This window comes from Durio zibethinus, chromosome 28 (assembly GCF_047325235.1).
Source record: "Durio zibethinus cultivar Kanyao isolate XHJ-2024 chromosome 28, ASM4732523v1, whole genome shotgun sequence".
Lineage (NCBI taxonomy): Eukaryota > Viridiplantae > Streptophyta > Magnoliopsida > Malvales > Malvaceae > Durio > Durio zibethinus.
Genome location: NC_143189.1, coordinates 10800295 through 10872383, shown reverse-complemented (window position 1 = coordinate 10872383; position 72089 = coordinate 10800295). Strand labels below are relative to the sequence as shown.

Here is a 72089-nt window from a genome sequence, read left to right as displayed (position 1 = left end):
TGTAGTCAGGAGAAAGTGTAATTACATTGATATAGTGCGATTTTATAAGTTGAAGAGATTTTTTATATGACTTATTATGAGACATATCCTATGAGCTAATCGATTATTTAAGAGAATGATTTGATCATTGGAGATCCTATGGGTTAGAGAAAAAGATCTTCGACTTAATGAGGTTTTGAAATTATTTGATAAGTGTTAAGTGAATCATTAGTCATGGATTAAGATTGGAATAATAGTGTACATTGTTAGAATTAAAAGTATAGAATATTGGAGTTGGAATGAAATGATATGTCAAAATTTTGAAATAATTATTTATGCGTTATAATGTTTGAGAATTTGTCTTGATGGATTTAGTCTAAAATGTGATAATTGTGGTAAATAGTTTAATATACGTGAAGAAGGATATTCATTTGATTTGATTATACATTCTTATTGAGAAAGTATTTAAGGTTTGATTATGCAAGTTGGACATTTGTATAGTTAATTTGAAGTTTGATCATTAAATTCTTATTTGGGGTGTACTGATTTTTTTTAATGACTAAAGTGATTAATTTGTGGTTATAGTTTCTAATTGAAGTATACTATAGGATTCCTTCAAATTTTATATTTATGGAGAACATTGCCTATTGGGTACAAGGCTGTGTACCTAGCAAGAAATTAAATTTGTGAATAAAAATTGAAATTGTGGTTATTAAGATGATTTAGTGAGGAAGTTGGTTTTGAAGGAGTAATCGATTTACTAAATATATATATATATATATATATGTTTTGGCTAAGCATGATTGTTTGAAATCTTAAAGGGCAAAAGATTTGTTGAAATCTTACAAGTGATGATTTTATGTAGTTGGTGATACTGAACATGTATTCAATTTTAGAGAAGTTTAAAATTAAAAAAAAAAGGAACTTCTGAAATAATGTGATGCATTTGGTTATTTTTCATAACTATACTTTCAGCATGAATTCAAGTATTTGGAGTTTTTATTGTTTAAATTTTATACGAGAATTTTACTTATGGATTATGATGCGTAGGTTTTGATTTTGACTTGGAGATGATGTAATATATTTGGTAAAAAGAAAATTTGAGACATTATGATGTTTGTGAGAATTATGAAAAATCAATTGTTATATGATAATTAGTCTATTAAATTGAACGAACAATATTCAAAATTGGAGACAACTTGGGTAACCAAAGATTTATGTTTAAATTTACATAATGTAAATTTATGGATATGATTTATTGCATCAATTTCATATGCTTTATAACAGTTAATTGATAGAAAATTTTATATTGTCGGTGGAGAAAAAAAAAAAAATTATAAGTACTATATGATATCTTTTTGGTGACTAAAGGATTTGTTGATATTGTTATTCAAGGTTGTTATGGATTGAATACCTGGCATAAAGCGAATTACATGAAAATTTGTGGACATATTTTTTTTCTTGTTATGAAACAATGTTCTAAAATTTATTTTGTCTGAATTTTATTGGAACAAAATATCATAGTGCACAGTGGAATCTTGATTTTTTTTAAGTTCTAAGTTTTTTATGCTATTGTTAGTGAGGAAAGTGATGAATCTTTAATAAATAAGGACTAACGGATTTTGGATAAGAATATTTTGTGTTCTTTCTAGTTTTGGAGCTTTATCATTGATAGACATTCATTTAAATAGTGCTTATCTTGTGACTTCAAGAGAAAAAAAAATTTTTTTTAATGTAGCAATAGTTATAAGACAAATATCCAATGATTCATTTTGAGGTTTTGTATGAAAGTAGATCTAAGTCTTAAACTTAATGGGATAAGGACAAAGAAGAAAAACTTTTACTTTTTTTTGAATTTATGGAACAAACGGTTGATAAATTTTGGTTGATTAAAGAATGATTTAAAGTAAGCAAAAGGATTATACTAGAATTTGGAGATATGATTTATAGCTTCGAGTGGTTAATCATTTTACTCATAATTAGGATTATAAAGTAAGGAAGGTTAAGTTTGCATTGTAAGGTCATTTGAAGTTCTTGGTAAAGTGAAAGAAATTCAAAATAAAGAATATAGTCACCTCGATGTCTAGTGTGCATAATGAATCTATGTTAAGAGACTATCTTGGTAGAAGTTATATGGTTGGATATGAGTATTTGGAAATTCAAGATGATATGGGTTTTAACATATTGAAAATATCTTTTTTGAATGGTTAAATGGCAAGAATAAGTTTTGAGGCAAAATGATTACTTTTGTCAAAGTTTAATGAAACAATCATACAGCAAGAAATGTGATTATAGAAATGGAGGAATAAGATGTAAATATAAATCAAGTTTTGATGACAAAACTTTTCATAAGGAGGGGAGAATGTGATACCCCAGCCCAAATAATAATTGTGCTAGAGTAATACCAAAACCCATCAATTCATTAAGAGATTAATTAGTAAAAGAAAAAAGGGCTGAGTTATTAAATGAAAGAAAACCTAGTTATCGAGAAACAAAAAAGAAATAAGAGTTCTTCTTTCTCATCTTCCTAGGGTTAGAAATATGAAAAATCAAGTTGTTGATTCAAAATTAGAGGCTACAATCAAGTTAATCTCCTAAAGGTGAGTATATGCCTTCTTTTTATTTAAGAAGAAATGTCAAGTTGATTGCTATTATTTGGAGTTGAAGTTTTGAGAGCAAAACCAAGAAAAATTATGAAATCTTTCATTAATCTTCATGATCTATTTGGGTAAATTATTGGGCTTTGTTTATTTTATGTTCTTAAGATTTATTGATGATTATTGAATGGAGTTTAAAGGTTAAAAGTATGGATTTGAGCTTTTAAAGATTGAAGGAGAAATTATGTTTTTAGATGAGATGCCATAATCTGCAATAGTGAATTAAAATAGGATTCTGTATTAATGGATAAATTATTGCTATGATTATTATATATCGTTGGAAAGCATGTTGAATCTATTTTCTAATGAAAAAATGGAAGTCAAATATGAGTTTTCTATGAAGAGTTACCTAATTTTAGCTTAAGGATATGAAGGCAGTAAGGTAGTAGCATCAGGGTTTAATTGCAAAAGTTGTCTTAATTTTTATTCAAGGATTTACAGATTAAGCCAAATATATTTGGAAATACTATTGAGTCTACTTTCCAATGAAACAAACGGAATTGAATTTGGAGTTTCTTACGAATAAATATGTAATTTTTATGAGAAGGAATGCAGGTTATCTAGCAGCAGCATATGATGTGGATAGAAAAAATTGTTAGATTTAATCCACAAGGAATCACGAGATGGACCATATATGGTTAGAAAGCTTATTGAGTCTAGTTTCTAACGCATTAAAAAGATTTTAATTCTAAGTTGCATATCTTAAGATATGGTCATTTTAGTGAAAGTAGTGTAGGCTGCTAGAATTAGTTTCTTGAGTTAATTCTTATTTAACTTAATTGTTTCGGTATAAGTGGTCTCAAATAGGTTGATTAATTATTGTTATATTGAAACTATCTTAAATAGGCCATTAATTATTTGGGGAGAAAAACTAAGTGTTGAAATCGAAATGAGGTAAGTAAAATCTCACACACTTTGCTTGTTTTCGAACCTATGTATATATATATGTTTCTAAATGAGTAAATGTTTTATTTTATTATTTTTGATATATGAAAATAGGATCAAGCATATGATTATTTTATGTTTTTACTATATAAATGTTGGATCATGCTTATGAATGAACTAAGAAAATTATTTATGTTTAAAGAACGATTTTATGATAGCGACGTTTTTACATCCATAGAAAGTGGGATCATTGACACAGAACTAGTTCTACGACCTTAACTAACGGGTTATAGTAGTTAGCATAGACATGATCATACGGCCCTGCTAATGGGTTATAGTAGTTAGCATAAAGCTCTAGCTAGTGGGTTATAATAGTTAGCAATGATCATGAGGATGAAATTGTCAATACGACCAATGTCACAGGTTATAACAATGACTGTAGCTAACGTTAAATGAATGTTAATGATATTTATGATGATGATGATTTACAATGATTTTTAATAATTGATCCATGATTTGGTTTGATTACGATATTTGAATGATAGCATATTTTGCAATGATTTATGAAGTGACATATTTTGACATTGATTTATGAATTTATGAAATATTTGACAAAGTAATGATCTTTGAAATGTTTCGACATTATGATTTGATGATTATTTTGAATACTCTATATGATATGTATGGAAACGATGCTTGATCCAGTAAGGTGTATCAGTCGATACTTGCTGAGCTATAGTTTGCTCATTCCCTTTTTACTTTTTATTTACAAATGACTAAGTGATAAGTTTTCTTAGTCTTGTGAAAGCTAGAAGATCAAATGGGAAAGATTGCTTAGTCGTCAGAGACAATGTTGGCCAATGAGATCTTGTGAAATAGTTTTGTATTTGTACATGATTTGTATTTGGATATATAAAGATGCATCATTAGTTAGATTAAATATATGAATTTTACTTGACAGACTATATTAGTTTATTGAAGAATTTTATAATGATTAAGAAATAAAACTTCGTATTACTTTGGGGTTTACTTTAAGGTAACATGGCAGTGTTACGTCTTGGTTTCAGGATGTAACATGGAGTCCATGTTTACTACTATTTGGAATTGCCTCAATGAACATCAAACAAGAATCATTAGTTTATATGGAATGGGAGGCATTAGCAAAACTACTCTCATGACTCAAATTTGTTAAGAATATGTAGGGTCCAGCCCCATGTAATTGTTTTAGCCAATTGAAGGCCATGGGCTTTTGAATTTTAACCCAAAATAAAACATTAGATAGTAAAATAAGGGGGGTTGTGTTTTTGGCATGGAATGACATAATGTGGCACCGAATAGAAAGAAAAGAAACAAGAAAAATAGAGAGGAAATGGATAGGGGAGAGTTGGTTAAGCAGAAGTCAATTCGTGATCCAATTAAGCTGAAATTTTATCAACAGGTTTATGATTCAAAGTTTTATATTCTGAATGGTGAAGATCAGATTTAAAACTCTTTAGGAACAAGTCTATAGTGTATTTGTTAAGTCACCTATTTGGTGAGATTTTTTTTAATTATCTCTCTAGTTATTGATTAGCATTAGTTTTAGCAAGAAGAAAACTTTCTATATTCATTATTTGATAATAGAGATTTTTTTGTGGTTCATAATTTTTTTCTCTACATTGGAGAGCTTTTCATGTAAATCTTCGTGTGCTTTACTTTTCTTACATTGTTGGATTATTGATTGTTGTCTATTGCTATGAGTTTATTGCGATATATTGCTTCTGTGTTGTTGTATTTGTTAGGCCTAACAAGTGGTATCTAAGTGAAAGTTATTTTGAGACATTGACACAAAAGTAACCCAAGACTAAAGTAAATTCTGTTTGAGATCATAGAGGGTGATGTATGTTTCATGATAAAATTGATAGCATCAAATTATTCAATTTGAAAGCCAATGATAGAGGATCAGTTATACTACAAAGATTTGTATGAGCCGATATTGGATGATTCGATTAAACCAGCAGATACGAAACATGAAAGTTGAAAAAAGTTAGGTAGAAAGATGTTGGCTACAATAAAAAAATGGGTTGATATTAGCATGTTCCATCATTTAGCGCAGGAGATAGATGCCTACACTATTTGAAAAAAATTAGCAGTATTGTATGAACGGAAAATAGGCATGAATAAAGTTATGTTTATTAAAAAGCTTACAACTTTATAGTATAGGGATTGATGATTGATTACAAAGCACTTGAGTGATTTTCAAGATATATTTAATTAAATGACAATTATAAAGCTTACGATGAATGATGAAATGAAGGCATTCTTTCTTTTGGGTTTATTGCCACAATTAAAATACTCTAGTTATGATTATTCTTAATTCAGCTCTTGATTATAAGGTGATATTAAAGATGATAAATGACAGTATGCTTAATGAAAAAGTAAGGTGAAAAGATTTAGATCTTGAGAATCAAGCTCTTGTCATAGAGAATAGGGGTAGAAAAATCAATAGAGGTCAAAACTTAAAAGCCCATAGTAAGTCTAAATATAGATCCAAGTCCAGAGATAAAATGAAGTGCTTCCATTATAGTAAACCATGCCATATAAAGTGATACTGCAAAATTTTAAAGCAAGAGTGGAAAGATGAAAAAGGCAAGAGTTTAGATAATGGCAATGTTGTAGCAGTGAATTCAAATAGTGATTTAGTTACTTTGATTTATACACATGGTAATTCTAATCATGTTGTTGATCCTAACATTAAGTGGATAGTTGGTACAGAAGCGGCATATCATTGTGTTCCTAAAGGAAGTTGTTTATAACTTACAAAGCAGAAGCCTTTGGTGATAGATTATGAGAGTGTGTCATACATTATTAGAATTGATGATATTTTTGTACAAATCAACAAGGTTGCATGTTGACTTTGAGGGATACTAGACACATTCTTGATATAAGAATGAACTTACTTGTGATTAATATCCTTTATAAAGAAATATATGAGAGTTGATAAAAGAATGGGCAGTGAAAGCTTCTCAAAAGATCTATGGTAATTGTAAAAGAAAAACCATGTTGCACAATGTACAAGATATGGATGCAATTGAACGGTAATCAAATAAATGCCATTGAGGATGATGTTTCAGCAAACTTATGGCACAAGAGGCTAGCATGTATAAGTGAGAAGGGATTATAGGTTTTAACAAGGTATGTCTCTCAATTTATGTGATCATTGTCTGTTTGGCAAGTAACATAGAATTTCTTTTTGTAAAAGTTCTCAAAGAAAAGAAAATAGATTGGAATTGATTCATTCCTTAATATGTGGTCCAATTGAAGTTAAGTGATTGGGTGATAACAGGTATTTTATTAATTTTATTGATGATGCTTCACCTTAAACTTGGGTGTATATATTGAAAAACGAAAGCTAGGTATTGCAATATTTTCATAAATTTCATGCCATGATAGAAAGAATGATAGGGTTACCCTTAAAGTGTATTCGGACTAATAATGGTATAAAATACACATCTAAAGACTTTGAAAAATACTATTCAAAGTATGAGATCAGACATAAGATGATAGAACCTAGAACACAGTAGCATAATGGTGTAACTGAAAGGATAAATTGCATCATTATGAAAAAAGTCAAATTTATGTTGAAGATGGCAAAATTACCAAAGCCATTATGGGATGAAGTAGTCAACACAGCATGCTATTTGTTTAATAGATCACCATCAATTCCTTTTAGCTTTCATATTCTAGAAGAGTGTGGACAAGGAAAGATTCTTCATACTCTCACTTAAAAGTTTTTTGGAGTCAAGTATTCATGTATATACCGAAAAGAGTGAGGTTAAAGCTTAATTGTAAAGCCACATAGTATGTGTTTGTAGGATATGGTGATAAAGAATTTAGCTACAAGATATGGGATCTAGTGAAAAAAAGTCAATTAAAAGCAAAGATGTGGTCTTCCATGAAAAAAAAACCATAATAGACCTTGAGAAAAATGAAAAAATTACATGGTTACTGTTAAGTGTGATATTTCAACATTGATAGAGATTTAACCGAAAAGAGTCACAAATGATAAAAATGAGCAAAAGATAGAACTTGAAGATATGAATGAGCTAACCATAGTCAGTGATAAGCCAGATACAATTAGTTTTGAGTAGGGAAAATAATGCTATCTACCTAAAAATGTTAAATAGGGTGAGCAGTCCTTTCCACTAAAGAGTGTTGAGCAAGGGGTACTACCTTCAAAATCATGTAGTATAGAATCTTAGCCTAGGAGATCTATTAGAAAGCATAGGCCATCCACCAAGTATCTAAGTTCAAATTTTATTTTAGTTATTAGTGAAAAAGGCACCAAATAGCTTTCAAGATATACAAACTCTTTCGGATAGAGAGCACTAGTTAAAAATAAATGAAAGAAGAGATGAAGTCATTGTGAAAAAATAATACACATTATCTTGTTAAACTTTAAAAAAAGAGGAAGCCATTGAAGAAAAAATGTGTGTTCAAGTTGAAAAAAGATGGTGAAAAACTAGTGAGGTAGAAAGCTCGATTGTTGGTGAAAGGTTTTTATAAAAAATTTAGCATCAATTTTGATGAGATATTCTCTCTAGTTGTGAAGATGAGTTCCATTCAAGTGGTACTAAGATTAACAATTAGTTTGAATCTTGAGCTTAAACAACTTGAAGTTAAGATTACATTCTTGCATGGTAACTTACAAGAGGACATTTATATGGATCAGCCTAAGGGCTTTGAAGTAAAAGGGAAATAGCACTTAGTTTGCAAACTAAAGAAAAGTTTGTATGGCTTGAAACAAGCTCCACGACAGTGGCATAAAAAGTTTGATTCTTTTATAATGAGCCATAGCTATAAAAGAAAGGTAGCAAATCCTTGTGCGTATATTAAAAAAAAAATTTTATGGTAACTTCATTATTCTCTTATTATATATTGATGATATATTGATTGTGAGACAAGATACTAGTATGGTTTGCATATTGAAAGAATAATTATCTAAGTCTTTTGATATAAAGGATTTAGGTCTAGCAAAATAGATTCTCGATATGGATATTATCCAGATAAAAGAGCTAAAAAGCTATGGTTATCACAGGAAAAGTCTGTTGAATAGGTGTTTAGTAGATTGAACATGCAATACGCTAAATCATTTAGCAGTCCACTTGCCAACAATTTTTATTTGAGTAAGAAATCTTTTTCAGTGACTAAGAAAGAGCAACTATATCTAGTATTTCTTATTCTTCTGTAGTTGGTTCTTTGATGTATCTTATGGTTTGCACATGGCTTGACATTACTTATGCAGTTGGTGTGATAAGCAAACTTTTTTCTAATCAAGGAAAGGTGTATTGGGAAGTAGTGAAATGGATTTTTAAATATTTGAAGAACATTTCAAAAATGTGCTTGAGTTATGGAGTTTCACAACTAGTTTGAGAAGGGTTTATTGATACTGACATAACAAGTGATTTTAATGGTAAGAAATCTACTTTAGGGTATTTGTTCACTTTTGCAAGAGGCTATGTCTTGGCAATTTAAGTTGTAAAAGTTTGTTGTCTTGTCAACTATAGAGGCTGAGTATATTGCAATAAAAAAAGCATGTAAAGAAATGCTTTGGATGAAACATTTTCTTCTTGAATTGGGGTTAAATCAGAAAGAGTATATGATATTTTGTGATAGCCAAAGTGCTTTAAATTTGAGTAAGAATGCTATGTACTATGCTAAAATGAAGCACATTGATGTTAGATATTATTGGTTACATTTAGTGATTAGGGAATAACAAATGCTACTGAAAAAAGTCCATACTAATAAGAATGTAGTAGATATATTGACTAAGATACTTCTTAAGGAAAAGCTTTAACTTTGTAGTAACTTGGTCAAAATGAGTTTTTTGGCAAAGGTAAATTCCAAATGAAAATTACTATGGTGTTGAATCTCCTCTTAATGGGGCTAGAAGGGGAGATTGTTAAGAATATATGGGGTCCAACCCCATGTAATTGTTTTAGCCAATTAAAGGCCATGGGCTTTTGACTTTTAACCTAAAATAAAGCCTTTAACAATAAAAAAAAAGGGGCTATGTTTTTGGAGTAGAATGATAGAGTGTGGTGCCAAATAAAAAGAAAAGAATCTAGGAAAATAGAAAGAAAAGGGAGAAGGGAGACTTAGTTAAATTAAAATCGATTCGTAATCTGATTGAGCTAAAATTTTGTTAGCAAGTTTATGATTTAGAGTCCTATATTCTAAACAGTAGAGATCAGGTTTAAAACTTTTTAGGAACAAAATCAGGGTATATTTGTTGAGTCACCTGTTTGGTAAGATTTCTCAAATTGTCTCTTTAGTTATTGATTAGCTTTAGTTTTAGTTAGAGGAGAACTTTATATATATATATATATTATTTGATAGTGGAGATTTTTTTAATAATATGAAGTTTTTTCCCTTTACACTAGAGAGCTTTTCATGTAAATCTTGGTGTGCTTTATTATTATTATTTTTTTTGCATTGTTAGATTAGTGATTGTTGTCTATTGCTATTGGTTTATTGTGATATATTACTTTTGCGTTGTTGTGTTTGTTACTTTAGGCCCAACAAAATCAACAACATGCTCCTCAGCCATCCTAGCAATGTTGATTTTGTGATTTGGGCAATGGCTTCTAAAGACCTAGAACCTGAAAAGATTCAAGAAGAGATTGGGGAAAGATAGGATATTCTGAAGATAGGAGAAGAAATAAAAGTTTTGAGCAAAATGCTATAGACATGTACAAAGTCTTAAGTACTAGGAAATTTGTTTTGTTGTTGGATGATTTATGGGACCGAATTGATCTAACAAAAATTGGAGTTCTTATCCTACACCAACAAAATAACTCCAAGGTAATCTTCACTACATGTTTCGAAAAGGTATGTGGTCTGATGGAAGCCCACAAAATTTTCAAAGTTGAGTGTTTGCCACCATCTTTTGATTGCTATTTGTTTCATAAGAATATTGGAAATGATACTTTCAACCTGTATCCAGATATTCCTATGCTAGTGAAAATTATGGCCAAAAAGTATGTTGGTTTGCCACTAACACTTATCACCATTGGTCGAGCCGTAACCTATAAGAAGACACCACAAGAATGGATTTAGGTAATTGAGATTTTAAGAAAATGTGCCTTAAAATTTTCCAGTATGGGGGATAAGGTTTTTCCTCTTTTAAAGTTCAATTTTGATCATTTACCTAATGAGAAAGTGAGATCTTGCTTCTTATAGTGTACTTTATTTCCAAAAAAATTTGTTATTCACAAAATTGACTTAATAGATTATTGGATTTGTGAGGGTCTTTTAGATGAATGTAATGACAGAAATGGAGCTCAAAACCAAAGGTATGACATAATTGGGACACTTGTGTATGCATGTTTATTGCAAAAAGAAGGTCATTATGTGAAAATGCATGATGTGATTCGTGAAATGGCTCTGTGGATAGCCAATGAGTGCAATAATTTTGAGGAAGGTGTTTGATTCATTGAAGCACCAAAGATTAGAAAATAAGAAGCAGTAAGAAAGATATCACTGATGGCAAATTGTTTTGGGAGTTTAATCGAAACAACTTCATGTCCCAACCTGCTAACCTTGTTTCTTAATGAAAACACATTAAAGACAATCACAAATGACTTCTTCCAATCTATGCCTAATCTAAGAGTGCTAAACCTATCATGTAATAGTGGCATAACTGAACTGGCCCAGGGAATTTCAAAACTTGTTTCCTTACAATATCTCAATCTATCCAAGAAAAGTATAAGCCAGTTGCCAAATGAGCTCAAGTCCTTCCAAAAGCTAAAATATTTGAACTTGGATTATACATTTGTATTAAATACAATTCCATACCAACTAATATCCATCTTTCCATTCTTAAAAGTGTTGAGAATGCTTAATTGTGGTTCATCTGATATGATTATGCAAAGTAATATTTTATTAAGGGGAAATAAATGAGTGCTTTGTCAAGGAATTGCAGTGTTTGAAACAATTGAGTATGTTGAGTCTCACAATAAGGAGTGCCTTTGCACTTGAAGGATTTTTAAGCTCCCACACAAAAGTTGCACTCAAAACCTATGCTTCTAGTTTTTAAGTGCTTCAAAGATTCTAAATATTTCATGTTTAGTAGATATGAAGCATCTCAATATGCTAGATATCTTAGACTGTAAGAGTTTAGAAAAGCTGAAACATAGTTGCAGGAACAAAGAAAAAAACTAACATCTGTTGATTTCCACAGCTCTATGATCTTAAAGGACAGATGGTTTAATGGCCTTTAAAGAGTAAGTGTAGACAACTGTATGCAATTGGGGGATTTGACATGGCTCATGCTTGCCCCAAACCTTGCTAGTCTTTTCATATCAATATGCTCCCAAATTAAAGAAATAATCAGCACAGCCAAATGTGCAGGACTTCTAAATAAAGTAGGAAAGTATTAAGCCATTTGAAAAGCTTGAAGTTTTTCATTTGTCTTACCTACCAGAACTAAAATGCATCTATTAGGAACCCTTTCAATTTTTAAGTTTCAAGAAAATCTCCATATTTTGGTGGCCAAAATTGAAAAAGCTTTCGGTCAATGTAAAGAATGCTGAAGGACATGGCATTACCATTCATGGATGGGAATTCTGGTGGAAAGAATTAGAATGAAAGGATAAGACAACTAGGAATGCTTTTGCTCCTTGTTTCAAATCTAAGCCCCTGAACATCTCCCCATAGTGACTTACAAGTGTAAAGAACTACAATATCAAGACTAGCTTCGAATTGCAAATGATTGCTTCTCTTCATCATGGATTATTTTTCCTTGATAATGAAAAATCTGCATGTTTGTTGCAAGCTTATCTTTTTTCTTCTTTTGGTAAGAGAATCATACCTTTAATGAACTCACAGAGCTTGAATTTGTGCTGTAATAAACCACATGATTGGAAATTTTCTATGCTCATGCAACTTTATTCATCATCAGGTTATGTAGGGCTTGAAATTTAATCTTTAAGACAGTTTAGAAAGTAGTAAAAAAAATACTTATAGTCAAGGTCTAATCTTTAACTTTCATGGACTGATATCTATCTTTTTTGTGTAAGGCATACACACACAAATATTAAAGTGAAAAAAATATACATGTGCTGTGTTATGATTGTCCACACCATAAAACTAAAGTGTGACTTGTTAAAACATACTTAAAGTCTTGAACACATCATAAATTTTACATTCGATGTTAGGAGAAACAATACAAATTATTATCTGCATGCTTGTTTCAAAAATGCAACAGGTACTCTTACTTGGAAGCTTTTATAATGCGATACCCAAAAAAATAAAGAAAACAACCTTAATCAATGTGTTATAAACCAACAACATTGTCATCTCTGATGCTGCACAATCTTTTTTTTTTTTGTTCAAACCACAATCTTCTTTTCATTTAACAAATTGTGAACCTAATACCATCTCAAGCTCAATTCATTTATCGACTAAAGGGCAATCACCAATAAATTAATGCATAAACTCTATCTACCATAGTTAACTGACCAGGCTCAGATACTTAAATTCTGATATATCAATTCGTTTACTTACTTTTCAAGCTAATTAGAAATCTATTATCATGTTTCAAAACCTAGTTGCCAATTCTTTAGCTAATTTTCAAGTCTGGGTTTGATAGAGCAAGCTGTTAGGAAAATGGGGTCCAGCCCCATGTAAGTGGTTTTGGACCAAGTAAAGGCCATGGGACTTGATCTTTCATTTTACACAAAGCCCTAGCTACTTAATAAAAAAGAGGTGGGGTTATTTTAAGTGTGTGTCGAAAACCAAGTAGAGAAAGAAGAAAAGCCAAAAAAAGTATAAAAAAAAAGAGAAGGGAGAGTTGATTGAACGAAAGTCGATCCGTGGTCCGATTGAGTTGAAACCTTGTCAAAAGATTTATGATTCAAAGTTCTACATTCTGAACGGTGAAGATCGGGTTTGAAGCTCTCTAGGCACAAATCCAAGGTGTATTTGTTGAGTCATTTATTTGGTGAGATTTCTCCAATTGTTTCTCTAGTTGTTGTTTAGCTCTAGTTTTACCTAGAAAAGAACTTTTTACACCTATTATTTGATAGTGAAGATTTTTCTAGTGGTCCGTGATTTTTTCCCTCTACACTGGAGGGTTTTTTACGTAAATCTTGGTATGCTTTATTTTTCTTGCGTTTTTTATTATTCATTGTTGTCTATTGCTTCTGTATTATTATGATTATTGCTTCAGGCGTAACAAGTGGTATCAGAGCCAGTCCTAAACCGTTCGATCCATGCCAAGCACCTCGAGGGAGGTAGGCAGGGTGGCCAGCCTCTGTGACAAGGGCGTCACGAGGTTAGGTGCGAGAGAATGTCACGAACCTAAGAAGGAGTCCTGAATCCCACATCGAACATAATAGGAGGGTCACTAGGGTATATAAGGGTTCACATCACCTCCGCCTTGTGAGGTACCTTTTGTAGGACAAAATCGTGAGGCCAGAGGGGCCAAAGTGGACAAAACCTCACGAAGGTGTGAACCGTGGCGGTTAGGCTGATCTGGGATGTCGGATGAGTGGATGCCCAGGTCTTGAAATCGTACGGGTTCGAAGTTTAAGTCTCAACCAGGGACAAGTGGTATCAGAACGAGGGTTATTTTGAGACATCGATACAGAAGCAACTCAAGATAGAAGTAAATTATGTTTGAGATCATGGAAGGTGATACAGGTTCCATGATAAAATTGACAATATCGAAATTATTCAATTTGGAAGCCTATGATGAAGGATCATCTATACTGCGAAGATTTATATGAGCCAGTATTAGGTAATTAAGCTAAACCAGTAGATATAAAAGATGAAAGCTGGAAGAAGCTAGGTAGAAAGACGCTGGTTATAATCAGAAAATAGGTTGATATCAGCGTGTTTCATCATGTAGCACATGAGTCAAATGCTCACATTGTTTGAGAAAAATTGGCAGCATTGTATGAGAGAAAAACATGTATAAATAAAGTTATGCTTGTTAAAAAGCTTACAACTTTACAGTATAGGGATGGACGATCTGTTACAGAGCACTTGAGTGATTTTTAAGATATATTTAATCGGATGACTACTATAGAGCTTAAGATGGATGATGAAATGAAGGCATTGTTTCTTTTGGGTTCATTGCCAAATATCTGGAATACTCTAGTTATGACTATTCTTAATTCAGCTCCTGATTATAAGGTGACATTGGAGATGATAAAGGATAATATGCTTAATGAAGAAGCAAGACGAAAAGATGTAGACCCTGAGAATCAAGCTCTGGTCACAGAGAACAGGGGTAAAAACATCAACAGTGGTCAAGACTCAAAAGGCCGTGGTAAGTCTAAACATAAATCCAAGTCTAGAGGTAAAGTGAAGTGTTTTTATTGTGGTAAGGCATGTCATGTAAAACAAAACTGTAAAATCTTGAAGCAAGAGCGAAAAGATGAGAAAGGCAAGAGTTCAGATGATGGCAATATTGCAGCAGTAAATTCAGATAGTGATTCAGTTACTTTGATTTGTACACATGGTTTTTGTCTTCATGTTAGTGATCCCGGCATTGAGTCGATAGTTGACATAGGAGCGACATATCATTGTGTTCCTAAGAGAGAGTTGTTTACAACTTACAAAGTATGAGACTTTGGTTGTACCAAGATGGGAAACAAAAGTGTGTCACAGATTGTTGGGATTGGTAATATTGTTGTACAAACTAGTACAGGTTGCATGTTGACTTTGAGGGATGTCAGACACATTCCAAATATGAGAATGAACTTGCTTGCTATTAATGTCCTTGATAATGAGGGATATGAAAACCGATAAAAGAATGGACAGTGGAAGCTTCTCAAAAGATCTATGGTAGTTGCAAGGGAAAAACTATGCTACACAATGTATAAGACATGGATGCAATTGAACGATAACCAGGTAAATATCGTTGAAAATGATGTTTCAGCAAACTTATGGCATAGGAGGCTGGCACACATGAGTGAAAAAGGGTTACAGGTTTTGGCAAGGCAGTCTTTCATTCCTTTGACCAAAGGTATGTCTCTCGATTCATGTGATTATTGTTTATTTGGTAAGCATCATAGAGTTTCTTTTCATAAAAGTTCTCAGAGAAAGGAAAATAGATTGGAATTAATTTATTCTGACGTATGTGGTCCCACTGAGGTTAAGACATTAGGTGGTAGCAGATATTTTGTTACTTTTATTGATGATGCTTCATGTAAGACTTGAGTGTATATGTTGAAATACAAAAGTCAGGTACTGTAATATTTTCAAAAATTTCATGCCATGATTGAAAGGATGACAGGGTTACCCTTAAAGTGTATTCGAACTGATAATGGTGGGGAATACACATCTAAAAGCTTTGAAGAGTATTGTTCAAAGCATGAGATCAGGCATGAGATGGCAGAACTTGGAACACCGCAGCATAATGGTATAGCTGAAAGAATGAATTGTACCATTGTGGGAAAAGTCAAATGTATGTTGAGGATGGCAAAATTACCAAAGCCATTCTGGAGTGAAGCAGTCAACACAGCTTGTTATTTACTTAACAGGTCACCATCAGTTCTTTTGGGCTTTGACATTCCAGAAAGAGTGTGGACAGGGAAAGATACTTCATACTCTCACTTAAAAGTTTTTGGTTGTAAAGCATTCATGCATATGCTGAAAGAGCAGAGATCAAAGCTTGACAGTAAAGCCACACAGTGTGTGTTTGTAGGATATGGTGATGAGGAATTTGGCTACAGGGTATGGGATCTAGTAAAGAGAAAAACAATCAGAAGCAGAGATGTAATCTTTCATGAAAAAGAAACCATAGTAGACCTTGAGAAAAATGAGAAGACTACACGGGTTACTGTTGAGTATGATGTTTCAACACCGACAGGGATTCCACAGGAAAGAGCCACAGATGGTGGAAATGAGCAAGAAACAGAACTTGAGGATATGAATGAGCCTACCACAGTAGGTGATGAGCCAGATGTAATTAGTTTTGAACAGGGAGAGCAATCTTCTCTACCTGAGAGTATTGAGCAGGGGGAGCTACCTTCAGCATCAAGTGATGTAGAGTCTCAGCCTAAGAGATCTACTAGAGAGTGCAGGCCATCTACCATGTATCCAAGTTCATATTTTATTTTAGTTACCAGTGAAGGGGAGCCAGAAAGCTTCCAAGATGTGCAAACTATTTCGGATAGAGAGCACTGGTTAAAAGTAATAAAAGAAGAGATGGAGTCATTATGAAAGAATGGTACTTATGATCTTGTTAAACTTCCAACAGGGAAGAGGCCATTAAAGAATAAATGAGTGTTCAAGTTGAAAAAAGATGGTGACAAACTAGTGAGGTACAAAGCTCAATTGGTAGTAAAAAGTTTTTCTCAGAAACCAGGCATCGATTTTGATGAGATCTTTGCTCCAGTTGTAAAGATGAGTTCTATTCGAGTGGTACTGGGATTAGCAGTTAGTTTGAATCTTTAGCTTGAGCAACTTGATGTTAAAACTGCATTTTTGCATGGTGATTTGTAGGAAGACATTTATATGAATCAGCCTGAGGGTTTTGAAGTGAAAGGGAAAGAGCACTTAGTTTGTAAATTGAAGAAAAGCTTGTATGGCTTGAAACAAGCTCCGCGACAATGGTACAAGAAGTTTGATTTTTTTATGGTGAGTCATAGCTATAAAAGAATAGTAGCAAATTCTTGTGTGTATGTTAAACAATTCTCTAATGGTAACTTCATTATCCTATTATTATACGTTGATGATATGTTGATTGTAAGACAAGATGCTAGTACGGTTTGTAGGTTGAAAGAACAATTGTCCAAGTCCTTTGATATGAAGGATTTAGGTCCAGCAAAGTAGATTCTTGGTATGGACATTATCCGGGATAGGAGAGCTAGAAAGCTGTGGTTGTCACAGGAAAAGTATGTTGAACAAGTGCTTGGTAGATTCAACATGCAACATGCTAAATCAGTTAGCAGTTCACTTGCCAACCATTTTCATCTAAGTAAGAAATCTTGTCCAGTGTTTAAGGAAAAGCAACTAGCTATGTCTAGTATTTTTTATTCTTCTGCAGTCGGTTCTTTAATGTATCTTATGGTTTGTACAAGGCCTGACATTGCTCATGCAGTTGGTGTAGTAAGCAGATTTCTTTCTAATCCAGGGAAGGTTCACTGGGAAGTAGTGAAATAGATTTTTAGATATTTGAGGGGTACCTCAAAAATGTGCTTGACTTATGGAGTTTCACAACTAGTTCTAGAAGGATTTACTGATGCTGACATGGTAGGTGATCTTGATGGTAGGAAATCTACTTCAGGGTATTTGTTCACTTTTGCAAGAGGAGCTGTATCTTGGCAATCTAAGTTGCAGAAGTGTGTTGCTTTGTCAACTACAGAGGCTGAGTATATTGCAGCAACTGAAGCATGTAAAGAAATGCTTTGGATGAAATGTTTTCTTCTTGAATTGGGGTTGAATCAAAAAGAGTATACGATATTTTGTGATAGCTAGAGTGCGTTAGATTTGAGTAAGAATACCATGTACTATACTAGAACAAAGCACATTGATGTTAGATATCATTGGTTACGTTCAGTGATTGAAGAACAACAGATGTTATTAAAGAAAGTCCATACTGATAAGAATATAACAGATATGTTAACAAGATACTTCCAAGGGAAAAGCTTGAGCTTTGCAGTAACTTGGCTGGAGTGAGTTCCCTGGCCAAGGTAAGTTCCAAATGAAATTGCTATGGTGATGAATCTCCTCCTAATGGGGCTGGAGGGGGAGATTGTTAGAAAAATGGGGTCCAGCCCCATGTAAGTGGTTTTGGACCAAGTAAAGGCCATGGGCCTTGATCTTTCATTTTACTCAGAGTCCTAGCTACTTAATTAAAAAGGAGGTAGGGTTGTTTTAAGTGTGTGTCGAAAACCAAGTAGAGAAAGAAGAAAAGTAAAAAAAAGCAAAGAGAAAAAAGAAAAGGGAAAGTTGATCAAACGGAAGTCGATCCGTGGTCCGATTGAGTTGAAACCTTGTCAAGAGGTTTATGATTCAGAGTTCTACATTCTGAACGGTGAAGATCGGGTTTGAAGCTCCCTAAGAACAAATGCAGGGTGTATTTGTTGAGTCACTTATTTGATGAGATTTCTCCAATTGTTTCTCTAGTTGTTGTTTAGCTCTAGTTTTAGCTAGAGAAGAACTTTGTATACCTATTATTTGATAGTGAAGATTTTTCTGGTGGTCTGTGGTTTTTTCCCTCTACACTGGAGGGTTTTCCATGTAAATCTTGGTGTACTTTATTTTTTTTTGCGTCTTTGATTATTGATTGTTGTCTATTGCTTCTGTATTGTTGTGATTATTGCTTCAGGGACAACACATGCTGATTTGCTTGTTGTCCTCAAACAAAACATGTATATAAATGAAAGTTGAACTCATAACGTGTTTCACAGACAAATTTTGAGTGGCATTTTGTACAATGAATTGATCATATCCAACCAATATACCACATAAAAATTTTAGAACAATTAAATAAGAAGTCTGGCTTATTCGACGAATTAAATAATCCAAGTTTTTCCTTTCTTGATATTTTACTAGAGCTATAAGCAATTACATTAAGCATTAACAATGTGCCAAAACTTATTAATGTAGGAAGTAAGCTATGTCAAGTTGGTATTATAGTAATCTCATGTTGATGGACTACCAAAATTATTTAGATCCGGATTAAATTTGGTTAATATCAAATCAATTACTAATTATAGTGATACTATATTATGACATATCCAATCATGTAGTATGATTTTAATTAAAGTATGACCTAAGTTATTTTTGTATATACTCATAATCGGATAGTGTAAGATTTGCTAACAATGGACTCCCACTTTCCTTCTTATAAAGTAGTTCTCTGACCCATCAAGAAAAAAACTAATTTCAATTCAAAAAAGGAAATAGAGAGGAAGTGTCTCTCTAACGACCAAAAAATCCCTTTCAATGCATCACCGACCACCATGAAGCCAACAACTACCAGTGAGTTAGGCGGCATCGACAAAGTCACCTCCTTCCAGCAGTGGCTCGGACACCTTCAGTTCAGTAGGTTTCAACTGAACCCACTTAGAAGTTAGTGTTTAAATTTCTGTTTTAGCTTAAATTAGTTGACTTGTTGAGTATAGATTAGTTCGACAGTTAGTGCCCATTAGCAAACGACTTTTGACTATATCTCTTTCAAGATAATTTTCCCCTAATGAGATGGTCTGTAAACAAGATCTCTTGTATATAACTACTAAAAAATAAAAGATCTCTTGTATATATATGTGTCATGATCAATTAAGCACGCTTGAGGACCATGATGGCATGGTCTCAATAAAAATATTACCCTTTGATCATGCATTTTTTTTAGATTGTTACAAAATATTACATTCATATAATGGATTAAATAATCAACTACTATATTATAATTAAATTATAATCACAAAATAATTAACTAACAAATTAAAATATAATTAAATAATCAAATTCACACACAATAAAACTTAAATTTAAGCTTTCAATCATAAAACTAAAAAGAAGTGAAGGGTAGAATATGTTAGGTTTCATTTAGGTTGAGATTTTTCCAAATTCTTCTATATGATCCAGAATTTCATATTCTCTCCCAACAATAAAATAAACATATCTTGTATCTTCTTCAATCCTTTACTATAGTCAATTAAGGTAACGTTTAGTATATAGGATGATGATAGGATATAATGATAATTATATTATGTTATATTTAGTTTGTATTTAAAAAAAAGGATAAAATTGTAAGGAGGTTTAATAATCCAATTATATCTTTGAAAATTACATCAATAATTTAAATTGTATAAATTTTAAAAAATAATTTTGATCAATAAATAAAATTATTATATTTTAATCCTTATACATAATAAATATGAAATAAGATAATATTATTTAATATAATCTTATCATATATAATTTTATTCTATTCAATTTATAATCTCGTAAACCGAACATTAACTTAAAATTAAAATAGTATCCTTTTTAGAGTTAACTACCCTTATAAATATATTCCCCATAATTATTTATATTTATATTTTTTGCTGCATTTTATGGATGGATGTCCAGTTGCAAAGTGAACTTTTTAATATGATGATAGCCTTTTAATCGAGCACTCAAATGAATTTTTGTGAATTAAGGTCAGACCATCAATGTTACAAAAATTAATTACTATCTTAATCACAATTTAGATCCACCTATTAATATGAATTATACTAGATACTAAAAAAGTCAACAAAATATAAATAATTATATTATAATTTTGCATGATTAACTTTTGTCGTAATGGTTTTGTGTCCGTCCGATGAATTTGAAAGCGAAATAAAAATAATGGAGTCGCGCACCAATCTTTTTTAGCTAGGTGCGATTGGCCACCTATTAAAACATATCCTTTTAATAAAATCTTAAAATTAATTAAAAATTATTAAAAAGATAATTTTAGGGTCTACGCAACAGTCTGAGTTTGGGAGTCGATTACGTATGGGGAAGGATTAGAACCCCCATAGCGCCCGTTTAAAACGGTATCAATTAACTACGTGTTATCCTTTGATTTTGATAAAAACCAGTCCTATTTTCGATGTTTGAAAAATAATTTTCTTTGATTTTTTTTGTTTATTGTTTTTATATTCAAATATTAATTGAGAAAAATAAATTAGAACCTTTTTATTGAAATAATTCATAAAATGTTCCAGTTCGTTGGTAACATTAGAAGAACTCTTTCTCACCTAGAGATTTCTTAGGCATTACTTCTCGGAATACCTTAGAATCTTATCTTTGGAGGTCCAAATTTACTTTTCGTAAAAAATTATGTCATGTATGCAATGCAAATAATAACATATTGATGCACACATTTTATTCTTTTTCAAAAATTTTATTAATTGTTTTATTAATTTTTTTATTTTTAATTTTGAAGAAAAAAATTCATTGTATTGAAGTTTTTCTATAAATATTCCAATACATTGGTAATATTTTAAAAAAACTTTTCACCTAGGGATTTCTTAAAGCATCTCTACTCGGAATATTTTTAGAATCCCATCATTAGATAAAATTTCTTTTCTACTTATTATTATTATTTATATTTTTATTATATTAATCAATTTTTATTTATTACTAACAAAAAGAAAATTTTTATTATATTGAAAAATTTTTATAAATACTTCAATACACTGGTAGTATTTAAAAAAATTCTTCTCACCTAGAGATTTCGTAGGCATCAATATTCGGAATACCTTTAAATCTCATCATTGGATAAATTTTTTTTTTCTTATTATTGTTTTTTTTATCAATTTTGTATTAATAAAAATTTATTTTTAATAAATTTAAACATTTCTACATACATAAATATTAATAATAATTTAAAAAATCTTTAAAAAATTAAAAAAAAAATTTTTTTACTTGAATCGGACTGGTCAACAGTCCGATCAACGCGGGTCCGATTGACAAGGTTCGGTTTGGCGGTTCAGCGGTTCAAGCACGGTCCGGTTCAGTCTGGTCCAATTTAGATGGATCGATTAGAGCTTGAAGGAGAAACAGGTCGTCAGGTCGGGTGCACGGATCCCGGGTTGAGTCACGGGTCGACGCGCAAATCCTCAGAGGTTAAAACGACGTCGTTTTAGGCATTAGTGAAATGACATCGTTTTGGGCATTAGTCAAACGACGTCGTTTTGGGTTTTGACTGTATATATAAAACCAAAATTTTTTCGGTCATTTTTCTTCTTCTTTCCTAAAAAAATCTCTGCTTTTCCTCTCAAGCAAAAATAAATCAAGGGACCGACCGACCGTCATCCCCGCCACGTCGCTGCCATTCGTCGATCACAGGTCGCCGTCACCGATGGTTGAAAAAACCCAAAAAATCCTCCTCATCCCTCTAAACACAGATCTGGGCTTGGTTTCTCCTGAAAGTATCACAAACGACCCAGATCGACCTTCAAAGTTTCATAAAAAAATTTTTTTTGTTTTATGTGTTTTTCTGGTTTGTTTTTTTTGTATGTTTTTGTAGGTATATTTTGGCATTGGGTTCCCTTTTTTAGGGGACTATTTTTACTTTTTTTGGTGTTTCTGCAAAAAAAAAATTTCAACAGAAGCTCTCTTTTTTTTGTAAAATATTTTTGCTCTTTTTTTTTTCAGTTCTTCTTTTTTGTTTTTTATTTCGTTTGCAGATAACAAGCTCTATTTATAGAGCTTTTTGGGATTCAAATCCCAAGTCTTCTGGGATTTGAATCCCATTTTTTCAACTGAAAATTCAGGTTTGCCATTCGTGATTGGCGGCTTGTCGGTTGGCTGCTGGCAGCTAGCGACGATGATTTTGGACTTTAGGGATTGTGCATTTAATGCACTAGATTTGAACCGGATAAAGATGAAGAAGAAGGGAAAAAGAAAGGAGGAAAGAAAGAAGAAAGAAAAAAAATAGAAAACGGCAAAAAAATTAAATAATAATAAAAATAAAAAATGGTGTTTACAACTTTATATTATGAACTTTTGCAATTAGTTAAATATTTTAATTCATAATTTAACCAAATCCCATTTACTGATCAATGGTAACACTTGACAGAAAGTTATTTTTATGAAAAAACTTGGAAATATTGACTGAGTTGCCTTAGTATGACTTTTTCTTAACTAAATCTTCAAGATTTCTTTATCCTGCTCTCCCTCTTTATATATAAAGGTTTATTTAAATTTTACAGCGAATTGGAATTTATAGAAGGAAAGCTTCTAATTTCATTAGCGAGAGAAAAGAGAAAAAAAATCCAGCTGGTTTGCAAAGATCTGCAGTGTCTTTTAGAAGGCAAGGATCTTCAGGGCATGTTTGGGACGACAGGTTTTTGTCAAAGGAGATAAACCAAGTAGAACAAGAACAACAAGAAGAAGAAACCAAGCAACTACAGCAAGAAGAACAAGGATAGCTGCAAGACAATAACCCATAAAAGATTGATGTTATTGTTGCGCTTGAAGCAATAATCACAATAATATAGAAGCAATAAACAACAATCAATAATAAAAAACGCAAGAAAAACAAAGCATACCAAGATTTACGTGGAAAACCCTCCAGTGTAGAGGGAAAAAACTACGGACCACCAGAAAAATCTTCACTATCAAATAATAGGTATACAATGTTCTTCTCTAGCTAAAACTAGAGCTAAACAACTAGAGAAACAATTGGAGAAATCTCGCCAAATAAGTGACTCAACAAATACACCCTGGATTTGTTCCTAGAGAGCTTCAAACCCGATCTTCACCGTTCAGAATGTAGAACTCTGAATCATAAACCTTCTGACAAGGTTCCAATTCAATCGGACTACGGATCGACTTCCGTTCAACCAACTCTCCCTTCTCCTTTTTCTCTCTACTTTTTCGGGCTTTTCTTCTTTCTCTACTTGGTTTTCAACATACACTTAAAATAACCCCACCTCTTTTTTATTAAGTAGCTAGGGCTCTGTGTAAAATGAAAGATCAAGACCCATGGCCTTTACTTGGTCCAAAACCACTTACATGAAACTGGACCTATTTTCCTAACAGTTATTAAGGATGTTAAGCCGATAAGAAACATTGAACCGATCAATACCATTGAAAGAAACCAATCTAATGGTGAAAGACGAGGTTACCGTACTAGTAAGGTATCCGTTGCTATTGAGCCACCTTTTCCAAAGGTTTCAGCTTGTGGTTTTTGCAGTGCTTTCGGGAAACAAACCAAGAATCATATTCATAGGAAAAAAGCCTGGTAAGCGTAGATCAAGATAGGTTTTTGTCTGTTCTTTTCCTCGTATTTTCCTGTGACCGGAGGTAGGAATTCCGGTGAACATAGGGGGTTTAAGTTTAAGTTTAAATCCAACTCAATAAATTGAGATGTGGGACTTAAGGAAAAAAAAGATTATTCTTTTAAAGCTTAAAGTTTCTTTTTTAAAAAAAAAAAAACAGATGGATGCCTTTGGATGCCTTTTTTTTAAGGGGATGTTTAAAGTTTTGATTTTTTTTTTATTCTGATAATGTTTCTTGTTTCTGTTTCATTCAGAATTTTGTGGTTTGGGTGGATGTAATTAAATTAATCTGTAAATGTTTTATTTGGTTTTTCTTGAGATAATTTTCACATGTACGAAAGGCAAAATCTTGATTTCACTCTCCTTTCTCTTTCTTTCTCATTGTAAGGCACCTTTGGCATCTTGGGTTTGATTTGATTTACTTCTATTTTTGTGTTTTCCCGAATAAGAACAAAAGTTAATTTTTTTTGGGTTATTCTTTTTCCTTTGGATTCCTTAAGATTCTTTTCTAGTAGGTTTCAAAATTCCTGGGGTGTTGGGGAGCTCTAGTCTCATTTTGTGGGAAAAGGGTAAGTTTACAAGAGAATCTCTCCCCTGTTCTGTTCTGTTATTCTTTGGCAGAAAATTTGAGGAATTCAGGGGATCTTCAAATAGGAGAGAGTGGACCCTTGCCCCCAATTTGCTCTTAATTCTTTTACACGCATTAAATTAGTTTTTTCAAAACATTTTTATTACAACCTTAATGCCGTAACATATTTATTTGTAACTTACTTTACACCTGCTTTTCTTTCAATCAAATTCATCTAATCATAACAACACCAAAAAAAAAAGAGTATAATTTTAAATGCATCATGTCCATGAAGATGAGTGTACCTTCAAAATCGTAGGGAAAAAAAAAATAAGCAGAAACAATGACTAGGGATAATGTTGTAAGTGATGGTTTGCTACTAATGCAACCCATAGGAACAAGAAAGGAAGAGATTTAGGAAAGACACTTCTCAGAAATTTTATCAAGGATAATAGTTTTCTCACTATAATACAAATTGACTATTAAAATCGTTATTCCAATGACATAGTGCTTAGTTAAAGAAATTTGGCATTACATTTCAATAATTTTTTAAACATGAATCACATAAACACATATGAATATATACGAGAGATAATGATTTAAATTTTAAGAGATAAGATGTAAAATTATGTTAAATGAATGTTAATAAAAATATTTATAAACTGCAAATAATATTTAAAATATCTCTTCATGAATCAACATATTTTAGGTGAAAAATCATCATTTTTGGAATGAGTCAATTAAATAAAAATAATATGAAGATAAATTAAATTATAAAAAAATTAAAATTAACACATTAAATAAACAAAAAATTATAGAGTACAAAATTCTATTCAAAATAAGAAGAAAAATAATAACGAAAACCCAAACACAAAGTTCAAAAAGAAATCATTAAACATCCAAAAATGGTCCCAAAATTTAATTCTCAATTTTTCTCGCAATACTACTCTTAAATATTGATAAATTCTGTGTCTTTGTCAACATATGTCACCACTACACCACTTAAGTTGCTAACTTTCATTCTATGATAATGATAGATGATTGCAATAGTGGCCATGCACTTGTGCGAAATCAAGTGGTAAAAGAAATGAAATGGGATTTTAATAAAGATCTCAAGTTGTTTGAAATGAAATAATCATAATTAACCCATCAATTTAATTGATATATATAATCACTTTTAAAAAATAATATATAACAAATGCAAAACTCAAATTTCAACTACTGTAATTTTATCAATCTTAATTAAAAGATATTGTCCTTGTACCGAAGAAGATAATGGCAACGATAAATGTCTTTGCAGCCATGTATATTTAGCCCATCACGCCGGCAATGAACAAAAGTCAATGGCTCTAGTACTTTTAATTAAGAATATAATTAGTTCCGCATAATGTGAAAATATGATCAAGTTACATTATGGAAAGTGTATTTTCAATAAACTTTACATACAAAAGTACAAACCATGAATTTAGGGGTAAGAGCATTCAACCGCTAGCCGCAGTGAATGAACAACTCAAACCGAACTGTTTAGCATGCCGTGAAATGAATGGACTTTGCATTCCATTCAAAGAACTCCAATGCTTTAAACGCGAACCAGAGATCTTCCCAAATAACAAATCTATTACTTTGAAGCTGCATAGACTAGCTTTTATATATGCCTCATTTGTTTTGCATCATCCTCCGACTGGATTTGTCTGTAAAAATATGAGATAGCGGGCACCAAGCTTCAGCAAGAGGCATCTCCAAGTTTTGAACAGTTTTGAAAGTTATAGGAACCATCTTAGCGCGTTCCACCCAAATGATCACACTGATCATGCTGCAAAATGCGTGCCTGCCACCCTGAAGCATCTACTTTGATAGGCTGGCCATCACGATCCAAACCAGATGTCTTTCCACAACTGCTCTGAATCCATCGATACTGCAAGATGACAGTAACGATAAGAGATTACAACCACAGATAATTTAAATCTGTGTAACCACAGATAATTTAAAACAAAATTCTGAATTGAAGATGAATATGACTATGAAAGTGTATCCACCATTGATGTAAGCCCAAGGAGGGAACATGGTGGTGCCATTTCACAAACAAAAGTATGACAGCTGGGACTCGGTCGAGTATCATGGCTAGGAAGAGTTAGGATGGAAAGTTAAGGCAAATTAATTAGGATGATTAGAATATTATAATATTTTAACTACGCATCTACCTTTCAATTTTATACTATTTCTTTTGCTAAAACAGGTATGATATCTAACGATTATTATATGTAAATCTATAGAAACGCAAGTTCATATTTTGTCCTTAGATCCCCAACAATGGTGCCTCGAAAGGCCACCTTGGGGCCTCAACCCGCTGGGTCATTGCTTAAGCCGTAATTTTCATTTGAATTTGACTACCTGAATACGTGTGGGAAAATTACAACTTAGGTCTTTCTTCATAGTAAAAAGATGGTCAGAGTAGGCAGGAATACTCCCCAGTCTGTTATCCCAACCCTTAATTGCTAGAATTAGTCACTTGTAGTTTTCTCTTTAGAATAAGATATATTATTATTATTATTATTATTATTATTATTATTATTATTATTATTATTATTATTATATATGATTCTCGATAATTTTACTAAAAATTTTGAGCAATTTAAAATTTTATTAACGTTTTATGGTATTAATTTATATAATATCATGTGAATAAAACATAATGTCCATACTATATCTTGAGACATAATAATATCTCTAATTCTATATATGGGTAGTGAGTGTGAATAAGGGACCTTGTTTGCCCTAACATGGGAAATGTTAAGCTAAACCGACCCATTATCAATTATATGTAAGTGCTCTAACATTTTAACATTATCAAAAGTTTTTAATCAAATTAATCGAAATGTGCATATAACTCTTTTTAGTATATATCAAGATTCAAATTGCGGAACTCAATCTTTTTAAGAATCATTAGATTAAGTCTGAATTGTTGAAAATACATCATTTTACTAAGCATGACTATTAGGATTTAGGAAGATCTTTGTACAAGTTATTAAATTTACAAAAAAAAAAAAAAGAAGCACCATTGCATGTCCTCCCACGATGTTTTCCATCTATAACTTGAACTTGTTGGTATCTTTTACTTGAAAATTCTAGCAAGGCGTGCTCCTACATAAAAAATGTGAAATGGAATCACAGCCTATTAAAATAACCCATTTTTTATTTGACTTCTTAGCTATAAATATGGGAAACCAAACCATCATCTTATCAACAAAGAGAGTTGTGCAAGGAAGAAAGAATTAGACAAAGCTATCTTGCAATTAAAATGAAGAACAGCTCCATGCCTCATTCATGCCACAACTCCAAAATTCCAGAACCAAATGTCCATAACTTCAAAGATCCTAGAGCCATGAGGTCCAATGTCAGAGGGAAAAAGCCATTGTCGACATAAACGAAAGTGCTGAGGCATTCATCCAGAAATTCAGGCACCAACTTTTGCTCCAGAGGCTGGAATCCATTGAGAATTACGAGAAAATTTTGGCTAGAGGACTCCGATCGATTGCCCTTTCTTTTATCTTTAAGAGTTTGCACTGGTATTCTGTGCTAGCTTCTTCCAATTGCCTCATTAATCTGTTTTTTTAGCTTGTATTTTATCAATTATGGATGAATGTATACAGATGATATGGAAGGTTGAAAATATGTAAAAGAACAATCCTTCATATATTATATAATTAAATTAATAAAGCTTTTTTTTTTGTATAATTTGTACTATATTTTCATGGTGAATGCTCGTCTGTTTTTCCCCTGTAATCTCCATCTCTGTTTTCCACATCTGAGAATCTTGCAATAAGAAGAATATCCCTACTTTAAAAGCAGTTATTTTATAATTGAAAATCCTTTTCTTTTTTAATTTTACATTAAACCGAATACATTAAAGCATTTGACTGCCGTAGAGATTAGTAAATTACCGGATCCTTTCCTTTAAATAAAAATCTAAAAAGCAGTGCAGAAGCTCCCAACTGCATCATCGCTATCTAAATGCATCTCACGAACCACGGTGCATTGGAGGTCAAAATCCCATTGCATTCCATTGCTTCGATGTGATGGAATCAAACGGGTCCTTAATTTCAGTTACTAGTATTAACCCCTGCATTTTCTAGAAGGATAAGAATTTTTTTTTTTATTAAATGCATCGTTTGGTGCTCTTTTAAATTGTTGAATTCATATATAAATTTTTAATATACAAAAAATTTATAGATCTATTTTTTTTCTAATTTTATAATTTTTATTTTTTAAATTATTTATATTTTAAGTTATTTTATTTTCATTAAAAAATAAAATAGTTATTCTAGAATGTTAAATAAGGTAAATTAATCATTTTATAATTTTGAGAAAGGTAAATAGTCATTTTATAATGTTGGAAAGATGTCTAAATATAACTTTTTGGGAATCTTTTAATATATTTTTAATTTCTTTGTTAATTATATTTTAAATTATTTTATTTTGATTAATGTGTCAAAATATATCTTCTTTGAAAATTCTTTTAATATATTTTTAAACTTTTATTATTAACATTTTAAGTTATTTTATTTTCATTAAAGGGTAAAATGATCATTCTATAATATTAAAAATGATAAAATGATCATTTTATAATATTAGACAGATGATAAATTATAATCTATTTAAAAATTCTTTTAATATATTTTTAACTTTTATTGTTAACATTTTAATTGTATTTTTAGCAATTATCTGCTTCCTGCATATAGAAAACACACGGGACCCATTTTCCATCTATTTTCCATACATCACCAAGAGAGAAATTTCATTTTCAAATTCATAAATGATGAAACACAGTGTTGCAAGAAGACAAGAAAATTCCAATAAAAAGCATAGAAATCAGCAGCCAATCGAAAAAAGTAAAATACAAGATCGCATTTCGGAAAGGGGGAGACAAGTCCTAGCATCCAAACAAGACGAATGAATATGGCCTTGTGTAGGTTGAGAATTTTGGGTTGAGACAAGCAGTTTCTCTCATTTTAATTTCAAATTTTCTTTGGATCGCTTATTCATGAACAAAAAATCGAAGAATCAACTCAACCAAGAACTCTCTTTCGTTCATCTGGTTGCCTCCAAATAGCCACAAACAGGCAGAGGCAAGACAAGAAACCTTTACCAATTCTAAGACCTATGAAGGAATGGCTAATTTATTTAAAGGTAAAATAATTATTTTATAATATTAAAAAAGATGAAATTATGATCACCAATAGAGATTATGTTTAACTAAAGCATCTTTGTTGTTAAGAAATAGTAATAGTATGAAATGAGAGATACAGAAGGGATGAAACGTAAATCCAAAGCCAAAATGAATGCCAAATCAATGATCAATTTTAAGAGCATGGCAATGTCTTAAAAGAGGAAGAAATTGCAGGTTTCAGCTTTGGAGGGAACCTTTTTGCCAACTTCCGTCCCAATCCAGGACTCAAGATTGGTTGGGATTTAGATTTTGTGGGCTTCAGAATCCTATCAACTACGCTTAAATATCTCTAAGATACATAAACATATATAAAACTACTCAACTCTCTGCAATCTTTTATTTTTTTATTTTTTGTTTTCTTAACTCTCCTCTGCCTCCAAAATGAACTTCCATTGGACAGGTGCAATCATAATTTTCGATTCTTTATCGGTTATTCATTTGATTTTTCAGCATTACATTTGTATGATAGATTGTAGATGAAATTGTAATTCCGGATAGAAACTTGAATCTAATTAATACGAGATGAATTTGTCCAATTTGGAAATTAGATTGACATTATAACATGACCTGTTGTAAAGGTAACCTAGTGATAGACCATAACCCTAAAATTGAAACAAATCTAACTACGTAAATGAGGTGTGAATGATAGCTATATATCCTAATATTTTTTGAAATTTATGAAAGGATAGATAGAAAAATCCTATTCAAATTCTGATTTTTTATGAAATTTTTATTTTTCGTTCTATGATAAATAAATTAGGATAAGACTATGTGCTCATAACATGATTTCCAACAAACTCTTTCATGTGAATGGCATTTCAGACTGTATATCAATCAAAACTAGTTCCAACTTGTGCATTAAATTAGTAGATTTTGAAACCCCAAATCATTCACAACAAGAGAAGGGGGCCTTATATAATTTTAAGTACTAGAAAAACTTTAGAGAATAGTCCATTTTTAATTAATTAAAATAAGCTCATAAAATGATCAATTCCCTTGGGATCACATCTAGGCCTTGTCTTTATTAATTACAAAATAAATAATATTGAACAAACTACTAAACCAAGTGAAGAAAAATAAGGACTTGTCCATACAATAGTTAGACAAGAACATGAAAAAAACAAAGCAGATAGGGTGCCTTTTTTTTCATGATTTTTATTAACATGCACCTAAATCAAATGACTCAGCTCTGCTCCTGGAGCTGCTCTTACTGCTGAACCACTTGCTGTATCTACTGACACTGCAGCAGTTGCGCATTCACTCTGGAGCATGATCGAGCCATCTCACCTGCCAGTGGGATCACTGGTAGGTAGGTTATCACAGTTGCATATCTCAATCATGAACCCATTTGGGTCATGGAAGAACAGTTGTTGAACATAGATCCCGCCTTCTTCCACAATTGCCCGCACGTATTCCAAATCCATTTCCTTTCAGCTTCTTCTCCACTGTCCCCATGTTCTCACACTAAACATGGGAATACAATTAGTAAATTAATTACCTAAGCCGCAAATCTATAGTTACCAGGGTTCCTCATCAATTTATAATTGATCCATCTTCTTGTCAATTGCATCATCATAAACAAATTAATAAACGAGAGGGCCATGCATACACTGAGCTATTTTAGTGTTTCTAATTAGGTTTTTCCTCCCCACCAACTAATATTCGAACATGATTACTCTGAAAAAAAAGGATAAAAAAAGAATATTTTATATAATTATTTAATAAAAAAATCATAATCTAAAAAAAATTACAAATGTTATGAGTTAAATTCAAATCTATTAATTATCATAGTTAAAAATAATTATATAATTTGATATGTAAAACTATATATAATTCTTTTATGTGAAAGAACCTGATCTATTGATGTGAAATTTATTTTTGGTGAACTTTTTTATTTAAAAAAGAATTTAAATCCTTTTTAATAATAGATAGATATCTTGCTCTTTCTAGATAAAATGTGAGGACACATTTTAAAAAAATTGTTATTAAGTGAAAATGAAAAAGTTAAAATTTTTTAAAAGGAAATGCAATAGGAGGATTTTTAGAGTTGTCATTGAATTTGGATATATCTAGTTAATAATAATTAACTATTATAATTACTAGTAATTGACTATATTTTTTATAAAATTACAATTATAAAAAAAATCACAATCATAATAAATATTATATTCATATATATATAAATTATAGACCAAATTAAAATATAATTAAATAAATTTAATATGAAACTAAAACAAATTCATATAATAAAATTCAATTTAAAATCTCAAAATTTAAAATATTCGTGCCATTGAATCAAAGTTTAATTGGCAAGTTTTTTTTTTGCTTTATTACTTTTAAGATCCATTATTGCTATTCACAAGAATTGTTACCATGATAGATGGACAAGCCGAAGGACCCAAAAGTCAAATATGAAAATTGTGTACGCATCAAATTTAAGTGGAGAGCTAGTATTCAGCCTTTCAATCAAATTGAAGAACAAATTGTGATAAATATTTTATATAATTGGACATTCAAATTAGGGTGATGGGAATTGAATTACTCATAGTTTATAAAAATAACATTTATGTGTACTCTCAATTTGTCATGACTCTACGTTGTGTTTGGTGGGATGAAAAAAAGAAAGGAAAAAAAATTTTTAATTTTTTTCTTAGATTAAAGGAAAAAAATGATTGGATTCATTTATAGATTTTGTCTTTCTAAATTCAATCTTTCAAAAAGTAAGTGAAAAAAAAACATAATAATCATTTTATTTACTATTTTATTTTTATTTTTTGTTTATTTTTCCTTCCTCATGTCAAATATAAAAAAGAAAACCCAACATTTTTTTTTGTTGTCTTCTCACTTTTTTTTGTTCATTTTCGTAACGGTTTTAAGGTCGTTTGACGAATTTGGAGACGAAAATAAAAAATAGAAAATAGAGTTGCCATCAATTTTTTTTAGTTAGATGTAATTGGTCACCTATTAAAACATATCTATTTAATGAAATTTTAAATTTAATTAAAATTTATTAAAAATATAAATTTTAGGGTCTACGAAATAGTTTAGGTCCGGGAGTCAGCAACGTGTGGGGAAGGATTAGCAACCCCCAGCACTGTTTAAAAATGGTACCAATTAACTACGCGTTATCCATTAATTTTGATAAAAATAGTCTTATTTTCAGGGTTTAAAAAAATAATTTCACCTAAAAAGCTAACACCTTGAATTTTCATTTATTGGAATTTGAGTTTTCTCTTTTTTTTATTAAAAATTTATTATTCAAATTTTATTTGGGAAAAATAAGTTATAACTTTTTTATTGAAATAATTCTTAAAATATTTCAGTATGTTGGTAACATTGAAAGAACTCTTTCTTATTTAAAGATTTCTTAAGCATCGTTTCTTGGAATACTTTAGAATCTCATCCTCAAAGGCTTAGATTTACTTTTCGTAAAAAAATTATGTCATGCATGTAATGTAAATGCTAACATGTTAATGCATACATTTTATTTTACTTTTTGGAAATTTTATTGATTATTATTATTTTTTTAATTATCATTTAAGTTTTTGAAGAAAAGAGGAATTTTTATTATATTGAAGATTGTTTATAAATATTTCAATACATTGGTAATATTTAAAAAAAATCTTCTCACCTAGGGATTTCTTAAAGCATATTTACTCGGAATACATTTAGAATCCTATCATCAATAAAATTTTGTTTTTTCTCATTTTTTAACACTTTATTCTTAATTTATTAGTTAATTTTTATTTACTATTTTATAACAAAAAAAGAAAATTTTTATTGTATTGAAAAATTTTTATAAATATTTCAATATATTGGTAGTATTTAAAAAAAATCTTCTCACTTAGAGATTTCGTAGGTATCACTACTTGGAATACCTTTGAATCTCATTATCATATAAAAATTTCCTTTTCTTACATTTTTTATTACTTTATATTATTATTATTATTATAAAGTTTATTTTTATTTTTTAAAGTTTATTTTAAAATTAACAAAATTATAAAAATTTTAACTAAATATTTCATCATTTATTTTTTTTTACTAATGAATTATTTATCACAACAAAAAATTATTCTAACAAATATAAATATTTTAATATGCATAAATGCTATTAGAATAATATATAAAAAAATTCAAAAAGAATTCAAAAAATTTTTTTTTACTTGAATCAGAATGGTCAACTGTTGGGTCAATACGGGTCTGATCGATTCGACTGCTCGATCTGGTTGGTTCGATGATTCAATGCCGGTCTGCTTCATTCTAAGTTAGTTCAGCTAGACCAAAAAAAGTCAATTCGAAGATGAGTTGTTGAGTCGGGTGCATAGACCTTGGGTCGGGTCAATGGGTTGACGTGTGGATCCTAGGCTTAAAATGATATCATTTTGGTCTTTTAATTGAAACGACGTCATTTTGGCTTTCAACTTTAAATGAAAACCTCAAATATTTTTAGCTCAATTTTCTCTTTTCTTTCTCTCTCTACCTCTTTCTCTCTCAGATCCCCTCTCTCTATCCAAATTTGTCATTCATCGTTTGTCATGTCAACTGTCATAGATGGTCGTTGACCAGTTGTTGAAAAATCCAAAAAGCTTTCAAAAAATTTCCCTTGCCTTCCTAAGCATAGATCCAACCTCCTTTTCACCAAAAAAGGTCCCAAACAACCTGAATCGACCTTCAAAGTTTCGGCCAAACTCTTTTTTACGGTATTCTGACTTGTTTGTTTTTTGTTTTTTGAGACTGATTTTGTTTTCTCTTTTTGTAGGGACTCTTGACATTGGGTTCCCTATTCCTAAGGGACTAAGTTTTTGTTTGACTTTTTTTTGTTTTTTTTGCAAAATGCTTTTTTTTTGGTAAGATCTTCTCTTCTTTTTTTCAGAGGTCAACCACAGAGCTCTATTTATGGAGCTCCAGCTATACCCTATGCCTAGTAAGTGGCACAGGGCTTCGCAAATAGGTGTGTAGTATATGGCACTCCAAGCACCAGCCTCTTCTTTACTCTTTTTTTTTTTATTTTGTCCAGTCTTGGCCCTATACTTAAACGGGTGGCACAAGGCCTAGCAAGGTTTGATGGTGCTAGTGGTGCTATGCATGGCACCAAGCACCCTTTGCCTCCTTTGTTTTTTCCTTTTCTTGTATTCTTCTAGTTGTTTCTTTTTTTTTGGTATTTTGTTTAATTTAACAAAAAAATAAAATAAACTAAAAATAAAATAAAATAAAAAATAGGTTGGGCCTAAAGAATGAAATAGGCTTAAGACCCAATTAAAATCAAACTTTAGGCCTAATTGAATTGAATTCAGGCCTCGCCCTGAGAACCTAATATACCCGACAAATTTTAAACCAAGACTCAATTAAAATCTAGATAAATTTGATGTCTACATTCATTTTCCTTCATTTTTGCTGGAAAATTATTTATTAAATTCAATTTAGATATAAAAATTATACATATATCAAATAAGTGCCAAAAATTAGTATACTAAAGGCATTGTAATTTATATGAGCATAAGATACTAGAAATTCCAATTTATATAATTTACCTAGAAATTTTTTATCTATAAAAAAAAATTGTCCCCACTATTCTAATTTAGAGCCAAATTATATGTGACATTTAAAATGACTTTAATGTTAAAAGTGTCTTTATAATATTTATAAAGAAGTAAAAGAAAGAGAGAAGCTTGAAAAGCTTCTGGATGAGATGAGAAACAACAATAAATAAAAATTGTCCCTTAAAGCCAACTCAAATTTGACATTTAAAATAATTGTAGGGTTAAAAAAGACTTTATAATATTTATAATAAGGTAAAAGGAAGAGGGGAATTCTATTTACAGCCTATTTATTACTCTATACACCCCACTTCTAAATATACCCAAATTCAAAACTCAATTTTCTATTTAACTAAATACACCCCACCTCTCACTTTCTATTTTCCATTACTACCTTTTCTTTTTTTCTTCTCTTTTTATTTTTTGAAATCGAGTTTCTCGAAAATAAATGTTCGAGAAACTTTGAAGCTTTTCAAAAATGGACATCTGAGAAGCTTTAAGGATTCTCGGATATCTATTTTTGAGAAGCCTCAAAGGTTTTCAGGTATTCATTTATAAAAAGCATTGAAAGCTTGTTAGATATCCATTTTCGAGAAGTTTTGAGTATTCTCAAAAATGAATATTCAAGAATCTTTAGGTATTCTTGGATATCTATTTCTTAGAAGCTTGAATTCACTTTAATCACTGAAAACCTTAAATCATTATCTTATAAACCCATTTACTTGTGTATGATTGAAACTAAAATCGATATTCTCAACATACATGGCATAAACTTGTTATTTCTCTTAATACTCTAGAACAACAAGAAAACCATTTTTTGGTTTTCTGGTTTTGCATGGGCCAAAGGGTGTTCTTGGTTTTCTGGTCTCTAGACAACAACACTTTTATGCCTATGCATGCTTAAGAACTAACATGTCTCTTCTATTCATACATATGATCACATAAGAATGGGCACATCAATGACTCATGTGTGTGCATGCATGCTAGTTCGAGATTGAAGACCCTATAGAACATTGACCATGTCATCAGCAGACCGATAAATATGGTAGTAAAGAACTCTACTCTTCCAACCACTAGTTTTTATTGTTGGATTTGTCAATGTGCTGATGACATTGTCAGTGGCCTAAAGATTAGAGGTCTTTATTGCTAGAGTTGAGTCATGCCTCAGAGAAATCATTAGAGACGTTTAGAGATTCCAGCACATCTGATTTTTCATGTCAGACATTGATAAAGAGATTGATTTATTTTAGTATTATTTATTTTAAGATTAAATGTATTTATTTTATTTAAATTAAAATTAAATGTTTTCAAGAGTTTATAATTAAATATATATTTAAACAAAAAATTATGTATTTTTGGAAACGGATTTATAAGAATACAAGATTCTCAAAAATCCATTTTTGAGAAAGTAATATAATTCTCGGAATTTCCAAGATGTACAAAGTTGATTTTGGGATGTATAAGTTATTGAGGTTATTTTTATTATTTATTAAAGTTTAAAATTTGTATTTGTTATATGGGTATTTTTGAAAGAAAATTTTGAGGGTGTATAAAAAAAATTTTGTGGTGTATTAGAAAGCCCCAAAGGAAGAGAGAAGCTTGAAAAGCTCTTGGATGAGACGAGAAACAATGAAGATAAAGCTAGAAGAGATTCTCTGGAGGGAGCTGAAGGGGGAAAACAAAGGAAAAAAAAAAAGAGAAAGTTGGAAGGGAGGTCAAGCCATGGCCTTTCCTTTAGAGAAAGAATTGGAAAATGAAAGAGGAAGAAGAGACGAGAAAGGGAAAGGTCATTTGACTGTCACCAAATTGAACTCCACTCACCCAAGCTGGATGATGGAGGTAAGCTATCTCACCGATCGATGTTGAAGGGAATTAAAACAAAAGAACAAAGAAGAAGAAAAGGTAAGGGAAATAATTTTTTTCTATGATTTTTTAATAGTTAGATTCTGAAATTGTTGAAATTTAATGGCTTCCTTCATATATTTCAGAAGTCAATAGTTTATATTAAGTTAATATATATTGATACAATCTGTTAATTTTTGTGGCAAACACACTTTGGCAGCTGTTATGAGGAAATATAGCTTTCTCAACTTCTCTTATTTTTGTTAGGCTAATTTAATTTTATTTTCACTATGGTAAAACTTCCACTTAAATAGTTAAAAGGAACCAAAAATTATGATAAGGGAGTGAAAAACTACAAAAAGATTTATAATGAGGGATCAGGCAAACCAAACTTCAGGGCGACAATATATAACTAAGTGTATGAAATTTTTATTCTGTTTGAATCTTTCTCACTAATTTTCTTTTTTAATGCTTGCAATGATGGTCCATAGCAATAGGGAATGATATCAGGGTAAATAAATGAACTTTTGTTTCTTTAACATGAACTAGAAATAGTCTTGCACTTTATCGTTGGTTCAATTTTTTTTTATTTGTAATAAACAATGTTCAAGATAAATTTAATAAATGAATGAGTATAGTTTCATTTATAATATTTTTAATAAATGTAATGATTAGCAAAAATTTATCAATTAATTTATGCATAATATGTGCTTTTTATTTTGACATCTTATGTAACAAATAAAATCAAAATTCATTTTTTTAAATTTATCTTTTCAAACATAATTAAGAAAAAATAAAATAGACAATTTAAAAAACAAAATAAAAGAAAATGGCCTAAGAAAAAAAAAAGGAAAAGAGAGCTAAATTGAGATGTAACGTGGATACATTCACTTAGGATGACAAGAAGTCGGGTAAAGGCAGATTTTCTAGCATTGGCTCTGACCCAACTTTTTAATTATTCAATCTGAATCCAATTTAGACCCAACATCGGGTTACTATTTTTATATCAAATCTCAACTAAGCACATATATGTATAATCACATCTGATTTAATTTAATCGGAGATAAATTCAATAAATTTAATTTAGTACAATCTTTATTAAAATATTATTTTTAATATAAATTGTATTTAAATTATATACAAATATAGTGTTTTTATTTAATTAAGTTATTAAATAATAATTATATTAATATAATACATATACAAATATAAAATTAAATAAATAATAGAATATGTACTTTTTATATATCTTGAAGAGATCGTCATGAAGCACCTTGAACTTGCCTCTGATTTGATCCTAATTTAAAAAATAGAAAACCATCCTAGCCCAACTTGATCCCAATTTTGAAAAGAAAAAATCTCCCCCATTGGATGAAGTCAAGTTAGAATTTGTTAGATACTGATTATTTTGTCATTCATATAACTAGTGACCCTTTTTTGATAAAATTTATCTAGAAATAAATAAAATCTAAAAAAAAGTGAAAGGGCAAAAATGAAAAATAAAAGAAAGCCAAATTGAGGTGTCACATAAACACCTCCATTTAAATATGATAACGGATATAGTTGGGATGAGTTAAAATTCATCCTTTGATCAACTTGACTCTTTAATAATTCTATCCAATTTTTCTCTGACCTGACATCAGATTTTTTTTTTATATTTGACTTCGATCCTAACTATATGCATTCAGTATGCATTTGACTTGACTTGACCGAAATTAATTTAATAATTTTAATTTAGTATAATTTTTATAAAAATATCATTTTTAAATATAAATAACATTTTAATTATATATAAATGAAGTATTTTTATTAAATTAGTGTATTAAAAAATAAAATTGTGCTGTAAGGTGTGTCGATATAAAGAGTTGACACAATGAACTTTTGTGCTCTCAATAATAGTTCTGATTCTTGAAGAAATACATTTCACATTGTAGCAGTCTCATGAAGACATATATTCTATGTTCTTCTGCTTGTTTCAGATTTAGTAAAATTTTAGCCTTGAATTGCTTTACAGACTAATCTTTCCTTAAAGTCTTTGGTAAGTTTTTGGCACATAACTCCTGTATACGTCTATTTATGCACAGTAGTTGTGCACGTGTATAACAAATGAATAGAGAAGTAGTTTTTAGTTTATTTATTTTGGAGGTGAGTAATGTGATTCAATGACAGTGCCTACGGTGCAAGTTGATAATATTCAATTCATCTCTCTTTCTGGTTCTACTGTCCACTCAAATTTGTCGAAATAGGGATAGTCTATAATGTTTCTGCAATTTAAAGTCATTCTCACTTCATTATACAGGTTACAAAAGTCTCTAATCTGTCAGTATGCTGTAAGGCTTTCAGAGAAAAAAGAACGAAAAAAAAAAATACAGGGTGAGGTAAGGAGGAAAAGAAAAGAACTGCTGTAACTATTGAAGCTTGTTTGGATCTGTAATAATTTCATGAAATATCTTGTTCGTGAAATATCCAGATATTTGTGTCTCAACTGCTCAATCCTATTGCATTTAAGGTTGATGTACATGCTACTCATTGGGAAAAAAAATCTTGTACCCGATTGTTTCTGGTCATTTGTCACTTTTTTTACCGTCTTATCTCAGATTAACCACTGTCAAAATAGAAATGAAGTACCTCACTGATTAAAGTGTGTAAATTTGAATATTTTGAAGTTTTGCCATCATCTCTGTTTTTTGCTTTTTAAGTTTTCTAAACTACATGATTTGTTGTAATGTCTGCATCATTTTGGTTACTGACTTGCAGCTACTACAAATTTAGCAGATGATTCTGAAGAGACTAAAATGTCTGGTTTGACCAGCCAGCTTATTCCAAATTCATCTGGGGTGAGTTCATAATTGTTTTTTTGTAAATCATTAATGCAAGCATGTATGTTATGCCACATCATTATTGCCATTCTTTTTTTCACCTTTAAATTAAAAATATTTTATCTAGTAGACCGTTTAAGTTTACTGGGTAATTAGTGAACTATGCTTAGCTGTTTCAAGTTTCAACTCTGTTTTAAGCCGCTGTGAAGAAACAATATGTGGGATTTGGAGAAAATGAAGTAATTGATTTCTTCTTTTTTTTTTTTTTAATGTACTCAAACGTTAGAAATTGGGAATAAATATGTGAATATTGCCTGCTTAGGGACTTCTTTCAAAAATGAATGAAAAATCTTACCTTGCTTATATTTTAGAAGTTTGCAGTTTACAATTTCTAACTGCAGGTGGAATCTCTGGTCAGAGATATATGAAATACAACTTCAATTGCAGAGTTTGAACTAAAAGTAAGCAGGTTTTAATTTCTTGTTTCGCAAATAGCTTGATAATGTTAATGGCTTTTCTACTTGAATTGTTTCTGTTTCGTATCCAAAACAATTACAGATATTGTGGTTTTGAGTGGCTTTCTGTTCTGTCTCCATTTGTTAGCTTGGTGGATTCGGATATACATAGTGAGGGACTTGGCGGGAAAAAGTGAACATCCACCTGCGATCCCAAATCCTCCTCCTGTCAGCGTCAGCACCAATAGAACTGTTGAACCACCTGACTCAAACGGGGCTTTTCTTGACCTTCTTTAGCTGTCACCAAACCCCTATCTTCTTCAGGGACAATCCAATCCTTACTTGATAAAGCTGCAGATGAAGCCTTGGTGATACTTCAGTCTCCGAAGGTGAGAATATGAAATTTAAATTCTTCACTTGCTTTGAACTCATAGAAGTAAGATGATAAATTGTGAAGGTAGGTTTCTTCAGGAGATCACGAACCATAAAGGGGAAGCGTGCTCCACCATCGTGTAAAGAGGTAATACTTCAATGGATTTTGGTAAGAGTATTTGTTTATTTTAGGGGCCCAAACAATAGATTGCTTTGATCACATTAGCAGAAAGAGATAATGTTTTTTCTCATTTGGCCATAGCATTCAAAATGGTTTTACTGTTTTTCATCCTTTTATTTTCCAACGTGTTGTCTTTAAGAGACAAAACATAAATGAAACCATTGATTTGGAAGCCATCATTGGTTCACTTGTACTCTCAAGTGTTGCTTTCGTTTCCATATGTTAGAGGTTCTATTGAGAAATTCTGAGTTTGTTTCTGCAACAGGGGCAAATAGTGAAGAAGGGCCAGGTGCTTTGCTACATTGAACAACTAGGTGGTGAAATTCCAACCGAGGTTTAAATCTTGACTTGATGGGAATTACCATGTGTTTACTTTTGTATGTTGACTGATGGAAATGAGGGGTTGATTTCACCCTACGTGTCTTGCTACTTACTTTTCATGCATGCTTATGTTTATATGATCAATGAATCTGGGTTTTGTTTCTAATTCTGATCATTCTTTAACCAGTCGAACGTGTTGTCACTTTTCAGTGCATTTTAGTCTCACCTCGTCATCTATTCTTACATGTTATGCTTACATGACAGATCCCGTTGGACATGGTGATGCTCTTTTCGCACTTCTCCCTTCTTCTCCGGGATAAAGAAGCTCCAGTAGATGATTTAGTTAATTTGATTGCTATCCCATCATGGTGCTTAATAGTTTGTCACAGATGTAAGCTTTTAATAGAATCAATACCACAAGCCTCTAGCTAGCTCTAGCATTCCTCCAGTGGTACAGGAGGACTTATTTAAAAAAAAAAAAAAAATAGCTCAATCAAAATAAAATTTTTATGTGATTGATGAATTTAATAGTTATAAAAATTTTTTTTATTGGTTATAATTATAATTAAAAATTATTATTATAATCGAATAATTTTATGCATCACATATTACATACAATCATTTATGAAAAACATTAATAAATATTAATTAAATAAATAATTCACATTCAACAAGCCTAAAATTTGTAACTTGAAGATTTTAAAAGCTCATTCTTTAGTACTAAGATAAGATTTGATCGGCTAGAAAATGAACATTTTTTTACATAAAATATTGCGATTGACGTTTAATTATGTTCTTAAAAAATAAGATTTAAACAATGTTGTTGTAAGAAACTAGAAGTGACTTGGTTTAACAAGCTTAGAAGTGCACGCCAAATTGGATCAAGTTTGTGCTTCTTCCACACAACAGAAAAGCCGACCCCACAAAATTAAATATTGACCAATTGATGCCCAAAATGTGTCAGTGAAAGGTAATGCATTGCTTTATTGAGCACCTTCCTCTTTACTGCCTAGGGCCAACATAAAGTGCCGAAAGGTCCCCAGCCCCGAAGGAATCTTTTGCCCACAAAATTTCGTGTATGATTGTGACAAAAAACCAACTTTGGCTTGATTATTATTTGATCCTATAAATTTTTTTTTAAAAGAAAACATAATGTTGTGATTACATGTAATTGTTTAATGTATTTTTTTACGAGTACAATTACTAGATGTGTATAATATATCTGAACACAATTTATTTCGTTTCGTATATCTACTAACTTTTATTTATCACAAAAGTAATGTTTCATTTTATGTATGTCTTAATATACATCACACATTCATTTGCTGTTGCATATTTGATTGTGCAATCAATATTTTTTTATCAGATAATGTTGTATCATTGTATAATTATAATTTCTTTTAGAATTTTTCTAATAAAGTAAAATTGGAAATTTTCACTTGTCATTTTTATATAAACTTTTATTTTTAGAATTACTTTTACAGTACTTTATTTTTCATAGTAAAAAATTATTAAACAAGAATTTTATATTTTTAACTTATTCTTGATCCGTACTAAATATATCATCTTTATATAGTCAAATGATGATGATTTTTTTAACTTATTATAAATACATTTAATTGTATAATTTATTATATGATATTATAAGTCAAAATTAACTCATCAAATTTTAATTTTTTTAGGAGTTTAATAAGTTTAATTAAGAACTTAACTAATTTACATGCTTTTATAATTTTATCTTGAAAAAAGTTATTCCATACACATCCTTTTATCTAATTCATCATTTTATAAACATGTGAATTTCATTTCCTTTGCTGAATTAACATCAATGCAATAAGTTTTTTTTTTTGTAGTAATTAATTCTTTTTGCTATGTAAATATATAAAGATAATCATTTTATATATGTGTAAATTCTCTAAACAATACTCGGCTTCAGTGTTTGTCTAGAATTATATCAACTTTTTTTTTCTATTAAGTTTCTTTTATAATTTATTAGTTTGCAACAAAAAAATTAAACCATTAACACACACACACACACACATATATTACTATTATTATTATTAACCATAATTGTAAAACAATTAATCATTTATAATTTCTTTCGAGAATGCTATTCCTTGAATTTCATTTGTTTCCACAAAGCATTAAAATTGGATTTCATAACAAACCTTATTATATAGGTTTATATGCAACTTGTTCTTTAAAAAAGTATCATTAAAAAATACAAGTCATATAATTCTAATTATTTTAATAAAAAACTCAAATCATAACTTTACTATTTTAACTATTTATTTTAAAATGTACAAGGTCTTTATATTCTTCAATTTAGAAGAATTCTGTTTCAAGTTCATATGAATTTTTTTTAGTAACTTGATGAATTACCTTGAATATATATTCTTTCGATATGATATTAATCTACTTACTTTATTGTACGTAATTATGCATAGCCAATGCACTTAATTCAGCTTTAATTTCTTGGTTTTGCAAACTTTTACTATTGCTTCATGTTCCCAAACCTTTAGATAATTTAGATTTGGTTTTATTTCTTTCATAATTCATGAGAATAACTTCTTTTTGTCTGAAATTTTATTTTAATCATGATATAATATCATTAATATTTTTACCTTATGATCTTATCTTATTTAAGGAGAGTGAATCATTTGGGTTAATTCTCATATTTAGAAAATAGAAATGTTTATATGCTTGACTGCTATGTTTTTCGATGGTATCTCTTTGCAAGAGCTTAATCATATTCAAACCAATCAAAACATTGTTGCTAAGCTTAAATGTAGATTTGATAATTTTAAACACGAAATAAAAATGTTATGAAAAAAATATAAAGGCGATACAATTTAAAATTTTGGTAAAAATTATATATAGACTTTATAAAAAAATGTTTTATGTTGTGTGCTAATACGAATTTGATACTACAATTATTTATTTTATACATATATTTGACATGATAACAATACAATATAGATATACTCTATGTAAATTCATTGGTTTTGTTCTCATTATCTTTTATATTTTAAAAACATAAATAACCTGATCAAAACAAAATTTTCATGTAGTTGATGAATTTATTAGAATCATCTTTATTATTGATTGTACTTAAATTAAAAATTTGTCGTAATGAAATAATTTCATATATCATATATTACACATACATTTATAAAAACAACAAGTTAATTAAATAAATCAATACAAAATTAAATTAAATTCACTTGCAATAAGACTTTAATTTGAAACTTAAAGATTTTAAAAGCTCATTCTTAAGGTTCATTTAGATGAATGATGAGATTGATTCTGGTAAGATTAAAAATAATAGTAAAGATGAGATTTGTTACTCTAACAGTAAGTTTGATTACTATAACGGTAAGATTAAAATCAGTGATAAAATATATGTTTGATGAAAATGCAGCAGTAGTAGTGAGGTAGATTATAATGAAAAGATAAAATAATTATTAAAGATATTAAATTAAAATTACATATAATAAAATTTATAAAATATATTTGATATTTGTGATATTAATAAATAATTAAAAATTATTAAAATTATTTTATATCAAATAATACTTTTATTAATAAACTGAAAAATGCAAAAAAAAAAAAAAGTTAAATTTAAAAGTTAAAATTTATAAAGCTTATTCTTACTATTTATCTTCTTAAAAATGACTGACTATTTTTCCGTATAAGATATTGTAATTTACGTCTAATTAGTTTTCCTTAGGTTCATTCAGAAAAGAAAAAGTTTTAACCAATGTCCTTAGAGGAAAGTGATTTAGTTTAATTAGTCGTGGATGTGCACCTCAAATTGGACCACAACAGAAAAGCCGACCCCACGTTATTAATTTTTTAAGCTAATTATTTATTAGTTGATGTCAAACACTGGTTAATGAAAGTATAAGGCTTCTTCCACGCAACAGAAAACCTATCCCACAAAATTAAGTTTTTTTAGTCATTATTGGCCAATTTGTCGGTGAAAGTATAATGCATGATGTGCAACTTCCTCTCGACTGCCTCTGCAAAAAGGTAGATGCCAAAAGCCACCCCGGCCCCAAAGGCATCTTTTGCTCAGAAAATACATGCATGATTGTTACAAGAAACTAATTTAATATAGTTATTATTTGATCCTAAAAAAAATAAATATCATAATCTTATCATTACGTGTAAATTGTCTAATGTGTTTCTCTCTGTAGGTTGTGGTCTAATTACCAGTTAAATTGGTCGGCCAAAGGAATATTTTTAATGGAGTAAACAACCTTTTGTTTAAGAATCTTTTACAAGTAAGAGGGCAATTGTAAAGTTAAAGCTCGACGTTGACAAATTTTCCAAAATTAAGGTTTTCTTTATCCTCTGCTTTACGACTATATTGATAATTAATTAATTATAATTTTAAATTATATAGAGTTAATCAAAATATAGAGAACATTTTATCTATAATATTTTTATTTATATAATTTTATAATTATTCTAATCTTAATAAAAAATTACATAACATTTATCACTTATAAATATGAAATTTATTATTATTATAATGGATTGTACACCGCTTTAATATATGTAAAATCCACATTTAGATAAAAAAAAATAAAAATTACACATAGAATACACCCCAGCCGCCTAATAGAACACACTATTGCTATCTAAAAGGGTGAATATGTCAATGAAGCTTTAGGAATTAATTATCAAGAAAAATGTAGGAAAAAAAGAAAGAACATGTCAAAAATGTTTTTTTTTTTAAGTTGAATATATTGAATTTATTCACAATTTAAACTTATAAGCAACAATTCCGCATATGCGATGTAAAATATTGGTAACTCCAAAAATATACAAACAATTTTATTGATATTATAAAAAAATTTTACGAAATTCCTTTTCCTTTTTTCTTTTTTCTTGTTGAATATTTTTGGCTTTATAGTAAACAGCAAAGAAAATTTCCAGAGTCTTATATATCTCGTAGCTACATGGCCTTTTCTCAGAAGTTGCTTTTTCCCCTTTAAAAGCCCTTTGCCTAACGAGCATATGGTATGGGTCCGATTTTTGTTTTTCCCCTTTAAAAGCCATTTGCCTAACGAGCATATGGTATCTTTTGCTCGGAAAAAATACATGCATGATTGTTACAAGAACCAATTTAACATAATTATTATTTGATCCTACCAAAAATTTTTTTAAAAAAAAATCATATCATTACATGTAAATTGTCTGATGTGTTTTTCTCTGTAGGTTGTGGTATAATTACCAGTTAAATCGGTTAGCAAACAGAATATTTTTAATGGAGTAAACAAGTAGAAAGTGGCAAATAGTAATAATCCCACAGCAACTACTCCCAACACCCTTGGTTAAGTTAGAATTAGCAAACAAAAAAAAACTTCCAGGAGATATTCTCTGCCTTCTGTGCACTTCTGCATATCTTTCTTTCATTTTTTCACCCTTTGGCTTGATATTCCAAAAAGCATCTTTGATTTCGTTCATTTTTCTCCTTTCCAGAAATTGTTCAACTCCCCCTTTAAAACCAAAGCCTAACTATGGGTAACATCTGCTCGTTGTCAGCTTCATGCGACACTGTCATTACCCGCTGCTGTGATTGTGTTGCCGGACAAGCACAGTTTGTATGCAAGCTTGAAGAAAACGTAGAAGATTTAAAAATTGCACTAGCAGAATTGACGGATCTAAGGAATGATGTGATCAGAAGAGTGAAAATAGCTGAAGATCAACAACAGCTGAAGGGGCTAGACCAAGTTCAAGGCTGGCTTTCGAGGGCAGAAACTTTGATTAATGGAGCTAATTTGTTGATTGAGCAAAGTCCTCAGGAAATTAAGAAATTATGTGTAGGAGGTTGTTTTTCTATGAGTCCCAAGTCCGACCTGAAGTTTGGGAAGCAAATTACCAAAATGCTCCGAGATGTTGAAGATCATGAGAGCAAGGGAGTTTTTGACAAGGTGGCTGAGGAGGAACCAACACCTCTAGTAACTGAACGACCTACTGAGCATACTGTTGGTTTGGAATCCACATTCGATAAGGCTTGGAGCTTCCTTGAAGCTGAACAAGTGGGAATTGTTGGCCTGTATGGCATGGGAGGGGTTGGCAAGACAACCCTCCTGAACAAAATCAACAAGAAGTTCTGTGAACCCCCAAATCGATTTGATGTAGTTATTTGGATTGTAGTATCTAAAGGGTTTTATATCGAAAAGGTCCAATATGACATTGCTAAAAGGGTGGGAATAGCTGATGGAGCATGGCAGGGCAAAACGCCAGAAGAAAAAGCTCTAAACATCTTCAGGGTTTTAAAGGAAAAGAAATTTGTCATATTGTTAGATGATATATGGGAGCGAGTTGATCTATCTAAGGTTGGGATACCTCTCCCAACTCAAAAAAATGGTTCCAAACTAGTTTTTACAACTCGTTCTATCAAGGTTTGTGGTCAAATGGAAGCTCAAAAGAAGATTGAAGTGCGGTGTTTGCCTGAAGAAAAAGCTTGGGAATTATTTCAAGAAAAAGTTGGTGAAGAAACACTTGATAGTAATCCATGTATTCGTGAGTTGGCTCATGAATTGGCCAAAGAATGTGGAGGCCTACCTCTCGCACTTGTCACCATTGCTCGTGCCATGGCTTGTAAGAACAAAGTTGAAGACTGGAAAGACGCAATTGAAGTGTGTCGGAGATCATCTGCCTCTGTTTTTCCAGACATGGGTGAAGAGGTATATCCACTTCTAAAATTCAGTTTTGATTCTCTTGCCCATGACATGTTTCGAACTTGCCTCTTGTACTGTAGTTTGTTCTCAGAGGACTACCCAATTGATAAAGATAGGCTTATAGATTTCTGGATAGGAGAGGGGTTTTTGGATGGACATGGGAATACAAGTCTAGCTCGAAACCAAGGCCACCAAATGATTGGTTCTCTTCTTCATGCATGTTTATTGGAAGAAATACATGAATTTAGCATAAAGATGCATGATGTGATTCGTGACATGAGTTTGTGGATAGCATGTAAGTGTGAAGAAGAAAAGTGGAGCTTTTTTTTGGAGGCAGGTTATCAATTAACTGAGTTACCAGAAGTTCAGAATTGGGGAAGCATACGCAGGATGTCATTGATGAAGAACAGGATAGAAAATCTAGCAGAAGCACCTAACTGTCCTGATCTCCAAACTTTGTTTCTTAACGATAATCAGTTGGAGGTGATCAATAATGACTTCTTCCAATTTATGTGTGGCTTAAAAGTTCTAAACTTGTCAGGCAATAGAGGTATAGAAGAATTGCCAGTGGGAATTTCGAAATTGGTGTCTCTGGAATGTCTCGATCTCTCCTGTACAGGGATAAGACAGCTACCAATTGAATTGAAGGCTTTAGAAAAGCTTAAATGCCTGAACTTGGAATTTGTGGTTCTTCTGGCATAAGAATTCCAAGACAGTTGATATCTGCTTTTTTAAAGCTGCTAGTATTGAGAATGTGTGGCTATGATTATTCTTTGGGCCAGGAAGAGGAAGATAATAGTGAATGTTTGGTGGAAGAATTGAAGTGCTTGAACCATTTGAATGTGTTGACTGTCCCTATAACAAGTGCTTTGGGTCTCGATAGACTTTTGAGTACTGAAAGGTTATGCAGCTGCACTTTAAATATTCAGCTTAAATTGTTAAAGGACTTGAAGAGATTGAATATTTTATCTTTAGCGAATATGAAGAGTCTAGAACATCTAGACCTTAGGAGCTGTGAAAGTTTGGAAGAAGTGGAGATGGAGTGGGAAGGGGAAGGCAGAATGATAAAAGCACAGAGTCACATTAAAACCTCTGTGATTGCAAGCAAACATTGCTTCCAAAGCCTTCGCTATGTATTTATAACCCAATGTTCACAATTGAAGGACATAACATGGCTAATTCTCGCTCCAAGCCTGAGGGATCTTTGTGTGACGTTCTGCAATAATATGGAAGAAATAATCAATGAGAGAAAACTGAGTCAAGTGGCTGAGCTAGTAGAAACTTTAAGCCTATTTGGAAAACTCGAGTCTCTTGAGTTACAGGTTTTGCGAGAGTTGAAGAGCATTTACTGGGATACACTTCCCTTCTCATGTTTGAAAGAAATTTTGGTTCGTCGATGCCCAAAGCTGAAAAGACTTCCACTCAACTCCAACAGTGCAAAGGAAATCAGCATTGACGGTGAGGCAGAATGGTGGAAACAGCTTCAATGGGAGGATGAATGAGCTCTAAACGATTTTCTTCCCTACTTTACGTCTTTTGACTGAAAGTGCAAAGTAAACATATTACTTTTACCTTTAGTCTCTGTTATAATTGTTGTGTTTGAAGCTGTTGCGGTGTGTTCTAAAATCGTGGATAATCTTCTCATTTGTATGATGTTCATTAAATCGACTAAGTTAATGGTGAATCTTTTACTTATATGGATTTAAATATAGGCTGCATTTTAATGCTGAGTAAATAATTTTAGCTTCAACCTAAATATTTCAATTTGTTTGATTTTATTTATGGTAAGCTAACATGTTACGCTACCAACTTTTTCTTGATTTAAACCCGTGCAGTAACTATTTATATTCTTCTCGTCTTTCTTTAATTATAAACTATTATCTACGTATAAAAGTGTGAGTATGTATAAAAATGTGAATTTTAATAGTGTTAAAAGTGATTGACTTAAATACTTTTATAAATTTTTAAATTAGCAAATTTATTTTTAAATATATAATTTTTATTAATTTATTTAAATTTAATTTAAATCAACTAAAATTAAAAATAGATTTTTTGTGAAATTAAACTGCTTAAAATTTTGAAATTTTAATTCCAAAAGGGTTAAAAATGATTCACAAAAATATTCTTAGTAAATTTTTTATACCTTTTAATTTAAATTAATTTTCTTTTTTATTATTAAATTTTTTATAATTACGCTAAAAAAAGTATTAAAAGTGATTGATTAAAATATCCTTATTAAATTTTTAATTCCTAAAATGTTAAAAATGATTGATTAAAGTACCATAATAAGTTTTTTATAAATTTTAATTTAAATGAAGTTTCTTTTCATTATTAGACTCCCAAATCATTAAAGCATATTTGTTTTATTTCTAATTTTTTTCCTTTCAGGTTTTTATTTTAATTGATTTGCTAGCTATATATGTATGTTAATAATTTTATTATTTGTATATTTTATGAGTTGATAATTTATATAATTAATCTTTTTAGTCGCTTGAATAATTCAAAAGAGAAATTAATTAAATCTTTTTTATTTCATTGTAATTTTTAAAATTATATATTGTGATATTTTTATATAATCAAAATTTATGTATAATAAAATTTTTAAATAAAAGAAATTTTATGTTTTTAATTGGTAGAATGTAGAATTACATTTAATTGATGGAAGCACCAATAAAAGATTTTCCAAAGCAAAAAAATGAGAGAAAATTTTGACTGATTATACATAGTTCTATCTTATTCATATCAATAAGGTTAGTGCTATATGATGTTTCAATGAAAAACATATAATTTTAATGATTTCAAATTTTTTTAGGATCAATATAAAATTCTTTTTTTAGGAAAAACATTGTATAGCTTTCATTTTTCTTTTCATTATATAAGTTAAAGAATGTTCATGATTATATAAAAATTTTTAAGGTTACTATGTTGGGTAATATTTATTCAAAAGTATTGAAATTCATCAAATTAATTATCACTATTACATTTAATATAAAAATATTATTATACATTATAATTTAACTAAACTTAAATGTGATTTAAAAGCATTAATTAAGAAAATTCTTTTGATAAATTTTTATTTAATTGTGTATCTAGTATTTCAGTTATTTTGAATTTTGACTACTCATAATTTCAGGTTGGGTTTTAATTTTAGAATCAATATCAATTAGGTTGAGTTAAGTTTTATTTGCTTCTATTCATTGTATGCTTAATTATTCACTTATCACTTGAATAAATTTGACATAATAATTGATGCAAACTTTTCGTTCTTTAAAAAGCCGGATTTAAAATCATCTTAAATTCAAATAAAATAAAAAATGTTGGATTTTGATTGTATTGCTATGTCAATTCAAATTTTGGGTTAAGTGATTTCATATTTTAAATAACCACTAAGGTTTTGATTGTTTAAAATCAATTGAATCAAAGTGAAATTTGTTTATTTTTATAATTATGTGTATTATATTATTTTTAATTATATTAAAATTCAAAAAGTGTAAAAATTTTATGTATACTCAATATGAGTCTTGAATTATTTCAAGTTTGAGTTAATTAATTCATATTATTTTTAATTATACTTTTATGACACTGGTATTAAATTTCAAAATAGAATGAAAAAAAAAAATTAAGTGCAAAAGTTATGGAAATATTAATGATAATTCTAGAAGAAAATTCATATACCCAAATTGTGCAAAGATTAAATGATATATCTTCTTTTAAGGATTTTGAAATTCTTATGCCCAAGTCTTGCTAATCAAGTTGCTTTGATATAAATTGAAGGAAACAACTTAAACATTTCATTTGAAATAGATATTATAGTTCAAACTTATTTAGGAAGATAACATACAGTTAAATATTATTTGGATTGTTATGACCCCTTATAATCTTTATTCTTTTCAAATGAAAAAGTTGGTTGACATCAAAATATATAAAAAAAAAATGCATTTTGAATGATAGTAATAAAAATGAAATAACAATTAGAAATATACTATCTTTTCATTTAATAAAAGAAATTTTTGATAGAGAATGTGAAAGTAATTATTATAAACTTAATATTTTTTAAAATTACTGTCTATTTATTTTTTATAAATTTTATTTAGTAAATTTTTTCTCATTGCTTTTGCATAATTAAATTTTACCTAAAATTATATACTTAAAGATAGAAACATAAGGTAAAGTTTATTATTTTCATTGTTGGCATAATACTTCAATTTTTTCAATCTTTTATAAGAAATTATACTTTGCTAACAAGTATAAAAATATAAAACAAATCATTCAATCAAATTATTAACAAAACTTATCTTAATATGTACTATTTTACAATGAATTAAAAAATTTAAAGAATATCTTAAAAATATTAACTTAATATATATTATACATTAATTTAACTTTGCTTTGATACTTACATTAGTATAAAAAGTTATGATTTTAACTTATTATTATATGCTAAACTACAAATAGCAAATTAAGAGCATTTACTTATTGTTTTTCAAGTCATCTACGTTTAAACATTTTCTTACTTCTTTCTCTATCTTATAAATTACATCATTTAACATTCATTGCGGTTGCTTTCTTTTTGAATATATGCAAATTAATGACAACATAATAGTATATGATTGCTAATTTAGTAATTAATCAATGAAAGCTAAAAGTAATCAGTATAACTTAGTAGTAATTATTGATAACTTAATAATTAATCAATAATAATTTAATAGTAAATCATGCATAAATCAATATATGAATAATAATTTAATAGTCAATAATTGATAACTTAGTAATAAATCAATAATAATATAATAGTAAATGCATAATAATTTAGTAATAAATTAATTGTAATATAATTGTAAATGCATAAGAAGAGAGTAGTAAATCAAGAATAATTTAATGAAAAATAAGTGACAACTTAATAGTTAATCATTGATAACTTAATAATAAATTAATAATAACTTAATAGTAAATTAGTGATAATTTAATAATAAATCAATTTTATTTTAATAGTAATTAATTAATAGTAGTGAATTATAAATAACTTTTTTTATATTGTGAATAATAACTTAATATTAAATAATTGATAATTTAATAGTTACTCATTACGTTAAAAGTAAATTAATATAATTTAATAGTAAATCATCAATAACTTAATTGTTAATCAATGATAAATTAATAGTAAATTTGGATAATGTAATATAAATTAATGATAACTTGGTAATGAATCATGGATTATTTAATACTAAATTAATAATAATTTTGTAGTATATAATCGAAAATTAAATTGTAAATCAATTATGACATAATAGTAAATATATAATAATATAATAATAAATCATTGATAATTTAGTAGTAAATCACCAATAACGTAGTAATAAATTATTAATAACTTAACTACAAATGAGTAACAATATAGCAGTAAATTAGTTAATCATTGATAATTTTATAATAAATCATTCATAAATTAATAATAAATAAGTTATAACTTTATAATAAATTATCAGTAACTTAGTGATAAATAATTCATAATTTAAGGATAAATCATTTATAAATATGTAATAAATTATTGATAATTTAGTAGTAAATTATTGGTAGCTTAGTAATAAATGATTAATAACATAATAGTAAATAAATAATAATTTAATTATTAATCATTGATAATTTTTTTTATTATTAGGGATTGAACTTGGTTCATTGCGGAAATGAATAAAAAACTTTCATCTTAGGGGCTAGAATAAACCTATCACAAATCTATTCAATAAAAAATTTAGTAAAATTTTTTTTAAATTTGAATAAAATAATAATATTATCGTATAAAAATAAAATTATCTTATATATTGTTAGTAACTTTTTAAATTCCATATTTCATAATTGTAAATATATAGTAGCATATTAATAAATCAAGGATATGTTAATAAAAAATAAATAGTAACTTAGTAGTTAATCATATATATCTTAACAATAAATCAATGATAACTTAACAGTAAATCAATTTTGCTTTAATAGTAATTAATTGATAAATGGTTAATCTTATGAATGACTCTTAAACTATAGTGAAATATATAATGTGGTACCTGAACTATAAAATTATTAACTAATGCAGTACTTGAAAAGTTGCTTGTATGCCATGTATCATCATTTGAAACTAATTATGTTAGGGATAAGTACCATATTAATTAACAAATTTATAGTTCAGGTATCACATTAAAGATTTTTAAAATTTAAATACCACATTGAACATTTCACTATAATTCAAGAGTCATTTGTAACATTATCCCAATGATAAATTTAGTATTAAATCATAAATAACTTAATAGTATCAATAATAATTAAGTAGTTAATTATTAAAAACTTGAAAGTAAATCAGTATAACTTGGTAATAAATTATCAATAGCTTAATTTTTTTTTGAATAATCTATAACTTAATAGTTAACCACTAGTAATATTATAGTAAATCATGGATAATTTAATATAAATAAGTGATAACTTGATGGTGAATCATGATTAATTTAATAATAAATTATAATAATTTCATAGTAAATAATCGAAAACTACGTATTAAATCAATGATAACATGTAATAAATGCACAATAGTATAATAGTAAATCATTGGGGATTTAGTAATAAATCACTAATAACATAGTTATAAATTAGTGATAATTTAGTTGTAGATTAGAGATAATTTAGCAATAAATTAGTTAATAATTGATAAGTTTGTAATAAATAATCGATAACTTAGTAGTAAATCAGTTATAACTTTATAATAAATTTTTAGTAATTTAGTGATAAATTATCAATAATTTAATGGTAAATCATTTATAATTTAGTGATAAATCATTTATAAATTAGTTGTAAATTAATGTTATTTTAGTAATAAATTATTAATAACTTAATAGTAAATCATTGATAACATAATGATAACTTAATTGTCAATATTTGATAATTTTTTTATATTCAAAGTTGTCAGGTATTGAACCTTGGTTACTACTAAAAACGAAACTAGAACTTTTATCTTAAGAGGCTAGGATAAATCTACCATGAGCTTATTTAATAAAAAAATTAGTAAAGAAAATCTAAATTTAAATGAAGCAGTAATGTTACTTTATAAAAAAAAAAATTATCTTATACTAACATGAAGCCTACACTTTATTGCAGGAATCCAATATTTAATATATGATGGCACAAATTTTATCAATAATTACTAAAAAAATAGGTTAAATACTCAATTTAAGATTAAATGTTTGCATGATTACTCAATTTAAGATTAAACGATTACAATTAAGATATAAATAAGGATTAAACATTATTAAACGTTTACAATTAAGGATATATTTAGATCACAAATTGTGCATGTCTTCTCCATGTGGTTTAATTGCATTGTTTAGTTGTGTATTATACTAATTTATTCCCTAAAACCCCCAAAAAATTAAAAGATAATAAAAACATCAGTTTTATAAGAACACAACAACTTTTCTTTCTTCTTTCTTTCCAAATTTTTTTCTTTTTATCTTAACTTCAAAATTTTCTCCTTTCAACTCTTGTTTCTCTACAAAGCCTCCCATTGTTCTGTTCTTGCAAAGGGCTATCTTTTTTTTTTTTTTTTATTTCATTCAATTTTTTTCTCCATTCAACTACTTTCTCTTAGTGTTCACTTTCTCTCTTTAGCTGTAACTCCTTTATTTACAATATAAAAAAACTAGAAATTTTAAACCTTGCCTTGTTGAGCCGTTAAAAGGTTGTGCATGCTCAATCTTTGCCAAATTTGAAATTTTGGAAGAAAACCAGATTAACAAACACCTAATCAATGAATCTCTTTTTGTAATTTTATAATTAAGAAGTTGGAGATGGAAAAGGTGTCTCGAAGAAATGAATCAAGGGGAGGTGAGGGTTATGAGGTGTGCCTAATAAGTTTAAAGACAGAACTGAGAAAGAGAACCCAAGACAATCCCAGAGATTTGAAAAGGAAAAGAATATAGTGAAACACATAACCGAGAAACCTGCAGCTGAGAAAAGCAATTTGCAATTCAAGGGTGTTCGAACGTGAAAATGGGGGAAGTGTGTGTTCGAAATCCAAGCAGTTGTTGCCCAGTTTGCAAACTCAGAGCCTCCCAGGACCCATTCGGAGCAATCCACCATTGAGTTTCAAGCGGAGTCCCCATGACGCTTGATTTTGGACGGAACAGTACAGTTGAACAGTGAATTGCCTAAAGACGGGTCGTTTCTAGATCTTTTGACAATGGGTTCAGGTAATTACACTTCGGATCATGGGATATTCCTTGGATTTGATGATTTTTCAAGGGGTTTATGATCCTTGAGCTCTATAATTAGGGTGATGTTAGATCATTGGTTTCAGTTTTTTGTCTTTTTCATACATGTTTTAATTCAAAATTTTTAGACAAACAAAAATTTGTAGGGTTTAGTTTTGAGTTTTGAATTTCATGAGTATTATAGTATGGAGTGGTGATTCTTTTTTTTGTAGATTAATATTGTATAATTAAAAATTTAATGATTGTGAAAAAAAACTAGAACTTTTAATTTTTATTTTCTTACTTTTTATTTTTAAACTGTATTTAAAATAGTAAGAAAAAATCAAAATTTTTTTTTTTCCTAAAAAATAAAAAAAATGAAATGTTTTTTATTTATAGGGTTTAGTTTTGGGTTTTGAATTTCGTGAGTATTATAGTATGGAGTGGTGATTTTTTTGTTTTTGTAGATTAATGTTGAATAATTGAAAATTTAATGACCGTGAAAAAAATGCTAGAACTTTTAATTTTTATTTTCTTACTTTTTGTTTTTAAATTGTATTTAAAATAGTAAGAAAAAATGAAATGTTTTTTTTTTCTAATTTTTTCCTAAAAGATAGATCTCTATTTTAGGATTATTTTTAATTTTTTTATTTAAAATAATACTTAACCACTAAAAAAATTATAAATGATCGATTTTTTCATTTAATTGTTATTTTTATTAGAGTTAATAGTGCATGTGAAACGCTCACAAATTTCATCTAAATATATATTTAATTATAAACATTCGAAAGCATTTAATTTTTATTCATATAAAATAAAATGTTTAATTCTAAATTGAGTAATCATATAAATGTTTCATCTCTCAAATTAAATATTTAGTCAAAGTATATCATAAAGGTTATCAAAATTACATCAAGCGGTTATCAAAATTTTATAAAAAAGTATTAAAATTGTATCAATTGTTACCAAAATTATATAATAACTCATTAAATATTGAAAGTTAACAAAATTGTATAGAAGATACCAAAAATTTATGAAAAGTGATCAAACTTCTAACAAATGTTATCAAAATATATAAAAAATTATCAAAATTAAAATTAAATTGTTCGTCTTTATCATTATTATCATAGAAACCAAAAAAATATTTATTTCATTGAATTTTTTAAATATAAAAATGACATGTACATTACGCATATGTCAAAAATTAATACACTATAGGTATTGTAATTTATACGAGTAGAAGATACTAAAAATTTCAAATTTATATCATTTACTCAGAAATTTCTAATTTCTATTAAGTTAGCATTGATACAATCTCTTTCTTGTGGTTGCAAATGCTCTTTGGAAGCTGTTATGAGCTTTCTCAACTTCTCTCTTTTTTGTTAGGCTAATTTATTTTTATTTTCGTGGTGTCAAAACTTCCACTTAAACAATTAAAAAGTCCAAAAATTATGATATGGGGAGTGAAAGACGATGTAAACATTTATAACGAGGGATCAGGCAAACCATACTTCTGGGCAACAAAGAATATTCAATGGTCCATAGCAACAATATATGCATGATCTCAGGGTAAATGAATGGAACTGTTGCTTTATTAACGTGAACTAGAAATAGTCTCGTACGCTACCGCACGTTAAATTTTTTTATTTGTAATAAACAACGTTCAAGATAAATTTACTAGATCAGCGAGTAGGTTTCATTTATAATATTTTTAATAAATGCAATGATCGGTGAAAATCTATAAATTAATTTTTGTGCAATGTGTGGATTTTGTTCTGACATTTTTCAAGAAAAAATTGAAGCTGCTTGTTTCAATATGATCCAACTATCCACCAAATTGATAATACAGAAAGTTAATATATTTTGCTTAATTCATTAAGGTAGTTACATTAATCAACTTTATAAAAACATTAATCTAACTCAATTTTATTATATATATATATATATATATATATTGTTTCGTTTCGTTATTGTGAAATCTGAAAACTACTTTGATGCTCATGCCCATTTTTCTCTTCGGAAGTGGCTGGAGCTTGGAAGCAGTGATGAAATCAATACTTCAATTGGAAAATATTGAATGATGGTTCTCATTGTGTTGCTACGCTAAATTACAGTCAAACATTCCAGATTGCTGATTAGAATTTTCAAACTTACAATCCTTTTTGTTCGCTTATTCTCTTTCCAACACAAGCTGATAGGTAAATGATACTTTCAACTTGCATCCAGACATTCCTATGCTGTCGGAAATTATGATGTGAAAATGCACGATGTGATTCGTGATATGGCTCTGTGGATAGCTAATGGGTGCAATATTTTTTAGGAAAGTATTTTAGTGCAAGCAGTGTTCGATTAATTGAAGCACCGGAGAACAAAAAATGGGAAGCAGTAAAAGGATATCACTAATGGCAAATTGCCTTCAGAATCCAATCGAAACACCTTCATGTCCCAACCTACTAACCTTGTTTCTCAATGAAAACACATAGAAGACAATCAGCAATGACTTCTTCCAATCTATGCCTAATCTAAAAGTGTTAGACCTGTCCTGTAATAGTGGCATAACTGAATTGACCCAGGGAATTTCAAAACTTGTTTCCCTGCAATATCTCAATCTATCCAAGACAAGTATAAGACAGTTGCCAACTGAGCTCAAGTCCCAACAAAGGCTGAAATATTTGAACTGGTCTAAGGGATGATGTTATCAGAAGTGTGAAAATAGCCGAAGATCAGCAACAGCTGAAGCGGCTAGACCAAGTTCAATGCTGGCTTTCGAGGGCAGAAACTTTGATTAAGGGAGCTCATTGTTGATTGTGGAAAGTCCTCAGGAAATTAAGAAATTATGTATAGGAGGTTGTTGTTCTATGAGTCCCAAGTCCAACCTGAAGTTTGGGAATCAAATTGCCAAAATGCTCCGAAATGTTGTGGATCATAAGAGCAAGGGAGTTTTTGACAAGGTGGCTGAGGGAGAACCAACACCTCTAGTGACTGACTGACCTCCTGAGCATACTGTTGGTTTGGAATCCAAATTCGACAAGGCTTGGAGCATCCTTGAAGCTGAACAACTCGGAATTGTTGGCCTGCATGGCATGGGATGCCTCCTGAACAAAATCCACAACAAGTTTTGTGAACCACCAAATCGATTTGATGTTGTTATTTGGATAGTAGTATCTAAAGGGTTTTATATCAGAAAGGTCCAAGATGACATTGCTGAAAGGGTGGAAATAGCTGGTGGAACATGGCAGAACAAAAGTCCAGAGGAAAAAGCTCAAAACATCTTCAGGGTTTTAAAGGAAAAGAAATTTGTTATATTGTTAGATGATATGTGGGAGCGAGTTGATCTATCTAAGGTTCGGATACCTCTCCCCACTCAAGAAAATGGTTCCAAACTAGTTTTCACAGCTCGTTCTATCAAGGTGTGTGGCCAAATGGAAGCTCAAAAGAAGATTGAAGTGCGGTGTTTGCCTGAAGAAAAAGCTTGGGAGTTATTTCAAAGACAGTTGGTGAAGAAACACTTGAAAGTAATCCATGTATTCGTGAGTTGGCTCATGAATTGGCCAAAGAGTGTGGAGGACTGCCTTTCGCACTCGTCACCATTGCTTGTGCCATGGCTTGGAAGAACACAGTTGAAGAATGGAAATATGCAATTGAAGTGTGTCGGAGATCATCTGCCTCTGTTTTTCCAGACATGGATGAAGAGGTATATCCTCTTCTAAAATTCAGTCTTGATTCTCTTCCCAATGACATGATTCGAACTTGCCTCTTATACTGTAGTTTGTTCTCGAAGGATTACCAAATTAGAAAAGATATGCTTATAGATTTCTGGATAGGGGAGGGGTTTTTGGCTGGACATGGCAATACAAGTTTAGCTCGAAACCAAGGCCACCACATCATTGTTTGTCTTCGTCATGTATGTTTATTGGAAGAAATAAATGAATTTTGCATAAAGATGCATGACGTGTTTCTTGACATGAGTTTGTGGATAGCATGTTGTTGGGAAATCAACCACAGCACCTAGACATAAAATAGTAAACTCAAATTAAGAATAAGAACATACAAATATATTTGTTTTGGTCAAACTTAAAATGATTTACTCCAAACATAATCCACTATCAAATAAATTTTTACGATTGAAAGACTTTTGAAATTTAACTCAAAACCCAATTACACTCTTTTATAGCCTACTTACCTAGCTGTTCTCTTGGTGATTAAATATATGGGATTTTCGTATCTAATCATCTGAGATTATTAAATTAAACCTAAAACATCTTATTTATAAGAGTAAAACCTCTTATACCTTTACTAAACTCTCGATGTGTGATAAAAAACAAATTGAAAACTCTTATAAATTTTGATGTGGGATTATGAGATTCAAGGCAAATCCCAACACATGTAAGTGTGAAGAAGGAAAGTGGAGGTTTTTTGTGGAGGCAGGTTATCAATTAACTAAGTTACCAGAAGTTCAGAATTGGGGAAGTATACGCAGGATGTCATTGTTGAAGAACAGGATTGAAAATCTAGTAGAAGCACCTAACTGTCCTGATCTCCAAACTCTGTTTCTTAACGATAATCAGTTGCAGGTGATCAATAATGACTTCTTCCAATTTACGTGTGGCTTAAAAGTTCTAAACTTGTCAGACAATAGATATATAAAAGAATTTCCAGTGGGAATTTCGAAATTGGTGTCTCTGGAATGTCTCGATCTCTCCTATACAGGGATAAGAGAGCTACCAATTGAATTGAAGGCTTTAGAAAAGCTTTTTGAACTTGGAATGCTTTAGTCCTGCCATAAGAATTCCAAGACAGTTGATATCTGCTTTTTCAAAGCTGCAAGTATTGAGAATGTTAGGCTGTGATTATTCTTTGGGCCAGGAAGGGGAAGATAATTGTGAATGCTTGGTGGAAGAATTGAAGTGCTTGAACCATTTGAAATTGTTGACTGTCACTATAACGATTGCTTTGGTTCTCGATAGACTTTTGAGTACTGAAAGGTTATGCAGCTGCACTGTACGAATTGAACTTTACTTATCCAAGGGCTCAAAGCGATTGAATATTTTATCTTTAGCGAATATGAAGAGTCTAGACAGTCTACGCCTACTGGGGAGCGAAAGTTTGCAAGAGGTAGAGATGGAGTGGGGAGGGGAAGGCAGAATGATAAAAGCACAGAGCCACATTCAAACCTCTGTGATTGCTAGCAAACATTGCTTCCAAAGCCTTCGCTATGTAAGAATAAACGGATATTATAAATTGACAAAATTGAAGGACATAACATGGTTAATTCTAGCTCCAAACCTGAGGTCTCTCACTGTGATGTACTGCAACAATATGGAGGAAATAATCAATGAGAGGAAACTGGGTCAAGTGGCTGAGCTAGTGGAAACTTTAAGCCTATTTGGAAAACTCGAGTCTCTTTATTTGCATGTTTTGCCAGAGTTGAAGAGCATTTACTGGGACACACTTCCCTTCTCATGTTTGAAACATATTTATGTTCGTCGGTGCCCAAAGCTGAAAAGACTTCCACTCAACTCCAACAGTGCAAAGGAAAACAAAATCAGCATTAGAGGTGAGAAAGAATGGTGGAAAGAGCTTCAATGGGAGGATGAATGCGCTCTAAACGATTTCTGTCCTGCTTTACGTCTGTTGACGGAAATTGCAGAGTAAACATATTACTTTAACCTTTGGTCTCTGTTATAATTGCTGTGCTTGAAGCTGTTGCGGTGTCTTCTAAAATCGTGGATGATTTTTTCATTTGTATGATGTTCATTAAATTGACTAAGTTATTGGTGAATCTTTTGCTTATATGGTTTTAAATATAGGCTGCATTTTAATGCTGAGTAAGTAATTTTAGCTTCAACCTAAATATCTCAATTTGTTTTATTTCATTTATACTTCCAACTTTTTCTTGATTTAAACCTATGTAATCCTTGCCTATTCTATTATCTATGCCTGTGGTAAATGGTAACTATTTATATTCTTCTTGAGTTTCTTTAATTATAAATTATTATCTATGTGAATTTCAAAAATATTAAAAGTGATTGATCTAAATGGAATTTTTAAACTAACAAATTTATTTTTAAATATATAACTTTTATTAATTTATTTAAATTTAATTTAAATCAACTAAAATTAAAAATAAAATCTATATGGAATTAAACTATTTAAAATTTTAAAATTTTAAAGTTTTAATTTCAAAAGCACTAAAAATAATTGACTAAAATATTCTTAGTAATTTTTTTTTATAAATTTTAATTTAATTAATTTTCTTTTTTATTATTAAAAACTTTTTGTAATTACACTAAAAAAGTGTTAAATGTGATTGATTAAAATACTCTTACTAAAATTTAATTCCTAAATTGTTAAAAATTATTGATTAAAGTACCATGGTTAATTTTTTTATAATTTTTAATTTAAATTAATTTTTTTATTATTAGACTCTTTTTTTATAATTAAATCATTAAAGCATATTATTTTAATTGATTTGCTAACTATATGTGTATGTTAATGATTTATTGTTTGTATGTTTTGTGAGTTAATTATTGATAACATAATTAAATCTTTTTAGTCCCTTGAAAGAATTCAAAAGAGATATTAATTAAATCCTTTTATTTCATTGTAATTTTTAAAATTATGTATTGTAATATTTTTATATAATAAAATTTATGTATAATAAAATTTTTAAATAAAAGAAAAATTAAGTTTTCAATTAGGAGAATATAGAATTATATTCAATTGATGGAAGCACCAATAGAAAATTATCTAGAGCAAAAAAATGAGGCAACAAAGTGACTGATTATGCATAACTCTATCTTCTCTATATGACATAAAATTAATACTATATGATGTTTTAATGAAGAATAAACAAATTTAATGATTTCAAATTTTTTTTAAGATTAATATAAAACTTTTTTATTAGAAGAAACATTGTATGCCCATTTATTTTCTTCATTATATAAGTTGAAGGATAATCATGCTTATATCAAATTTTTAAGGGTATCATATTGGGTAATATTTGTTCAAAAGCATTCAAATTTATCAAATTAATTATCACTATTACATTTATTTTAATAATAAAATAAAATAAATAAAAACTAAAAAATTATGAAAAGGGCAAAACAGAAAAATAAAAGAAGGTCAAATTAGGATGCCATGTAAACATCACCATTCAAAGTTGACAATGGATAGGGTCAAAACAGGTTTAAACCCATCCCTAAATCGGTCCTGGTCTTTAATAATTCTATCAAACTTCACTCTAAATTGACATCGAATTTTTGATACCCGATTTTGACCTACATATATATGTGCAACATGTATGTAACTTGACTTGACCTAAAATTAATTTAATAATTTTAATTTAGTATAATTTTCATAAAAAATATAATTTTTTAACATAAATAACATCTTAATTAGATATAAATATAATATTTTTATCAAATTAATATATGAAAAAAATAAAATTTAAAGTATGAATTTAAAAAAATTAAAAAAATAAAATAATGAAAAATAAAATGGAAAGACCTGAAAAAGAAAAAAATACAAAAGAAAAATCCGAATGTTACATAGATACATCTATTGACATTTTTTATTAAATTATTTAATTAAAAATTAAAAAACAAAAAATAAAGGACAAAAAAATTAAAAAATTTAATCAATAATATTATATAGATCCCATCTAAAAATTTTAAAAAATAAAAAATAGATTATTTATTAAAATTTGAGAGAACAAAAAAAAAAGAGAAAAAAAGAAAAAAAAAAAAGAAAGCACAAGAAAAGAAAAGAAAAAGAAGAAGATGACATGTGGCAAATCTTGGAAATGATCAAAATTAGTAAAATTAATTGTATGAATGAATTTGTTAATCTTATCAGGATACGTAGTGTGCAAGATCAATGAAATTCTTATAAATAACAAAACATTCAACATAAAATCACTGGAACATGCTCTCATCAAATTTATATGGAGACAATAATCTATCAAGTGAAAAACTTGGATAGCTGACAAAAACAACAAAATAGAACTTTAATATAATATCAAGTATCAAATTTAAAATTAATTGATAATAAGTAAAGGGATTCAACTTAAATATAAGACTATGAGAAATCTTGACATTTAATTTTGAGAGAACCAAAGTAACATTCTTTATAAAAATAAAATCATTATTTTTTTACATTATTAACACTTTATCTTACCATATTTATTATTTTCTATATTAAAGTAAAAAAAATCATAAAAAGTTATGTCTTTTAAATAAAAAAGACTTTAGAATAATAAAATAGAGACCTTAATACAATAAATTAAAAATTTTTAATCCTTTAAATGGTATTTTTTATATTATGAAAAAAGAAAAGGTATTTAAACTAATAATTTTAATTATTTTGGCATGTAATAATTTAAAATTATTGAACATCCAGGATATAGCAAGAAAAAATGTTTGGTTGAAAAAATTATAACAATTGGATATTTGTCAATTTGGTATTAATTATTATGATACTTGTATATATATTAAATTTAACTCTTAAAGTTTGTAAAAATATAGTGATGACAAACTTATTCATTTCAAATTGAAATCATTTATAATAAACAAATCTAAGTTAAAAAGTGATAACGTTTAGCTATAATTAATTTTTGTTATTATATATTCAATATAGATATAAAGAATAAAAAATAATATATATGAACACAATGAATTTAGATTTGAGGGGGATTTAATTAATTTTATAATTTTTATACAAAAATCTAAATTATTAAGAAAATAGTATACCTATAAAATATTTTTCAAAATTCATGGTTCTAGGCTCCAACGAGCATGGTCATTGATATAAGATCACAAAAAATTTAATATTTAACAAATGTAAAATGATACCACTTTACCGTTAGATATATAAAATAGAATCTTGCAACTCTCTAAAGATAAGTTAATCTTGAAACCAGTTCACTCAACGACAAGATACTTGTTCATACATATTTGGCCTTTTGAATGGTCAAAAAGAGGATTAGAAGGATGAAAAAGTTGAAACTGCTTACCCGACTATACACCAAATTGATAATATAGAAAAGTAATATCTTTTGCTTAATTCATTGTGGTAGTCACATTAATGAACTTTATAAAACATTAATCTAACTCAATTTTATTTTATAGTATTCTGAAACTATTGAATCTTGATTCTCCTTATGACACTATGCCAAATTACAGTCAAACATTCTAAATTGTTGATTAGCATTTACAAACTTCGAACCTTTCTATTTGCTCATTCTCTTTCTAACACAAGCTAATTGGTAAATCTATTTCTTTCACCCCTTCAACAATTTTATTTTTTCGTGTATACTATGGGAGGCTTATGCTTTATCTTGATTTCGATTAAGGATACCATCTTATTTTGCTGCAATCACATAGTAAAGCACACGTGTTATGCCTGTAAAGTAGGGAACATTTGGGCGTTCTTGAAACCAAAATGGAAGAACTAAAAGCATTAAGAAACGACATGAAGAGGAGAGTTCAGATTGCTGAAAGGTAACATTTGAAATAGCTTGACCAAGTTGAATTGGTGGCTTTCAAGTGTTAAAGTTTTGGAAGAAGAAATTGACGATCTGATAAAGAAAATTAATCATGAAAAGAAATGTCTCGGATGTTGCTACCCTAAGAATTGTTGGTCCAGTTACAAGCTAGGAAAAAATGCTGCCAATACGTTAAATAAGGTTAGAATGTTAGGCTAAAAAGGCCTTAATCCAATCATATCAACAAAAATGAAATCAAATGATCAATTAATCAATCACACAAGAGATAGTAATTTAATATGGTTCGGTCCAACTGACCTACATCTATGGATGAGAAATAAGATCCACTAGTTGTAGAGAATTACAAACATACAACTTATATTAACCTTACTCAACAATCAATACCCATAGACCCTCTTAATCTCTTATAGTCCTATAAAGTATTCTCAACTCAAATAAATACATACCCATGTGCACCATACATCATACTTACGTAGAACATCTCAGTCTCCTTTAGTCCACTCATAAATATTCATATCCATACACATTAATAAAACATAAATCTCTAATAGTTTTATGTGGTGTCTATCCCATAAAACTTTACGACCCTCTTATATTTTTTTTCTCATACCTAATCTTGCAGAGACTTTACCTATTTATAATAATACAAACTTGTCTATTAAGAATCCATTTTTCCTTAGAATTCTTCTTCTACAAGTCAAACTTGCCTATTAAGAATTTTTTTTCTTTTAAAATTCTTTTTTTGCAAGTCTTCTTATCCATTAAAAAATATCTAGCCAATCTCAAACAAATCTGTTATGGGATTTAAGTCACTATTTTCAATATAGAAAACATATAAAGAAAAGACCTTTTAAGAAGTTAGTTGAAACACTACTTTTAGCACCAGAGGATCTAAAGCCTTGTGAACAAACTGTGGGCATGGAGTCCATGTTTACTACTGTTTGGAACTACTTCAGTGAAGATCAAGCAAGAATCATCAATTTATATGGAATGGGAGGCATTGGCAAAACTACTCTCATGACTCAAATCAACAATATGCTCATCAGCCACCATAGCAATGTTGATTTTGTGATATGGGTAGTAGCGTCAAAGACCTAAAACCCGAAAAGATTCATGAACAAATTGGGGAAAAGATAGGATATTTTGAAGATAGGTGGAGAAATAAAAATATTGAGTAAAAGGCTATAGACATACACAAAGTTTTAAGCACTAGGAAATTTGTTTTGTTGTTGGATGATTTATGGGACCGAATTAATCTAACAAACTATAGAGTTCCTAGACCAAACCAACAAAATAACTCCAAGGTAGTCTAGTCTTCACCACACATTCCAAAGAGGTGTGTGGTCTAATGGAAACTAATAAAGGTTTTAAAGTAGAGTGTTTGCCACCTTTTTTTTATTGGCATTTGTTTCAGAAGAAGATTGAAAATGATACTTTCAACCCATATCCAGATATTCATATGTCGACAGAAATTGTGGCCAAAGAGTGTGCTAGTTTGCCACTACCATTTATCACCATTAGTCAATCCATGACCTATAAGAAACACCATAAGAATGGATTCATCCAATTAAAGTTTTTAAAAAATGTGCCTTAAAATTTTCAAGCGTGATGGATAAGGTCTTTCCTTTTTTAAAGTTCAATTTTGATCATTTACCTAATAAGAAAGTGAGATCTTTCTTCTTATATTGTACTTTATTTCCAAAAGACTTTGTCATTCACAAAACTGATTTAATAGATTATTGAATTTGAGAGGGACTTTTAGATGAATGTAATGACAAAAATGGAGTTCAAAACCAAGGGTATGACATTATTGGGACACTTGTATATGCATGTTTGTTGGAAGAAGAAGGTCATTATATGAAAATGCAAGACATGATTCATGATTCATGATATGGCTCTGTAGATAGCCAATGAGTGCAATAATTTTGAGGAAGGTGTTTTGGTGCAAGTAGGTGTTTGATTAATTGAAGCACCAGGGGTTAAAAAATGAAAACGATAAGAAGGATATAATTGATGGTAAATTATCTTGAGAGTCTAATCAAAACACCTTCATGTCCTAACCTGCTAACCTTGTTTCTCAATGCAAACACATTGAAGACAATCACTAATGATTTTTTTTAGTCTTTACCTAATCTAAAGGTGCTAGACCTGTCCTGTAACAGTGGCATAACTAAATTGCCTTAGGGAATTTCATAACTTGTTTCCCTACAATATCTCAATATATCCAAGACAAGGATAAGACAATTGCCAAATGAGCTCAAATCCATGCAAAGGCTAACATTTGACCTTGGAGGATACTTTGCACTAAGCACAATTCCATGCCAACTGATATCCAACTTTCCATTCTTATAAGTGTTGAGAATGTTTAATTATAGTTCTTCCGATCTAGTTGTGTAAGGTAATATTCTGGCTAGGAGAAATGAGTGCTTGGTCAAGGAATTGTAGTGTTTGAAATAATTGAGTATGTTGAGTCTCACTATAAATAGCGTTTCTGCACTTGAAGGACTCTTAAGCTCTCACAAGTTAAAGAGCTATGCTTAAAACCTATGCCTTTAGTATTTAAGTGGTTTAAATATTCTAAACATTTCATGTTTAGCATATATGAAGTAGCTCAATATGCTATATATCTTAGACTATATAAGTTTAAAAGAGTTGAAGCATGATTGGTTATAGAAACAAAGAAAAAACCTAACATCTGTTAATTTCCAAAGCCTTATGATCCTGAAGAATAGATGGCTTAATGACCTTCAAAGTGTAAGTGAAGACAATTGTATGTAAGTAGAAGATTTGAAATGGCTTATGCTTGCCCCAAAGCTTGCTAGTCTTAACATATCAAGATACTCTCAAATCAAAGAAATAACCAGCATAACCAAATGTGCAGGGCTTTCAAAGAAAGTAAGAAGTACTAAGCCATTTGAAAAGCTTGAAGTTCTCCATTTGTCTTACTTGCCAAAACTAAAATGCATCACCAGGATCCCCTTCCATTTTTAAATCTCAAGAAAATCTTCATATTAAGGTGTTCAAACTGAAGAAGCTTTCAGTCAATGCAAATCATGCTAAAAGACATGGCATTGCCAATCATAGATGGAAATTCTCGTGGAAAGACTTAGAATGGGAGGATGAGACAACTAAGAATACTATTGCTCCTTGTTTCAAATCTAGGCTCCTAAACATCTCCTCACAGTGACTTACAAGTGCAAAGAATTACAATATCATAATAGCAACAAATTGCAGATGATTACTTCTATTAAAAGTTTTTTTTTATAAGGAAAATCTATATATTTGTTGCATCATTCTCTTTTTTCTTCTTTTGGTAAGAGAATCATACCTTTGATGAACTTACTGAACTTGAATTTATGCTATAATAAACCACATGATTGGAGATTTTTTATGCTCATGTAACTTTATTCATCATCAAGTCATACAAGGCTTGAAATTTAATCTTTAAGATAATTTAGAAAGTAGTAAAAGGAATACCTATAGTCAAGGTCTAATCTTTAACTTTCATGGACTGATATCTATCAATCTCTTTTGTGCAAGGAATACGCACACGAATATTAAAGTGAAACATATATGTGCTATGCTATGATTGTCCACACCATGAAACTAAAATGTGACTTGTTAGAACATACTTAATGTCTTGAACACATGATAAATTTTGCATTTCATGTTAGGATAAACAATACAAATTATTATTTGCAAGCTTGTTTCAAAAGTACAACAATACTATTACTATGAGGCTTTTATAATGTAATAACCAAAAAAATAAAGACAATAGCCCTAATCAATGTGTTATAAACCAACTAGCATTGTTTATCTCTGATGCTACATAATATTCTTTTTATTTTTGTTCAAACCATAGTCTTTTTTCATTCAAAAAATTATGAACCTAATACCATCTCATTCAAGCTCAATTCATTTGTCAATTAAAGGGTGATCACCAATATCCCATGTTCAAGTGAGGATCCCTCTTCCAATTAATGCATAAGCTCTGTCTAACAGAGTCAACTGACCAAGCTCAAATACATAAATTCTAATATATCATTTAGTTTACTTGCTTGTCATGCTAAGTAGAAATATGTTATCATGTTTCAAAACCTAATTGCCAATTCTTTAGCCAACTTTCAAGTTTGGGTTTGATAGAGCATACTACACATTCTAGGTGATTCATGGAAGACATAAGCATTTACTATGGGTGGTTATTCACTCCAAACTACATTTTGTGAGTAAGCTCAAAACTTGCTAATTTGCTTTCTGTCATCAAATAGAAGATGTGCATAAATGAAAGTTGAAGTTACAAGGTGCTTCAAAGACAAGTTTTAGGTGGTATTTTATATAATGAATTGATCATATCCAACCAATTAACCACATAAAAATTTTAAAACAATTGACTAAGAAGTCTGGTTTCTACAACAAGCTGAATGATCCAAGGCTTCTCTTTCTTGGTAAAACATATTTTACTAGAGTTACGGGCAACTATATTAAGCATTAACAATGTGCCAAAACTTATTACTATGGGGAAAGAGCCAAATCAAGTTGGTGTTATAGTAATCTCATGTTGATGGATGAACAAAATCATTTAGGGTTGTATTAAATTTGGTTAATATCAAATCAATGACTAAATGTAGGGGTACTATATTACGATATATCTAATCACATAGTAAGATTTTGATTAAAGTGTGATCTAAGTTGTTTTTGTATATACTCATAATGGGATAAGGTGATATTTCCTAACGAGGGACTCTTTACTTTCATCCTTGCATAAATAGTTATCTGGCCCATTAAGGAAATTAATTTTAGTTCAAAAAAGGAAAGAGAGCAGAGGTACTCTCTCTAACAACTAGAAAATATAGCTTCCTCCTTGCATGCATCGTCAACCATCATGAAACTAGCAACCATCGATGAGTCAAGTAGCATTGATGACATTATCTCCATCCTACAGTGGCTCAGGCACCTTCTGTTTAGTGGGTTTCAACTCTACCTGCTTAGAGGTTAGTGTTTAATTTTCTATTTAAGCTTAAATTAGTGACTTGTTGAGCATAGATTAGTTTAACAGTTAGTGCCCATTAGCATAAGACTTTTGACTATATCTCTTTCAACATAATTTTTCCCCCAAAGTGAAAGTATGTAAACAAGATCTCTTGTATATATATGTATCATGATCAATTAAGCAATCTTGATGACCATGATGGCATGGCCTTAATAAAAATATTTTATCCTTTGATTACAATATATTATACTCATATAATAAATTAAATAATTAATTATTATATCATAATTAAATTATAATTACAAAATAATCATCTAATTAGATAATTAAATTCATACATAATAAGATTTAAATATAAGTGGCTTGACCAAGTTGAATGGTGACTTTCTAGGGTTGAAGTTTTGGAAGAAGAAGTTGATTATTTGATAAAGAAAATTAATCATGAAAAAAATTTCATGCATGTTGCTACCCCAAAAATTGTTGTTCCAGTTACAAGTTAGGAAAAAATGCTGCCAAGAAGTTAAAAAAGGTGAGAAGACATATAAAGAAAGGCCAATTTGAAAAGGTGGCTAAAACACTACCTCCAGCATCAGGGGATATCAAGCCTTATGAACAAACTATGGGCATGGAATTTGATACCCCAACCCAAATAATAATTGCGCTAGAGTAATACCAAAGCCCATCAATTCATTAAGAGATTAATTAGTAAAAAAAAAATGATTGAGTTATTAAATGAAAAAAAACCTAGTTATCGAGAAACAGAAAAGAAATAAGAGTTCTTCTTTCTCATCTTCCTTAGGGTTAGAGAATATGAAAAATCAAGTTGGTGATTCAAAATCAGAGGTTACAATCAAGTTAATCTCTTAAAGATGAGTATATGCCCTCTTTTTATTTAAGAAGAAATATCAAGTTGATTACTATTATTTAGAGTTGAAGTTTTAAGAGCAAAACCAAGAAAAATTATGAAATCTTTCATTAATCTTCATGATTTATTTAGGTAAATTATTGGGCTTTGTTTATTTTATGTTTTTAATATTTATTGATGATTATTGAATGGAGTTTAAAGGTTAAA

General features: G+C 29.7%; 1 protein-coding gene and 3 pseudogenes across 2 annotated transcripts; all 4 read left to right on the top strand.

Moving 5' to 3' along the window:
- Nucleotides 1-28143: 28143 nt before the first annotated feature.
- LOC149510743 (uncharacterized) lies at nucleotides 28144-34870 on the top strand (annotated as a pseudogene).
- Nucleotides 34871-37331: 2461 nt separating this feature from the next.
- LOC149510742 (uncharacterized) lies at nucleotides 37332-42086 on the top strand (annotated as a pseudogene). The gene is made up of 8 exons (XR_016335055.1): nucleotides 37332-37448; nucleotides 39751-39781; nucleotides 40209-40288; nucleotides 40672-40731; nucleotides 40874-41114; nucleotides 41183-41245; nucleotides 41544-41612; nucleotides 41864-42086. The product of XR_016335055.1 is annotated as an uncharacterized LOC149510742 (transcript).
- Nucleotides 42087-46733: 4647 nt separating this feature from the next.
- LOC149510741 (disease resistance protein SUMM2 pseudogene) lies at nucleotides 46734-50039 on the top strand (annotated as a pseudogene).
- Nucleotides 50040-59380: 9341 nt separating this feature from the next.
- LOC149510740 (putative disease resistance protein At4g10780) lies at nucleotides 59381-62177 on the top strand. Its single transcript, XM_089757077.1, has 5 exons — nucleotides 59381-59473; nucleotides 59555-60216; nucleotides 60291-60426; nucleotides 60893-61096; nucleotides 61389-62177. The coding sequence occupies exons 1-5, from the start codon at nucleotides 59381-59383 to the stop codon at nucleotides 62175-62177; spliced, it is 1884 nt and encodes a 627-aa protein (XP_089613203.1).
- The last annotated feature ends 9912 nt before the right edge of the window (nucleotides 62178-72089 follow it).

Coding starts and splice junctions, on each gene's coding strand:
- LOC149510740 (XM_089757077.1), top strand. CDS start 59,381: ATGAGTCCCAAGTCCAACCTGAAGTTTGGGAATCAAATTGCCAAAATG. Junction 60,217..60,290: donor TTCCAGACATGGATGAAGAG/GTATATCCTCTT, acceptor CTTATACTGTAG/TTTGTTCTCGAAGGATTACC. Junction 60,427..60,892: donor TCATTGTTTGTCTTCGTCAT/GTATGTTTATTG, acceptor ATGAGATTCAAG/GCAAATCCCAACACATGTAA.